The sequence below is a fragment of the Vulpes lagopus genome, chromosome 5 (assembly GCF_018345385.1).
Source record: "Vulpes lagopus strain Blue_001 chromosome 5, ASM1834538v1, whole genome shotgun sequence".
Taxonomy (NCBI): Eukaryota; Metazoa; Chordata; class Mammalia; order Carnivora; family Canidae; genus Vulpes; species Vulpes lagopus.
Genome location: NC_054828.1, coordinates 11730165 through 11799271, shown reverse-complemented (window position 1 = coordinate 11799271; position 69107 = coordinate 11730165). Strand labels below are relative to the sequence as shown.

The 69107-nt window shown below is 49.3% G+C and overlaps 3 protein-coding genes across 6 annotated transcripts in view; all 3 read right to left on the bottom strand.

Moving 5' to 3' along the window:
* The window catches only part of TXN2 (thioredoxin 2), a 12774-nt gene extending 1330 nt beyond the window's left edge, over nt 1-11444 (bottom strand). The window contains exons 1-3 of one of the 3 annotated variants that reach the window (XM_041757204.1): nt 11296-11444; nt 10263-10516; nt 8142-8265 (exon numbers count right to left, since the gene is read on the bottom strand). In XM_041757204.1, the coding sequence (XP_041613138.1) occupies nt 8142-8265; nt 10263-10516 (378 nt within the window). In that variant the 5' untranslated portion in view covers nt 11296-11444. Of the gene's footprint in view, nt 1-8141; nt 8266-10262; nt 10517-10708; nt 10734-11137; nt 11271-11295 lie in introns of those variants that run through there. The other 2 variants (XM_041757205.1, XM_041757206.1) reach the window with 2 other exon arrangements.
* Nucleotides 11445-34076: 22632 nt separating this feature from the next.
* Nucleotides 34077-50562, bottom strand: FOXRED2 (FAD dependent oxidoreductase domain containing 2). 2 transcript variants are annotated; one of them, XM_041756831.1, is made up of 9 exons: nt 49403-50562; nt 47238-47489; nt 46793-47056; nt 45492-45658; nt 43182-43347; nt 41681-41922; nt 40132-40302; nt 36754-36936; nt 34077-36093 (listed from the first exon to the last, which is right to left on the bottom strand). In XM_041756831.1, exons 1-9 carry the CDS (start codon nt 49948-49950, stop codon nt 36026-36028), a joined length of 2061 nt encoding a protein of 686 aa, XP_041612765.1. In that variant the 5' UTR covers nt 49951-50562; the 3' UTR covers nt 34077-36025. The 2 variants fall into 2 exon arrangements, with proteins under 2 accessions (XP_041612765.1, XP_041612766.1); XM_041756832.1 differs by lacking the exon at nt 36754-36936.
* Nucleotides 50563-53354: 2792 nt separating this feature from the next.
* On the bottom strand, nt 53355-67632 carry EIF3D (eukaryotic translation initiation factor 3 subunit D). The gene is made up of 15 exons (XM_041757310.1): nt 67503-67632; nt 65135-65267; nt 64791-64836; nt 63802-63938; nt 62865-62950; nt 62181-62253; nt 61172-61284; nt 59930-60062; nt 59233-59380; nt 58329-58459; nt 57574-57659; nt 57362-57491; nt 54675-54817; nt 54214-54497; nt 53355-53499 (listed from the first exon to the last, which is right to left on the bottom strand). Exons 2-15 carry the CDS (start codon nt 65255-65257, stop codon nt 53486-53488), a joined length of 1647 nt encoding a protein of 548 aa, XP_041613244.1. The 5' UTR covers nt 65258-65267; nt 67503-67632; the 3' UTR covers nt 53355-53485.
* Nucleotides 67633-69107: the final 1475 nt, after the last annotated feature.

Sequence of the window (69107 nt, the reverse complement as noted above, 5' to 3'; positions counted from 1 at the left end):
TTAGGACAGAGATGAAAGATTCGTATGTAGAGCTGAGCGGCGAGGAGCCCAGGCTCTGGCAGTGGCTGACCCCACGCTGAGCTGCTCCCGGCAGGCCCCATCAGCACGGTCTCTGTGTTCCCATCAGCAAAATGGAGCTGCTGGCAGCACTTACACCACGTCTGGGGCTGCATGAGCACGGCGAGCAGAGTCCAGCATGTGCCCTGCACCTGGCAGGGCCCTCAAGTGTCAGGACCTGGCAGAAGGCCCAGTGTGCAGGAGCCCCCGGCAAGTGGTGGCTACGGGGAGCACGTCAGGAGCTTCTAACACAGGCCCTATGTGAGCCACATGAGCTCGCGGCCGTTGAATGGCCAGCAGGGTCCAGAAACTCAGTGACTCATGCTGAACAGTGTGGGACGAAGGCCTCGGCCATATAGGAGCTGAGGTTTATTTATTAGGGGGATGGCGGCAACATTCTTGGCCTATGAAGCATGTTCTCAAGTTCCCTCAGGGGACCCGTACGGATTCCATGGCATGTAATGAGGCCCACTGCCCACTCTGGCATCAAGCATTTTCTGCGCCCTGGGCTCCCTGCCTAACATTTGTAGACATTTTTTTTAAAAGATGGGTAAACAGAACAAGATAAACATTCTTTTCTTACACATGTTAACTACAAAGTAACAACAGCAATTTACACAAACATCTCAAGTCTTCACCAATTCTGAGTACTGTCCTGCCCATGAGTCATCCTGGGAAGCCAGACTTAGGAGTCAGGATGTTCAAACTGTGCCCAGGTCAGTTACAAAAGGAGCTGTGGGCCTGACAGGCCGCTCTCACACCTCAGCTGGGTGCTACTCACCAGGTGGCAGGCCCTGACCTCCTCCCCTCACGGGCTCTGGGTGTTCTCAGGCCCTTGCAGGGAGTGTCCTGGGGCCGATGCAGGTGGTAGCTGACACACTTCTCGGAGGGAAGATGCAGGCAGACCCATCTGGCAGCGGCCTGACCGTGGGTGCTGCTGCTTATGGCCCTACCACTGGCTCCTGCCCTCGTTGTCCATGGCTGTAACACAAGAGGTGGCAGGAACTGCAAAGGTCCAGCATGTGGCTCACCCTGTCTCCGGGCACAGGCCACGACCCAGAGTTGTGTATTTATTTGTGTTTTGAAGATTTTTTTTTGGGGGGGGGACGCCTGGGTGGCTCAGTGGTTGAGTGTCTGCCTTCGGCTCAGGGTCCCACATCAGGCTCTTTAAATGGAGCCCGTTTCTCCCTCTGCCTGTGTCTCTGGCTCTCTCTGTATCTCTCATGAATCAATCAATCAATCAATCAAATCTTAAAAAAAAAAAGATCTTTTTCCCAAGTAATCTCTACACCCAACCTGGGGCTTGAACTTACAACCTGAGATCAAGGATCACACACTGGGGGTATGCCTGGGTGGCTCAGTTGGCTGGGTGTCTGCCTTTGGCTCGGGTCACGATCCTGGGTCCTGGGATTGAGCCCCGTGTCCAGCTCCCTGCTCGGCAGGGAGTCTGTTTCTCCCTCTCCTCCCCACTTGTGCTCTATCTTTCTCTCTCACATAAATAAATAAAATCTTTTAAAATAAGAGTCACGCACTCAGAATGGGCCAGCCCGGCTCCCCAGCTGTGTTCTTATGCGCCCTCTAGTGGCCTGTGATGGCAGCTAGGGCACCTCAAATCCAGTCCCTCAACTCCGGGACAAGGTGCAATCACTAACTAGATCTCACCCAGGCCCGTTTCTTCAACTGATATAAAAACTATGTCGTATATATGAGAAGTGGTCTGTCTTTGCGTGTCCTCTAAGTAGGACTAAGCTCGCAGTGGACTCCATTTTCAGACTCCAGACCAACTCTGCCACGATCACATTTGTGTAAACTTGTGTGTGTAGGTGTGCACACGCGCACGCGCACACACACACACACACACAAACACACACACGGCCACGCTGCAGTCAGACGTACAGCAAACTCTCCAAGGTCTAGTCATGACTGACCAAGGGCATTCTTTGAAGTGTCAGTCTAAATCAGACGAGTACACACAGCAACAGGCTGGCCAGAAGCTGGTTTTCCAGGCCACTGCTGTAGTACCCAGGGTGGGACTGGACCTCCCTCCCAGCAAGGAGGAGGATGTGGCTTTGCCGATCCTGAGTTTGGCTCACAAATCTGGAGGGGCTGGTGCTTGTAAACACTGCCTTACATGGAAGTGCACAGGTCCCTGGTGCATTCCTCTGGAATGTGATCTGAGTGTGAGAGGGGCCGTGGTGGAGCAAGAATGCTGTTTCCCTCTGAACTCTAGCAGCACCGAGGGGATCGAGCGGCTGGAGGAAAGGTGAACAGACATGTTAGGATGCGCTGCTTCTCCTGCTCTGTGACGCCACCTGGAGCCTTCGAGGCTGAACCTGAGACCCTGAGAATTGAGGGCGGGATGAGTGTGTGTGTGTGGTTGGTTCCCACTAACTGGCAGCTCACGGGCCGCACTGTCACTGAGCTTGATGGTCCTGCTCAGTCCTCCCCTTCTGTGAGGGCCTACCGAGGGACAGACACAGCGACAGTTGTCACAGCAGGCTGGCAACCTCCTCAGCTAAGTGCAGAGCTGACGCGAAGGAAAAGATCACTGTCGGCCAGGCTGCTACAGACTGGGGGTTCCTCAAGTGTCAGGGGTGACACTAACCACTTGCATCCTCTACTTCATGAATTCTCACCTCAAGGTGGGGCTTTCAATATGAGAAGACGGAGGCACAAAAGCTGAGTGACTAAGTGACAGAGCTGCGGTCTGACACAGGATCCGTCTGGCCCGGCTGTCTGTGACGTCTAACTGCCACACGCTGGCCTCAGAGCTACTGAATCCCAGCAGGGCGAGGAAGCCCACGTAGGGAAACACGGGAAGGCTGACTCCACGCTTCTAATGAGAAGCCTCTGGACACAGGAGGATTCTTGGAGAAAGTTATGAGTATGATTATTACTTTTTTTAGGATTTTCTTTTTTGAAGTAATCTCCACACCCAATGAGGGACTTGAACTCACAACCCCAAAATCAAGAGTTGCATGTGCCACTAACTGAACCAGCCAGGCACCCCAGGAAATAATTATTTAAAAAAATCAAATCCTGGGGCATCTGGGTGGCTTGGTTAGTTAAGTGTCTGACTCTTGATCTCTGCTCAGGTCTCGATCTCAGGGTCAGGAGTTCAAGCCCCATGCTGGGTTCCGTGCTTGGCACGGAGTCTACTTAAATAAACAAACAAAAAAAAATCAAATCCAACTATATGACATTCTGGAAAAGGCAAAACTATGGAGACAGTAGGAAGATCAGTGGTTGCCAGGGGCCCAAGGGGAGGAGGGAGGGAAAAGGTGGGGCACAGGGGATTTTTAAGACGGTGAAACTCTTCTGTACAAAACCATAACGGTGGATGCATGTCACTGTACGTTTGTCCAAACCCACGAGATGGACACCAGCAGGTGTGAACCCTTGTACGCCCCCAGAAGGCTAGCATAGGACTTTGAAACTTTTGTATCTTGATGTTTGGTTCCAAACTGCTGGCAGTGGTCACAGAGAAGATTGTAGAGAAGCAGAATCCTGGGCTCTTCCTAGACCTACTGAATCATCCATCATCTGTTTTTAAGCAACATCCCAGATCATATGCATGATTGTGAAGCACTGATTTAGAATACTTTCAAAATAGGGGGATATGGTAATGATTGAATACGATACTTTCTAGCACCAAAATATAATTATTCAATGAAATGTCTATAAGGTTAGATGAAACACTAAGAGGGAAAAAATTCAAATAAAAGCTTAAACCACTTCCCCCAAATCCTGATAGTGATTGTGTTGGGATGGCATGATGACAGGTGACATTTCCCCCTTATTACTTATTACCTGGCTGTTTTTCTAATGTTTTTTTAAAGGCCTTCTATATATGAGGAAAAAGTAAAAGCATAACAGCTCCAAGTGTCAAGTCCGAAAAAGCCCCAGAGGAAAGCATAAAGGCTCTAAGGTCCACATCTGGATCTGCTCTTTGCCCCCAGTAGCTGGCAGGGTCTGAACGATTAGGGAATGCCCGGCCATTCAGTGGGGACGAAGAGATGAGAGAGGAGAGAGCTTTTCATTTGGCCAAGCCAAGGCAGTGTGCAAATGGGGGTGGGGTGGGGGACACTGAAACCCTGAGGCCCCCAGCCTTTCCCTTCCTTCTCCTTTGGGAGACAGTGGAGTTCTAGGGTAGATGATGGGCCGCAGCAGAAGTGTGGTACAAGGGGAATGTCTGTGAGGAGGGAGACTCACCCAGAGGGTGTGTGCCTGGCTTGGGGGAGGTGTTCTGGAAACCTCAGGTAGAAGCACCAAATTCCCTGAATACAACTTAAAGCAGTTTCTCCCGCATGTTCACCCAACACTTGGAAAAGGAGGAAGCTGTCTCAGGAGATACTAGGGATCTCTCAACTCAAATATCTCCTTCAGGCTCTCTTCCAAAAGAACAGGTGTGAAGGAAGAAAGGGCTGGGGGAGGGGGTCAGGAAAACCCTTGCTGGAGGTCCTTAAGCACAGCAGTGACATTCGCCCGGGGCTTGGCAAAACAAGGGGGCTGGGACCAGGTGAGGTGGGCCCAGCTGTCCTGAGGTCCTGTGTGACCGACATACTATCTGGACTGCAGAGCGCGGAAGGAGGGAGCCAATCCTGTAACACACGCTCTCCAGGCCTCATCACAGGACCTCGGTGGCCAGCCCAACGTCACCAGGCTCCCTAGAATGCAGGTGGGGATGATCTTGGGAACCTTATCACCAGTGTGACCACTGTTGGAGGGAACTGGGTTCTTCTTGCCATCTGCACCGGCTAACCACAGATCCTGGAATATGGCTGGGGCTCACGGCGTGTCCACTGAGAGTCCCACTGGCTGAGGCTGACTGCTGTGCTGGCAGGAATTGGCCTAAGACACCTTATGCCTGCCAGTTACCCCGGGGATGTCCTAGCTGCTCCAGCCCTAAGCTCCGCCTCGTGGCCCCTGTGAGCCTTGGACAAGTAGGACAAAGGGAGGAGCATCTGAGTGGCCAGTAATTGCCCCCACCCCCTGAAAGATCGGCAGGAGAGCTTTAAAAAAGCACCTCGGGACACCCGGCTGGCTCAGTCAGTAGGGCATACAGTTCTTGATCCTGGGGCTGTGAGTTTGAGCCCCACATTGGGGGTATAGTTTACTTAACACAACAACATCAAGTGATCCCTCCCCGACAAGCCCTTGTAAGCAGCCCTGAGTCACTCAGTGCCATGGATAGTCTTCTTTCGGCAACACCCCTCTCCCAAATGCAGTGGTCACCAGCGGCTTTGCCTCTGGCTGGGGCAGCCTGATGTTCGGATGGGTGATCACTCCCACACCAGTGCAACAGGCAGCCAGCCTATTCTCACCCTTGCCCCTCGGGGGCTGGCTGGAGGTGGCACCTCCACTTGAGCTGGTCTCATGAGAGCCGAGCCTGGACTTATAAATCCTGACAAGGGAACAGGCCCCCTCTTTCGGTCACTGGAAGGAAGGAGGGATGAAGGTTCACGATGGCCGGGTCCACGTACCTCAAGAGAACCAGAAATCTGGATTTTGACATGAAATCTCTGTTATAAACATTAACAGCTGGTTCAGTATTTAAAAAAGAACCCAAGTTAGATCAATTGTGCCAGGGAGCCAGATCTGGCGACGGGGCACTAAGCATGACCCCAGCTCTGTAATAACAGTATCCTCAGCATGGCTGTCCAGACCCCTTCCCCTCGGTCTGTGGCCGTCTGTCACCCCCTGTGCTCTCACTCCCTCTTCAGCTCTCCACGCTGGCTACTGGCCACAGTGCACTTCTCTCCTTTCTCTAGCTGTCCTGGTCTCCAAGGCTGGAGGGTATCCCCAACACTCCATGCATCCCCTGCTCCGGACACACACGCACTGCTATTCTATGAGCAAATCGGGCTCATCCTGACCACAGGGCCTTTGCATTGGTATCTGCTCTGCCTGGATTGTTCTTTTTTTTAAAAAAGATTTTATTTATTTATTCATAGACACAGAGAGAGAGAAGCAGAGACACAGACAGAGGGAGAAGCAGGCTCCACACAGGGAACCCGATGCGGGACTTGATCCCGGGTCTCCAGGATCACACCCCAGGCTGCAAGCGGTGCCAAACCGCTGCGCCACCAGGGCTGCCCCCCCCCACCCTTTTTTAAAGATTTTACTTATTTATTAATAGACACAGAGAAACAGAGGCAGAGGCACAGAGGGAGATGGATTGGTCTTCCAAAGTGCTGCCTGGGTCATTTCCTTACTCCCTTCAGGTCTTTGCTCAGATGTCAGGTTTCTCAAGGAGGCCTTCCCAAGCCCGCTTTTATTTTTTAATTTACTTATTTTTATTTATGTATTTTTAAACTAAAGCTCTACATTCAACATGGCACGTGAACTCACAACCCCGAGATCAACGGTCACATGCTCCACTGAACCAGCTAGGTGCCCCTGCCACACCCACCCTTTTAAAAATGAAACCCTCCCCAGCCCCATGCTTAGCCCCATCTCCTTTTCCTGACTTATTTTTTCCCCATAGTTTTTTTTTTTTTTTTTAAAGATTTTATTTATTTACTCATGAGAGACACACAGAAGAGGGGCAGAAGCAGGTTCCCTGCGGGACTAGATCCCAGGACCCTGGCATCATGACCTGAGCAGAAGACAGATGCTCAGCCACTGAGCCACCCAGGTGCTCCTTTCCCATCGTTCTTGTTATCTAAAGCAGGCATCAGTGAACCATAGCCCATGGGCCAAACTGAACCTGCTGCCTATTTGTGTGAATAAAGTTTTATTTGCACACAACTATGCCCCTTTGTTTATATACCGTCTCTGGCTATTTCTTCCTTCCTTCTCTCCCTTCCCCCCTTTCTTCCGTCCCTCTCTCCCTCATTCTTTATTTTTATTTTTAAAAAATTTTTATTTATTTATTCATGAGAGACAAAGAGAGAGGCAGACACAGGCAGAGGGAGAAGCAGGCTCCATGCAGGGAGTCCGACGTGGGACTCAATCCGGGGACCCCAGGATCAGGCCCTGGGCTGAAGGCGGTGCTAAACTGCTGTGGCACCGGGGCTGCCCCTTCCTTTTTTTTTTTTTAAAAAAAAAAAAGATCTTTACTTATTTATTTGAAAGACAGAAAGAGAGAGCGTGCACAAGTCAGCAGATCAGGGAGACGGGGAGGGAGGAGCAGACTTCCCGCCCGATGCAGGGCTCAATCCCAAGACCCTGGGATCATGACCCGAGCCAAAGGCAGACAGACATCCAACCAACTGAGCCACCCAGGCACCTCGGTCTCTGGCTATTTTCAATGGCAGCTGAGTATTTGCAGTGGAGACCAATGCCCTGTAAAGCCTCAAGTATGTTCCACCCAGTCCTTTAGAGAAAAAGTGTGCCGACCACCCATCAAAAACACTAGAATGCAGGCTTCATGAAGGCAGGGATTTTCTCAGCCTCGTTCACTGCCTTATCAACAACCAAGTAACAGCACCTGGCATTTAAGAGAAAACACACCTGCTGAATGAACACACCCCCCAACCAAACACACGAGACTCCCTCCTGTCTCAGTGTGTGCCGTGTTCTTGGCGTTGCTTCTCCATGCATCCTCTGTGGCCCCACTCAGAGGTCCCCCTAATGGGAAGCATTTCCCTTGCATCCCAACAATCAGTGTCTTCTTCCTTTGTGCACCTCTGCTCTCAGCACTTCTCACCATACAGTGAAATGATCTACCTGTTGTTCTCTTGCTAGACTGAGAGTGCCTGACACAAGGAGTTCATCTTTGTTGTGCCAGAATCATGAATGCCTGGCACATGGCAGGGCTCCCACACAACTGCCAACTGAATATGTGCATGGATGAATATATGAACGAAGGAATGCATCAATGTCCCAAGCCTCAGAGAATAAGCTGGTGTTTTGGATCATACATTCCACTTCCTAAAGGTGGTGAAGAGACATAAGCAGCTCAGAGGACCAATATAGTCACACCTGCAAAGTGCTCTGAACTCCTGAAAGCTCCAGAAAAAACTGAGACATCCCTTATTGGCTACCTGGTGGTCCCCAAGACATGTCCCGTACCAGCTATCCCAGGGTCACAAGCACCCCCCACACCAGCTGCACAGCGGCAGTCCCCTGCTGATTCATACCTCATATTCCAGGGCGAGGTCTGTGTGGTCATCAATATCCACCTTGGCCATCACCACTTTCCCATGCTGCTTGGCCACCACCTTCTCTAACCTGGGCCCCAGGATCTTGCACGGGCCACACCACCTCAGAAGGGGAGAAAGGAAGCATTTAGTCACAAGAGTGCTCAGCAATCCATCTTCTGTCTCCCTAGAACCTTCCCTTGATCCACATCTTTCTGAGGGGCATTTTGTCCTTGTCAGCTCTGTTTACAACGTTTGAATATTAACCTGTAACGCTGACATGCCCAATGATAAAGCCAGAACTCTGCAGCACGGGGATTTTCAAAGGTCCCAGGCTTCTAAAATACAAGTCCTCATTGGAAGACGCTGATAAAGGTTATTTCAGCACGCGTAAGAGAAATACACCACCGCACAGAAAAATATGAAAGTTGAAGTTAAAAGGTTTGGGTTCCAAAAGGGACTCCTCACCAACCAGTTGACTGTTCTAGAGCCTCAGTTTCCTCTTTTGAATAAATGAGATTATGTCTCTCAAAGCAGTGGTGAGAAATCCACTAAGGCCATGTGGCTCAACATATTCTACAGGCTGTGGAGTTATTTCAGACAACCTCATGGACCCAGAACTACAGGGAGAAGCCAGTGCCAGGGGGAGTCTACAACATGCTCATCACTATGCTGGGACCTTCTCACCTTTTACTGCCCAGAACCCTCAACCCCACAAAGGAAAACACCTTCCTAAGAAATGAAGGATCCTACAAGTTAAGGAACTCATGGCAAGGTCCCAGAGCTGGTTAGAGGCTGGTGTTGCGTTCCAAATGTCTTCTTTCATCACTGGGTTATCCTGTGACCTCCCCCAGGCCCTGGGTCAGCTATTAGCACTGCACTGATCACAGGTGCTCCCCTCTGGGTGGTGAGCCCTGTGAGGACAGGTGGTATGGACAGTGCCGGGCACTGAATGAACAAACTCACATCTTACTTTGTCAGAGAAGAAAATGAGGCATAATCCCATTTATCATTCATTTTGGAAGTCCTCTCTGGAGTGCTAACTATATCAGGATGGGAGAAGGCTCTGCCTGCCATGAACCCCTGGCCCATGATGGTTATCTTAGTCTCAGCCTTTAAAACCCTTTACATTCAGAGATTTCAATTAATGAACTCACAAGTTTGCAACACCTCATCTCCTATTATAAGTGAAGAAAGGGAGGCATGAGGACATCAAATGGCCAGCCCAAGGCAACATGGTGAGTCAGAGAGAAAGAACAGGAAAAGAAGCAAAACAATCTGTCAGAGATTTGCCCAGAAGGCCTCCCAACGTCTAACCCAGGCTACACCAGGATGCCTCAATCTGAGGGGTTTGTCCAAGTTCTCTTGTAGCTAGGTGGCTAGTTGGGACCCAAAGTCCAGAAACGAAAAAGGCCAAGCTAACAATCAGGTGGCTATAAGCACTGAACTACCCCTACAACAAACTTACATACAGCACTGAAAAGAAAACCCTGCCCATCCCCTGCGTGCTTGGGCACCACTGTGGTGCCACTGATAACTCTTTGCCAGCCCTTCCCAGTTTTGGTGGCAAGATGTTAAAAATCAACTCATCCGCAGGGTCAGGAACTGGTATACACCCAAAGCCAGAAAATGTGATAGTTAGTCCTATTTTTCTTGCTTTGGTCCAAGCTGAAGGGGGACTCTCAGCCATTTGGGGAGCAAGACACAGAACATGAGTGTTTCTCAGCTTGCTCCAGTGACAGTGAGCTCTAAAGACTGTTGACTGGTCTGTGTCCTATCAGACTACACTCCATCTCTGAGAGCCAGGACTGGGTCTTACCCGTCTTTGTAATGAGACTATGCACGTGAAGCATCAGACGTGGGACTGAGACATGACAGCTACTCGATAAATCACTTTTTTTTTTTTTTTTAAGATTTAATTATTTATTCATGAGAGACAAAGACAGAAGCAGAGACACAGGCAGAGGGAGAAGCAGGCTCCTCACAGGGAGACTCCATCCCAGGACCTGGGATCACGACCTGAGCCGAAGGCGGATGCTCAACCACTGAGCCACCCAGGTGTCCCTACTCAAATTTCTGAACAAGTAGCACCACGTTCTTCTGCTGACCCCCAGGACTCACTGTGCATGGAAGTCCACCACCACTGGTGTTTCACTGTTGACAACTCGGTCTTGAAAGTCAGGTCCATCCTGGATGTTGAAGGTCGTTGTGCAGACTCTGGTGGTGTATATTGACCGGGCTTGGGTGGGTGTTGTTGTCAGGTGACCAGGGCTGCACTGCAGGGCCCTGCAGGTGAGAGGTGCCCATCGACCCTGAGGGGGCTTCCTGGAGACGACGGAGGCCAGGAACCTCCTCAGGAGAAGTCGCTGAGCCATCTGTGAGGGGGAAAGGCAGAAAGTTCGGGAAGTCAATTCACCAGGAAAAGAAAGGTTATTTGGGTGGTCCTGGGGGGAGAGGGGCGCCTCAAGATTTCCGGGCCTGAACAAAAATGCCAAGAAATGGCATATAAGATTTTGAGAGCAGAGGTTAAGCGAAGAATCAGAATCAAAAAGCAGAAGCAATCATACACCAGGACAGGAAAACTGGGCTGGCAATCAAAAAGCAGTCGGGATATGGACGGGACTGGATCAGAAGGGAGGGCGGGAGCTCCGCCGGTGGAGCCCCTGCTGGGGCAAGGGCAGCCGCGCCCTCCCGCGCCCGCGCGCCAGTCCTCCGGGGTCACCCGCGGGCAGCCGGGCCCCACGGCGCTACCCCGGCGACGAGCCCGGGCTGCGCGCGCAACCAACCCAACTACTAACGGAGAGTCAACACTGGAACCCAAGGCCGTCTGCAACTCTATTGCTCGTTTAGGAGGGCTTCTAACGGGAAATTAAGGGGAAAGGGGGTTATCCAAGGATCAGGAGAAGAGGAATCGCAACAGCTCGAGGGGAACGAAGGGGCTCGGGAACAGGAGGGAGTGTGGGGGCTCTAAAAACCAAGGGACGTGTCTGACGGACTGAGGAGTCCGACGCCACCGGGGATCCCGGCTCCGCGGGGGGCAGGTCCCCCCGCCGCCCGGGGCCTCCGCCCGCTCGGCCGCCGGCCAGCGGAGGAGAAGGCCCGGAGCGTGTCTCCGCCGCGACACCGCCTCGAGCCACCCTCACGAGCCTCCTACCTCCCTGCAGCCAGAGCGGAGGGATACACTGCCCGGCCCTCCCCGCCAGTCAAGGGCACTCCCTTCGTCACTTCCGGGAGGGAGGGCCTTTCGAACATCACTTCCGGGGACAGGCAACCCGGAACGCTTCTCTCCGCAGCTTGAGGGGCGGCTTGGGTTTTCCACCAATGGGGATGGCGGGAGACGGCACAGCGGAAAGGGTGGAGCCTCAGTTAGGGACCGGAAGACGGGCTTCTGGTGGGGGAGGGGAAGAGAAAACGGAAGAGGAGGCGGGCTCGCAGGGGGAAGGACCGGAAGAAGGGGCGGGCCCTCGGGCGCCCGGAAGAGGTGTGGCCACTCGGGGGCGGGGCCGGGAAAGGTGGGCGGGTCCTAGAGGAGGGTCCGGAAGAAGAAGGGGCGGGGGAGGAGTCCACGAGAGGAAAGGGCGGGAGGGAGCGTGGCTCCGGGCGCTGCGAACTCCTGAACCGCCCCCCTCTGCCTCCGTGTCCTCCGAAAACTGGAGGTGCCGAAGACCCCTTCCCCCCGTTCCGGGGAAGCCAGGCTCCCCGGAGGCGGAGTGCTGGCTGGGGGCTAAAGGCCCCGAGTAGGGAGGATGCTCCGGCACGACCCCGAGGTTTCGGGCAGCCGCCCTGGCGGGGGCCCTGGCGGAGGCCCTGGCAGGGTCTTCTGTGCCCAGTCGCTGACCTGGCCAGCTGGGCTTGCCTCCAGCCCGTCTCTGGGGAGTCGCTGGGGCCCGGGCCTGTCCGGGGGGCCAGGCGGTGGTGCCGGGAGGGCCATGCGGCCCGGCCTTCCCCCGCCCCCGCCGTCGCCGCGGTGGACCCGGCGGGACCCCGACATCACCACCCCTCGAGGCCTCGCGGATCTAGGAATCCATCACTGCCTTTTCCTTCCCTGGCTGCTTAACCCGAAATGCCTTTGCGGGGGCGCCACCTAAGGTCGGCCTGGGGCTCAGGGCATGATCTCAGGGTCCTGGGGTCGAGTCCCGCCTCCGGCTTCCTGCCCGGAGTCCAGTCCAGTCCGCTTCCCTGCTTGTGCTCTGTCAAATAAAGAAATAAAAACTTTAAAAAGAGGAAGAAGAAATGCTTTTCTTCTCTCTCCACTTGGTGGAACACCTACTCATCATCACTTCTTTGAGCAGCGTTAATTGCCTCCTCGTTTTAGGGCTTTGTTCCTAACTCTCGCATAACAGCCCTTGGTGCCATCTCTTCCCCCAGACCACAGGCTTCCTGACAGTAGGAGTTCGTGGCTCATATTTGACTGATACAGTGCCTGGCTCACAGGGGATGTTCCCGAGAAGCTTAGTAAACAGAATCTCAGGGAAAGGTTTACAGAAAGGTTACGGACTTGTCCAAAGTCAGGGGGCAGGAGAATGGGCAGAGCCCCGTCTCACACCTCCAGTGGGAACCCCTTAGAGCTCCAGAGTTTGCTTAAATGTCTCTCCTGTCCCTGAATGTCACAGTTGCTGCGATGGCTGGAAGGGGATTCCCTGTACTCTCCATGGGAAAAAATGCCACCAGATACCGGACGAGCATCATCTTTGGAGACCCTTCCCTGAGCCTCCTTGAGCAGGAGAGATGCTCTTCTCCAAGCTTCCCTAGCCCCTGTGCATCTTATCGATCACCACACTCAACACGCTGCTGTTACTGTCTCTTTGTTTCCACTGCCTTTATTACTAATATTTTTTTAAAATGTTAAAAAAAGAAAAAAATGGGGTTATCTGGCTGGCTCAGTCGGAGGAGCATGTGACTCTTGATCTGAAGAGTATGTGACTCTTGATATTAGGGTTGTGAGCTCAAGCTTCGTGTTGGGTGTAGAGATTACTTTAACATAAAAATGAAAAATCTAGGGGTCCTGGGGTGGCCCAGTCGGTTTACTGTCTGCCTTTGCCTCAGGTCATGATCTCAGGGTCCTGGGATTGAGCCCTGTGTGAGGCTCTCTGCTCAGCAGGGAGTCTGCCTGTCCCTCTGCTTCTCCCCCCACTCACGCTCATACTCTCTCTCTTTCTCAAATAATTAAAATATTTTTAAAAAATGAAAACTAAAAAACAAAGAAACCTAACTCATTCTGTTTTCCAACAGCTCTCATCCTTCCCTCTGGCACACACAACTCCTGACCTGTTTTCTCAGGGCCAGTTCATAACTGAACCTGTTCACTGGGTCCCTCCCCTGCTTATCTCAGGGCCTGGTGCCATAGTAGGTGCTCGGCGATTATTTGTACCACAAGCAGAGAGCAGGAGCATGAATCACATCTCCTTATCCCAAATCCCATTTTCCCCGCCGTATTACAGGGCTCCATTAGACCCTTCCAAAATCGCTGCCATAGTCGGTTTTGTTTTGTTTTTTTCCCCACTTTGTCTTGGCCATACTTGTTCTCTGTGCAGTTGGTGGGTTCATGCCCTCACTCCCCTGGTGTGCACAGCCATAGCCATAGCGTGTAGGCCTCCTCCCCTGGGATGGGCAAGGAACTCTTTGGAACAGGCCTATCCCCCCTCTGGTCATCGGCTGTGTCAGCCTTTCACTTTTCTGAGTGTTCCTCATGGGCAGGAGACCAGGGGAGTACGTGGGCAGGCCTGGCCCTCTCCACTCCGTCTTGCTCTGCTTCCCCCTGGCCTAGGACTGGAGCCAGTTGTGGTAATCCACAGCGGGAGCCCCAGTTCTTCTGGCCCCTCTGACGTCAGCACCCCTTGTGTGCAGCTGTTTCTGCTAATACAGATGCCATCTGGTCGGGGTGCTTGCTTCCCCTTTGCCCGTTATTTCCGTTTCCCTGTATCTCCTGCACTTTTTCTTCCAGTCACCTATTCATCCTATTCATCAATGTCCACTGCATTTTCTGGAAGGCCAAGTTCCCTGTGTAATTCACAGTCCAAACTTCAAAGGGGGACAAGTCCTGTTTATCCTTGTTCCACAGTCACGTGGCCTCTTTGGCCTCTGTCTTCTCATCTGAGAAATGGGAAGAATGATGCCTTCCTCCTAGGGCGCTGTGAGGTTGTGGGAAGAACTGAGAACAGGGCCCGGCACATTGTCAGTGCCCGAGGAATGATGAAATCTCTTCCTCTCTCTTTCTGCAGAGAGAGAGCCTCTGACAAGGCTGCACTCACAGTAAGCCACAAAGGGGCTCCTCAGCTCCAGGCTGGTGTGGCTGCCCATCCAGAGCCAACCTGGCATGGGTCCAGCTCGGGCACCACGCAGGCTCAGGGCACAGGTGTGAGAGGAAGGGAAGGGAGCCAGGGCTGCTGCCTGAGCTATGGGGTAAAGCTTCTCCTGCTGTCTCTTGCAGAGATTTATTGCAGTGCTTTTCAGACTGCGGGATGTGAGCCATTGGTGGGTTTGTGAAATCCATTCAGTGCATTGTGATCAGCTTTTTTTTTTTTTTTTTTAAGAATTTATTCATTTATGAGAGACGAGAGAGGCAGAGACACAGGCAGAGGGAGAAGCAGGCTCCCTGCAGGGAGTTCGATGTGAGACTCGATCCCAGGACCCCAGGCCCCTGAGCCACAGCCAGATGCTCAACCACTGAGCCACCCTGGCATCCCTGTGATCAGCTTTAAGATAAACAAATGGAATTGAAAATGTCAGAGTACGTTGTATATTATAAGTATTATTTTGTGGAGCGGTTGTCGGTGTTAGGTCTCTATCTGTGTGTCCTGGGTTGTGATGTAGAGCGTGTTTCTTACCGTGGGTCGTGGTCAGAGGGTTTGAAAGCTACTGATATACTGGAGAGTTACCAAACACCTGACACTGTGCTAAGCACCCTACAGGTACCAACTTATTTAATCCTACAATCCTGTGAATCTCCATTTCGCAGATGGGGAAAATGAGGCATAGAGAGGTGAAGTAGCTTGTCCAGGGTCACCCAAATAGTAGGAGGTAGAAGCTTAGAAGTGCTCTATAGCCCCTAGCAAGGGGCTGATTGGATTCTAGACAGGTGCTACCCCCGCTCCGCCCCCCCCACCAGCCAGCCAGTCTAGGCCATCCGACTGCAACTGTGGGGCTTGGACCCCGGGGCAGGATGGGTGGTGAGCAGACGTAGTTTTCAGTAGTGGGCGTCAGCATCGGTGTCCACATGGTGGCAGTGTGGCTCTCACAGTGTCCCCAGTGGGCCAGGCAAGCTGGGCCCAGCCCTGGGGCGCCAACTGCCTCGGGTCCACAGGGCAGGGATGGGTGTGGGAGGCAGGTGCGTCTCAGTGACCGCGTGTCCGAGGATCTCATAGCCGGAGGGAGGCACTTTAGAAAAAAAAAAACCGCAAAGAGAGGTAGTGGGCCACAGTCTAAGCTCAGAGTGTTTCCAAGAGGTGTCTCTCCTAGAGTATGTGCTTTCAGTTTCCATTTTGATGGTAATTTTAAAAAATTTTTTATTTATTTATGAGAGACACGCACAGAGAGAGAGAGAGAGGCAGAGACACAGGCGGAGGGAGAAGCAGGCTCCATGCAGGGAGCCTGATGTGGGACTCGATCCCGGGTCTCCAGGATCAGGCCCTGGGCTGAAGGCAGCGCTAAACCGCTGAGCCACCCGGGCTACCCGATAATTTCTGTTTTAAAAAAATTGTTTTTATGTGGGCAGTCTGGGTGGCTCAGCGGTTTAGCGCTTGCCTTTGGCCCAGGGTGTGATCCTGGAGACCTGGGATCGAGTCCCACGTTGGGCTCCCTGCAGGGAGCTGGCTTCTCCCTCTGCCTGTGTCTCTCATGAATGAATAAATAAAATTAAAAAAAAATGTTTTTATGCTTTTGCAGAACAATTAGAACTGTAATGTACATTTTGCAGTTCAAGAAATCGGTTTCCTGTTCCGTTGTGATTCATGTTCTGTCGTGTTTCCAGCAATCACAGAATGTCTCCTCACTCCTTTCTGAAGGTGAAAACTTGACACCAGGGCAGCAACGGAACCCTTAACTCCCAGACTGGCCACTGCGCCTTCCTGGGATGGCGAGTCTGGGGTGCGGGGATTCTCGTGTAGGTGGGTGTACGCTGTCGTCCCCACATGCCCACCCGGGTGCCCCCCCGTGGACACTTGCGGGCTGGGGTGCCAGGGCTTATTCCAGATCCCGCCACTGTTGGGGTGAGGCTCCTCACGTGCTCTTGCCCAGGCAGGTCTGGTGGCTCAGATTCTGCTGGTGTGTGTTAAACAACTCGGCTCTGCTGTGCCTTTATCTATAAATAAGAGTTAACAGGTACAAAACTCTGGAAAGGTATCCTTTAGAATCAGCCTTTGGCCCTGTCATGGACTTTTCTTGGAGGTGCCAATCACAGACCCGAGCTGGGAAGGTGGGCCCCAAGTGTGCTGGCATTAGATCGGTGGAGCCCAGGTTGGTGAACACACGTGAGCTTGCAGTCAGATGGACCTGGATAGAAATCCTGGCTCTGCCCCTTACATGCATTGTGAAGTAACCCATGTAAGGCTTGGTTTCCTCATCTGTAAAATGGGGCCAGCAGTATGTACCTTAGGCACTGTTTATGGATGGCAAATCAAGTCTTAGAGAGGTCATGTGACTTACCAAAGGCACACAGGTAGTTACAGGTGAGGGCAGGCTCACATCCAGATCTTCTGACCGTGTGTCCTGAGTTCTTGCTGCTGATTGCAAGGATGTGGTGAAGCTAGGTCTGAGGGTAAGTATATCTGTCTTTAGCTTGTGAAAGTGTCACTGACAAGAATTATAACAAGGTCCAGTGAATAAGAATGACTTTCACTTCCTGAACCTTTGTTTTTTTTCTTTTTAAGATTTTATTCATCGTTTTATTTTAGAGAGAAAGAGAGCGTGAGGGGAGGAGCAGAGAAAGAGGGACAAGCCGACTTCATACTGAGTGCTGAGCCCAATGTGGGGCCTGATCCTGCTACCCTGAGGTTGTGACCAGAGCCAAAAGTCAGACACCTAACCAACTGAGCCACCCGGACGCCCCCTGAGCCTTTGCTTTACATGTAAAATTGGACCAATAATAATACTCACCAATGTCTTCAGTTACTGTGAAGTATTAAACAGGATAATGCAAGTAAAGGGCTTATAGTAAGTGCTCTTAGATTTCAATCTTGAAAAAAAAAAAAAAGATTTCAATCTTGAAATTTATGGAGGGTTGCATTAAGGTCCAGCCTATGGTCTGTCTTTGTGAATGTGTACCCAGAAAAACTATCTATTCTATAGCTGCTGAGTGGTGTGTTCTATAAATGTCAATTAGGTCAAGGTGGCTGATAGAGTGTTGGTTAGCTTCTCTATGTCTTTACTGAGTGTTCTGCTAGCTGTTCTATTAATTGTCAAGAACAGGATGTTAAAGTCAGGTATGATTGTGAATTTACCCATTTCTCCCTTTAAATCTGTCTACTTTCTCTTCATTTATTTTGAAGCTTTGTTATTAGGCTCCTGCAGATTTAGGATTGTTGTGTCTTTCTGATGTATTGACTGTTTCACTATTATGGAATGTCTCTCCTTAATGCCAGCAATGCTCTATGTGTTGAAGTTTACTTTTTTTTTTTTAAGATTTTATTTATTTATTCATGAGAGACAGACAGAGAGAGAGAGAGAGAGATGCATAGACACAGGCAGAGGGAGAAGCAGGCTCCATGCAGGGAGCCCGACGTGGGACCCGATCCCAGGTCTCCAGGATCACACTCCGGGCTGCAGGCTGCGCTAAACCGCTGCACCACCGGGGCTACCCGTTGAAGTTTACTTTATCTGCTATTTATTTTTTTTTAAGATTTTTATTTATTTATTCATAGACACACACAGAGAGAGGCAGAGACACAGGCAGAGGGAGAGGGAGAAGCAGGCTCCATGCAGGGAGCCCGACGTGGGACTCGATCCCGGGTCTCCAGGATCACACCCCAGGCTGCAGGTGGTGCCAAACCGCTGCGCCACGGGGCTGCCCCTTTATCTGCTATTTAAAGAACCACTCCAACATTCTTAGGATTACTGGTTGTTTAATATATCTTTTTTGATACACTGTCAGCTTATCTGTGAATTTATATATAAGTGCATCTCTTATAGTGGCATATTGTTGAGTCTTGCTTTTTAAAAATTTTTAAATTTTTAAATTTTTTGCTTTTACTTTTTAAAGAGACTCCACACCCAACGTGGGGCTTGAACTTACAACCTTGCAATCAAGAGTTGCATGCTGGACTGATTGAACCAGCCAGGTGCCCCTGGGTCTCACTTTTTAATACATTTTTACAATCTCTGCCTTTTAATTGGAGTATTTAGTTCATTTACAATGAACATAATTATTGATATGTTTGGATTTAGATCTATTATGTGACTATTTGTTTTCTGTTTGTTCCATATGTCTTTTGTTCTTCTGATCTCCCTTTCCAGATTTTCTTTGGGTTAACTAAACATACATGTCTTAGAATTCATTTAGGGAATCCCTGGGTGTCTCAGCGGTTTAGGGTCTGCCTTCGGCCCAGGGCATGATCTTGGAGTCCGGGGATTGAGTCCTGCATCAGGCTCCCTGCATGGAGCATGCTTCTCCCTCTGCCTGTGTCTCTGCCTCTCTCTCTCTCTTTCTGTGTCTCTCATGAATAAATAAATGAAATCTTTTTTAAAAAAATAATTCAATTTTAATCTATTTACTGATAAATCTATTTGCTTTTTTTTTTTTTTTAGTTGTTACGCTAGGGATTGCAGTACAAATCCTTTGCTTTCCACAATCAAACAGAATTTTTAAAAAATATTTTTATTTATTTATTCATGAGAGACACAGAGGAGAGAGGCAGAGACATAGGCAGAAGGAGAAGCAAGCTACCTGTAAGGAGCCCGATGCGGGACTCAATCCCAGGACTCCGGGATCACACTCTGAGTCAAAGGCAGATGCTCAACTGCTGAGCCACCCAGGCATCACTCAACTTAGAATTAATATTAATATTGTGCATGTAAAATAATGTAAGAATCTTGTAAGTGGGTACGTCCATTTGCCATCTCTTCCCATCTTTTATGCCATGTTGTCATATGCACTATATCTCTACACTAAGAATCCTATAATTCAGTGTTGATATTTTTGCTTTAAATTATTACTTACAGATGATATTAAGAGGAAAATGCAATCTTTCATATTTACTCTTTTTAATTTTTTTAATTAAATTTTTTAAAAAAGTAATCTCTACACCCAGTGTGGAGCTCAAATTCACAACCCTGAGATCAAGAGTTGCATGCTACACTGGTTGAGCCAGCTGGGCACCCCTAATATTTACTCATATATCTGTCCTTTCCGGTGCTCTTCAGTTCTTCTTGAGGAGATCCAGGTTTTCATCTGATATCATTTCCTTTCAACCCAAAGAACTTAATTTAGTATTTCTTATAGTTCAGGCCTGCTGGAAATTGGTTCTCTTCATTTTAGTTTATCTAAAAATGTCTTTAATTTGCTTTAATTCTTGGAGAATATTTTTATTGGCTATGGAATTCTGGTTGATGTATTTTCTTCCCTTCCTGTTAGCATTTATTTTTTTTAAGACTTTATTTATTTATTTGAAAAAAAGAGCACAGGCAGGGGAGCAGTGGAGGGAGAGGGAGAAGTAGGCTCCCCATTGAGCAGGGAACCTGATATGGGGCTCGGTTCCAAGACCTCGGGATCATGACCTGAGCCGAAGGCAGATGCTTAACCCAGTGAGCCACCCAGTGTCCCTCTTGTTAGCATTTAAAAAATGCCCTTCACACTGTCTTCTGGCTTCCATAGTTTCCAATGAAATGTCACCAGTTCCCATGTGTATAATGTGTTGTTTTTCTTTAGCTGTTTTTAAGATCTTTTGTTTATCTTTGGTTTTCAGCATTTATGTAATATGCTGGAGTATAGTTTTATTTGTGTTTATCTTGCTTGGGGTCACTGAGATTCTGGAATCTAAATTTATGCATTTCATCAAATTTGGGGAAAATTCAGAACATCATTTATTTAAAAAATGTTTTTATTCCATTTTCTCTTTTCTCTCCTTCCGAAACTCTGATTACATACATATTAGAGCATTTTATATTGTCCTCTCATTACTTAAACTTGATTTCCCAATTCTCGTACTCTGTGTTCATCAGATTGGATTCTTTTCCTTTTAAATATTTATTTAAGTAAGTTCTACACCCAACCTGGGGCTTAACTCATGACCCCGAGATGAAGAGTCACACACTTTTCCAACTGAGCCAGCCAGGTGCCCCTAGATTGGATTATTTCTATTGATCTATCTTTACATTCATTGATAATTTCTTCTGTCATCTCCAATATGCCATTAAAACTGTCAAGTGAACTTCTGATTTCAGGTACTATATCTTTTTAGTTCTAGAATTTCCATTTTTAAAAATAGTTTTTATTGGAATACCTGGTGGCTCAGTGGTTGAGTGTCTGCCTTCTTCTCAGGTCATGATCCCGGGGTCCCGGGATCGAGTTCCGCATCGGGCTCTCTGCATGGAGCCTGCTTCTCCCTCTTCCTGTATCTCTGACTCTCCCTGTGTGTCTCATGAATAAATAAATAAAATCTTTTAAAAAATATTTTTTATTTCTCTATTGAGATTTTCTATTTATTTACTCATTGTGAGCATTCTCTTATGTCCTTAAGGATATTTATATTAATTGCTTTAAAATATTTTCTGATATACCCAGCATCTGGGTCAACCCCATGTCATTCTTCATTAGTTGCTTTTCCTCTTCAGTATAGGTCATATATTCCTATTTCTTTATATGTCTAATAATTTTGGATTATATCACATTGTGATTGAAATATTCATTGCAGATACTCTGGATTCTGTACATTTCTCCAAAGAATGTTGATTTTTTTTTGTTTTGTTTTGTTTTAGTGGAAAGTTAACTTGGCTCAAATTAAACTCCCAGCTCTGTTTCTTTTGTGGTGGGCAGCACTGAACCCTGTTCATTTTTCTGCCTTAGCTGAGTTATTTATTTATTTATTTATTTATTTATTTATTTATTTATTAGCTGAGCTATTTATAATTCACCCTACACCTGGTTAGTTTAGGGGCTAGCCAGAATTTGTACAGGGTTTTTTTTTTTTTTTTTTTTTTGTACAGGGTTTACATGCAGAATTTGGGCCCCTTTTCTGTGTCTTCAGGTAATTTTTATTTTTTATTTTTTTCTTTTAGTAAACTCTACACCCAATGTGAGGCTCAAACTCATGACCCTGAGATCAAGAGTCACTTGCTCTACTGACTGAGCCAGCCAGGAGACCCCTTCAGGTAATATGCATATACTGGGATCCCCGGGTGGCTCAGTCAGTTAAGCATCTGACTCTTGATTTCAGCTCAGGTCATGATCTCAGGATGGTGAGGTAAAACCCTGCATCAGGTTTTTATCTGCATCAGTATACCCAAAGCCTCCTTCATCTGCTTCCCCTCCCTGTTCATACTCTCTCTCTCTCTCTTTAAACAAACAAACAGGGGGGATCCCTGGGTGGTGCAGCGGTTTGGCACCTGCCTTTGGCCCAGGGCGCGATCATGGAGACCCGGGATCGAATCCCATGTCGGGCTCCCGGTGCATGGAGCCTGCTTCTCCCTCTGCCTGTGTCTCTGCCTCTCTCTCTCTCTCTGTGTGACTATCATAAATAAATAAAAATTTATATAAAAAAATAAACAAACAAACAGGGGCACCTGGGTGGCTCAGTGGTTGAGCATCTGCTTTTGGCTCAGGGCATGATCTCAGGGTCCTGGGATCGAGTCCCGCATTGGGCTCCCTGCAGGCTCCCTGCTTCTCCCTCTGCCTATGTCTCTGCCTCTCTCCTGTGTGTGTCTCATGAATAAATAAATAAAATCTTAAAAAAAAAAAACCCAAACAAACAAACATCCATATGTTGGGGCATCTACATCCACACTGGGTGTAGAGATTGCTTAAAAAGTAAAACCTTAAAAAATAAAAGAAAATATTCATATATTATCCAGAGTTGTTGTCTGTGAGAGGATTTGGTCCAATCGGGGATATTCCACCATTATCAGAAGTGAAGCATAAGTGCTTAGAAATGTTTGCTATTATTATGAACATAATGTTTTTTTTCTTTAAAGATTTTATTTATTTATTTATTTATTTATTTATTTATTTATTTATTTATTTGAGAGAGAGAGAGAGAGAGAGAGAGAGCCAGGGAGGGGCAGAGGGAGAAGCAGACTCCCTGCTGAGCAGGGAGCCCAACACAGGGCTTGATCTCAGGACCCTGGGATCGTCTCCTGAGTCAAAGGCAGATGCTTAACTGAGCCACCCAGGTGCCCCTATTAACATAATTTTTCAATATTTTCTGAGTAGCCCAGAAACTTACCACATGAAGAATGTACTCAGTTGTTCTTTGAGACAGTAATTATTCAGCTCTGTGACACAAGAAGCAGAAGTTGGGGTCAGGTCAGGTTTCATGTCCCTTATTTTTACTTTCCGTTCACTTTTACACACATGATCTATATCACCACTATTTTATGTTTTCTGAAACTCAAAATTCCTGGAGCACAGTTATTTCTTTCTTGGAACATGGTTCGAACTATTTTTATGTTTAGAAAAAATGGTTTTCTTTGTTTAGAGCTTTCCTTAAGCTTTCCAACTAGATCCAAGTTGAAATTGGCCTTGGAAAGCTGACCCCAAGTCTAGGGGTCATAAGGTAAGAAGAAACAGGGGCACCTAAGGTGGCTAAGTTGGTTAAATGTCCAACTCTTGATTTCCGCTCAGGTCATGATCTCAGGGCTGTGAGATCGACCCTTGCCTCAGGTTCCATGCTCAGCCTGGAGTCGGCTTGAGATTCTCTCTCTCTTTCTCCCTGCCTCTCACCTTGCTCTCACTCTCTCTCAAATAAATAAATAAATAAATAAAATCTAAAAAAAAAAAAAAGGTAGGAAGAAACAGCTGTTCTGGGTGAGTTAAGATGTTTAGGAGCCTACACAGTTGGCATACATAGCTTCCCCCAAGGAACGGGTTACCTGTCTGTAAAGATGACTCAGATTATTCTCAAAGGAATCAGTAACAGCTTCTAAGGAAGTCATTTTGTTTCTATTCTAGAGGCCAGGGCTTGGTCCAGTTGTTCTTATCCAACACAAAGATTCACTGAGGTATATGTAAGGGAAAGAGCCCACTGTTATGGGTTAAATGTTGTCTCCCCAAATTTGTATGTTGAAGCCTTGATCCCCAATGTGATGGTGTTTGGAGGTGAGGCCTTTGAAGAATAATTAAATTTAGATGAATCTTGAGGGTAGGGTCCCCATGATGGGACTGATGTCCTTACAAGAAGAGGAAGTGCAGTCTATTAGCCGTATGAGGTTATGAGAAGGTAGCAAAAAGGTGTCCATCTGCAAGCCAGAAAGAGAGCTCTCCCCAGGAACTGAAGCTGTCAGCTTTTTGACTTTGGACTTTCCAACCTCTATAAGTATGAAACCTAAATATCTTTTGTTTAAGCTACTTAGTCTATGATATTTTGTTACAGTGTCCTGAGCTAAGACACTTACCAGAGTGAAAAAAATATATATATACACACATACATATATATACACACAATATATATGTATGCATATTACAAATATATGTTATTATATATTAAATAAACAAACAAACAAATAAATAAATAAATATTTTTTTGAGCCAGGATACAGTGCTATAAAAATAGCTGTTGGAGGGGTGCCTGGGTGGCTCAGTTGGTTGAGGTCTGACTTCAGCTCAGGTCATGATCCCAGAGTCCTAGGATGGAGCCCTGCATTGTGCAGAGAGTCTGCTTCTCCTTCTCCCTTTGCTTCTCCCCCCACTCACGCTCTCTTTGTCTCTCAGATAAATGAAAAAAATCTTTAAAATAAAAGAAAGATTCTTTCTCTCCCTTCCCTCTGCACCTCCCCCTGTATAGAAAAAAAACCAAAGCAGAAACAAAAACAGTAGCTGGAGTTAGTAAAAATCCTAACTCTAACCATGTTTTTGACCAGAAGATTTTCAAGTAGGTTATTTAACCTTTCTAAACCTTGTTTCTTTAAATATGTAGAATGAGTATAAAGTTGAAATCTCATACAATTGTAAGCATTAAAATGCAAACATTCTTGGCACGTAGTAGGCATACACTAAAGGATGCTTTTGTCTATGAGAAACAGAATGCCTACCCAAAAGTGGCTTATATTTGAGGTTTAGGACCTTATAAAATGAGTAGTCTGAAGGTAGGTCGTTTCAGGGTGATTAATTCAGGGTTCAGTGATGTTAGGGCTCTAGGTCTGCTTTTCTGCAACTTTCTTGGCTTCTCCCACCTCCACGATCACTGGATGGGTTTCATGGCTGCAAGCATCATATCTTCCCATCAAATCCTCCCAAAGCAAGTAGATTTTCTCGTCCCACATTATGTGTCTTTTAAAAATCAGGCAGGACAAGGGCGCCTGGGTGGCTCAGTCAATTGGGCGTCTGACTCTTGGTTTTGGCTCAGCTCATGATCTCAAAGGTTGTGGGATTGAGCCTCCAGTCAGGCTCTGTGCTCCAAGATTGGGGGGAGTCAGCTTGAAGATTCTCTACTTCTGCCCCTGCCCCTACTCATGCACGTGAATGTGTATGTGCATGCTTGCACACTCTCTCTCTAAAATAAATAAATCTTTAAAAAAAGAATCTGAAAAAAATAAAAATAAAAAATAAAAAATAAAAAAATCTGGCAGCACAGTCTTTCCCTGAGAACTTCCTTTACTTTTCCGTGACCAGAACTGGGTGACGTGGTCACTTCTAAACCAATAACTAGGGACAGCTGGGTGACTCAGTGGTTGAGCATCTGCCTTTGGTTCAGGGTGTGATCCTGCGGTCCTGGGATCAAGTCCCACATCAGGCTCCCTGCAGGGAGTTTGCTTCTCCGTCTGCCTGTGTCTCTGACTCTCTCTGTGTGTCTCTCATGAATAAATAAATAAAATCTTAAAAAATAAATAAACCAATAACTGGCAAATGGGGGTGGATTAGACCAATTGCAGGGCTCATTCTCTGGAGCTGGCCCACTTGTCCTGAGCTCCTCCAGCCATACCCATTCTAAACAAAATCAGGAAGCTGCTAGCAAGGAAGGAATGAGGGAAAGGCTACTGGGTAGGTAGCTAATAATTACATTATTTAATAATTATAATAATACATATTAATTATATAATAAATCATATAAATTATAATTTATATAATAAAATGCTGGAAATTTTTAGAAAACAGTAAAATAAAGTACACCTAGCTTCAGCAAATGAGGGGTTCAGACAGCTCAGTGATTCTGGTGATGCAGAGATCAGGAGAGAGAAAAGCCAGAGGCAGAACTTATGGAAATGTTGTGTGGTGGAGACTGTTGTCTTCTGGAGTAACAGAATTTCAAGTTGAGTCTAGGCTCTTTAGCTAAAGACTGTATCTCCCAGCCTCCCTTGTGGTTTCCCCTAGCTGTGTAACTAGGTTGTGAGAATGGAAGTCATTTGTTCAACTTCCAGGCTGTTCTTTTAAAGTCAGGGCCAGCAAACTTTTTTAAAGGTCCAGATGATAAATACTTTAAGCTTTGCAGGGCCTAAAGTCTCTGCTGCAACTACTCAGCTCTGTTGTTGTTAAGTGCAAAAGCAGAAATAGACAATGCATAGATGAATAGACATGTCTGTGTCTCAATAAAACTTTATTTACACAGATAGGCAGAAGGCGCGCCAGATTTGGCCCGTGGGTAGTAGTTTACTAAATTCTGCTCTAAAAGGATGGAGCAGGGATGCCTGGGTGGCTCAACCGTTGAGCGTCTGCCTAGGGCAGCCCAGGGCATGATCCTGGAGTCCCGGGATCGACCCACTGTCAGGTTCCCTGCAGGGAGCCTGCTTCTCTCTCTGCCTGTGTCTCTGCCTCTCTCTCTGTGTCTCTCATGAATAAATAAATAAAATCCTAAAAAAAAAAAAAAAAAAAAGATGGGGCATGCCATCCTTTTCTCCTGACTAGAAGGTGGGTGAATTAGCTGGAACCGGAGTAACTACTTTGGACCACAGGCTATGTGTGTTGAAAATGGTGGAGAGGGGGATCCCTGGGTGGCGCAGCGGTTTGGCGCCTGCCTTTGGCCCAGGGTGCGATCCTGGAGACCCGGGATCGAATCCCACATCGGGCTCCCGGTGCATGGAGCCTGCTTCTCCCTCTGCCTATGTCTCTGCCTCTGCCTCTCCTTCTCTCTCTGTGTGACTATCATAAATAAATAAAAATTAAAAAAAAAAGAAAATGGTGGAGAAAAAAAGTAGGAGTTGGAGTCCCTGACCCTGCAGAGCCACATATCTTCTCTGCACTGTTCATGCCGACTGTCACTTGGGGAGGACTAAACATAGCTTATTTATATCACTTGAATTTTGGGCCATGCAGTGGCCACCATAGCTATCTTACTCCATAGAACCTGAGAGATGTAAATTGTGCAACTATTTCAGGTATCACTAAGGAATAAAAACACTTCTGTGCCCATTATTAAGCTTTGTTTCTCAACTCCAGATCCACTCTTACATGTGTTTTGTGATGACAGCACTAGAAACCTGTGAACCATGGTGCCTCTGCCTGCTGGCCAGCTTCTGCTGCTAAGGATCATTTGAAGGAGACTAGAAGGCAGGAGGATGGAGAAGGACTTGTTCCTACCTATTTACTTCCCATTCTTTTTTTTTTTTTTTTTAATTACTTTATTTTAGAGACAAGGTGCATGAGTGGGGGGAAGGGCAGATGGGGAAGGGAGGCAGACTCTTCTGAGCGAGGAGCCCCGAAGCAATGCAGGGCTTGATCTTCCCACCCAGAGATCATGACCTGAGCCTAAACCAAAAGTCAGACGCTCAACTGACCGAGCCACCCAGATGCCCCTTGCTTCCCATTCTTACCACTGTCCAGAGCGCTTGACCCCCACCCAGGCAGCAGCCATCTCCTCCAGCCTCTGGTTTTCTTCAGGACCTCAGAACCAGATTCATCGTACCCCTCCACTAGGTAAGCAGCGCCTCCTTTTCAGAGGTTTGAGTCCCAGCTACTCCCAACAGTTAGCACATCCCAAGGAAGTGGTGGTGCTGGTTTTACACTTAGTATTCCTGAGTTATCTCTGCATTCCCTTTGCCTTTTCGGTCTTCAGTGCCTGTATAACAAATTCTCTATATTAATTTTCCTCACTTGAAATGTGTTGTGTGGCTCCTGTTTTTCTGATTGAACCAATCATAATAAAACTGTCAGTTATTACACTAAACACAATGTTTCTCATTAGAGTTCTTATTCTACGCTTATTGGAAGAGCTCTTTTTGATTGAATTTTTAAAATTTTCTTTATTTATTGAGGATTTTGTTTATTTGGGAGAGAGAGAGAGAGAGCACAAGCTCTAGTACTCTAGAGCACTAGGTAGAGAGCACTCTACCTAGTGGAGAGAGAGGGAGAAGCAGGCCACCAGCTGAGCAGGGAGCCTGATGTAGGACTAATCCCAGGACTCTGGGATCATATCTGAGCTGAAGGCAGATGCTGGACTGACTGAGCCACCCAGGTGGCCTGATTGAATTTTAAAAAATATTTATTTTAGAAAGAGGATAGAGAGAGAGAGAAAGAGAGAATGTCTTGTGCATGTGGTTGCACAAGGGGGGAGGGGGAGAGGGAGAGAGTTTTAAGCAGACTCCTCACTGAGTGCAGAGCCCCACTCAGGGCTTGATCTTATGACCCTGAGATCATGACCTGAGCCAAAACCAAGACTCCAAGGCTTAACTGACTGCACCTCCTATGTGCCCCCAACTGATTGATTTTTTAAAGATTTTATTTTTAAGTAATCTCTATACCCAATGTGGAGCTCAGATTTATAATCCTGAGATCAAGAGTCACATGCTCTACTGACTGATCCAGCCAGATGCCCTTCTTTTTGACTTATCTAAAGAAAACTTAATATATGTCTTGTGCCTATATAAAAAAGAAAACACTAGTGAATATGTTTGGTAAGAAATTTCTAAACTTCACACATTCAGAATCCAGTTCTTCTGAATAATTCTTTTTTTTTTTTTTAATTTATTTATGATAGTCACAGAGAGAGAGAGAGAGAGAGAGAGAGAGAGAGGCAGAGACATAGGCAGAGGGAGAAGCAGGCTCCATGCACCGGGAGCCTGATGTGGGATTCGATCCTGGGTCTCCAGGATCGCGCCCTGGGCCAAAGGCAGGCGCCAAACCGCTGCGCCACCCAGGGATCCCTCTTCGGAATAATTCTTGATTCATTAACATCAATATCCATATTTTCTCCTAAAAAATACCATCCTCTGTGCCAAAAAGAGGGTTGGTGATACAATAGTTCTCTTGAGTGTTCCATTATTGACTCCAGAGTTTTCCCCAGTTATTGATATTACTTCTAAAAGTTTTGATGTTAGCATTTTCTTCATCTTACTGAAGTGTCAATAGTAGGTTTTTAGCAAAACCAGAATTTGTGTTCTAGCATTAAATAGACCCTAAATGGTGTATTGACCAAATACATTGATTGAATGAGGGCTGAGGCTGTTCAGCCTTCCTCTAGCAATAACAACAACATCATCATTGCCACCTGATTGGCTATGATTGTAAAACCCATTCCTAGTTTGAGAGTTGAATCTAGTGTGAAAAAGGCATATTTTACAGTCCAAGAACTGCAGTAACATGGGTGGTTCTCACGTGTTTTTTTCCAACTTCAAACAATTAAATCTGACATTATCTACCTGAAGGTAGTGTGGGACCCCACAGGTGAACGACTTAGTCCTATAATCCCAGCCCCCACCCCTTCAGACGCCAATCACAAGTCCAGGTTATCATCTGTGCTGACAACTGGCTATAAATTGTAAGTTCCCATAATTCCCGTCCTTGGTTTCAGTTAATTTGCTAGAATAGCTCACTCAACTCAGGGAAACATTTCCTTACATTTACAAGTTCATTATAAAGGATTTTGTAAAGGATACAGATGAACGACTAGATGAAGAGGGACATAGGGCGAGGTATATGGGGAAAGGCACAGAGTTTCCATGCTCTCTGGATTGCCACTCTTCCCATATGTCTCCATGTGTTCACCAACCAGGAAACTCATTGCATCTCTTTGTTCAAGAGGTGTGTGTGTGCGTTTTTTTTAATTTAAGATTTTATTTATTTGAGATAGAGAATGCAACCGGTGGGGTGGGGTGTGTGGGGGGGCAGTAGGAGAGGGAGAAGCAGACTCTCTGCTGAGCAAGGAGCCCGATGTGAGGTGGGGGCTCCATTCCAGGACCTCCAGGACTATCACCTGAGGTGGAGGAAGATGCTAAACTGACTGAGCCACCCAGGTGTCCCTGTTCAAGAGTTTTGATAGAAATTTCTCTTTTTTTTTTTAGGGTAGAGAGATAATTATTATTATTTTTTTATTTTTATTTATTTATGATAGTCACAGAGAGAGAGAGAGGCAGAGACACAGGCAGAGGGAGAAGCAGGCCCCATGCACCGGGAGCCCGATGTGGGATTCGATCCCGGGTCTCCAGGATCGCGCCCTGGGCCAAAGGCAGGCGCCAAACCGCTGCGCCACCCAGGGATCCCTCTCTTTTTTTTTTTTAAAGGCAATCTTTTTTTTTTTTAAAGATTTTATTTATTTATTCATGGGAGACACACAGAGAGAGGCAGAGACACAGGCAGAGAGAGAAGCAGGCTCCATGCAGGGAGCCTGATATGGGACTCGATCCCGAGACTCCAGGATCACGCCCTAGATGAAAGGCAGGCACTAAACCGCTGAGCCACCCAGGGATCTCCTTGATAGAACTTTCAATACAAAGATATGATTGATGAGAAATCACTGGCTCACAGAGATCCTTTGGTGACTCCTTTGAGAAGCAACTCAAACCTGCTCATGGAAAGGGTCTTGTTAGCTCATACAACTGGCATACTCAGGATGCAGCCAGCTGGCTTGGGCACAGGAGGATCAGGGCCCCAATAACAGGAGCTGCAGGGCTCCGAGGGCTTTTCTTCACATGTTTTGGTTTTCTCAGCATGTTGGTTTCATTCTCTATGTGGTGGGAAAGATGGTCATCACCAGTCACAAGAAGTCTGACTCTGGGTGCACAGTCTGAGAACAGGAAAGTAACTCTCCCTCTCAGTGTCCCGGCGTCAAGTCCCAGGCAAGGCTCTGATTGGCCCTGTGTGGGTCCCTTGTCCAGCCGTGGCTTATTCTCTGATTGTCCAGTCTGCATGATGGGGTCTACCCCAGGGTGGGTGGTCCCAGAGCACTGGGTGGATGCCGAGTGGGTTCTCCCGGGGAAGGCGTGCAGATCACAAACATACTTGTATTAAGGAGCTTTTGCTTCAGGTCCAATAACAATCCTTCCATTTGCCATATGACTCCTTGATCTGTTTGTGTCTGACAAAGTTGGGGAGTCTTTGATGCTGGAGGATGGTCCCTTGATCAAAACCAGTTGTGTTGGGCCAGTTGAGGTGAAAATCCCTTTCAAGGGCAGAGTGTTTGATCTCAGTGAAATACTGGTTTGTCTTGTTGACATGCACACACGTGTACAGGACTTGGCAGGCTACTTGTGTTTGTCCTGAGGCAAAGGTGGACATCAGACTCCAGAGTTTTCCACTTTATTTCAGGCAACTTCCTAACAGCTGCTGAGTCTCCATGCGCTCCCTTCTTTTAACTTGCTCATGCTTCTCTTTCCTTCATTCTTCTTTTTTTCCTTAAATAAATTTTTAGAAAGTATTGATTGATGGATTGATGGATCAATTGAAGTACTCTCTACATACAACGTAGGGCTTAAACTCAACCCCGAGATCAACAGTCGCTCGCTTTTCCGACTGAGCCAGTCAGGCGCCCCTCACTTTTCTTTATAACTGATCCCTCAGTGTATGTACACTAAATGGCACAATACCACAGCTATATTTTACCAAGAGTTTTTCCACGAGTGTGCTTTGCAATTACCTTTGTGATACACTTATTAGCAATTGTCAGCACAGGGGCACCAGAGTGGCTCAGTCAGTTAAATGTCGGACTCTTGATTTCGGCTCAAGTCATGATTTTTGTGCTGGGTGTGGAGCCTGTTTAAAATTCTACCTCTCCCTCTGCTCCTACCCTCTGTAAAAAAACAGAAAAAACAAAAACAGAAACAAGAAACAATGCTAATGCAGATAGTGGACCTGCCTTTACAGGTGTACCTTCACTGCAGCCACCTTCTAGCCTCTCCATGGTGTCTGTCCGTGTTATCTACTGCTGTGTAACAAGCCACCCCAAAACTTAGTGGCTTAGGACAATAATCATTTTCCTTAGAAATATGAAATGTGGGCGTGGCGTGGCAGGGATAGCTCATCTCTGCTCCACATGGGCACTCAGCTGGGACTGGCGGAGCTCTTTCCAAGATGGCACATCCACGTGGCTACAAGTTGGTCTGGGCTATTAGCTGGAAGCTCAGCCAGATGCCTTACTTCTTCTCTACATGGGCCTTTCTCAGTATGGTGGCTGGGTTCCCAGAGAAGTAGTGGAAGCTGCCAGTCTTCTAGGGCCTGTGATGAAAGGTATAGGGAATAGTCCCAGGAGACACCTTAGTTCAAGAGGAGGGGACATAGATCTCACATCTTGACAGGAATTGTCAACATTTTTGACCATCTTTAATGTACCACAGTGCTTCATAGTGCAGGCTTCTGGACTCTTCTTCTTTTCCAGGTAGACTTATTTAAAACTTAAACAGGGGGATCCCTGGGTGGCTCAACAGTTTAGCACCTGCCTTTGGCACAGGGCATGATCCTGGAGACCCGGGATCAAGTCCCACATCAGGCTCCCTGCATGGAGCCTGCTTCTCCCTCTGCATGTGTCTCTGCCTCTCTCTCTGTGTCTCTCATGAATAAATAAAATCTTAAAAAAAAACCCCAAAACTTAAACATAGGGGCACCTGGGTGGCTCAGTGGTTGAGTCTCTGCCTTTGGCTCAGGTCATGATCCCGGGGTCCTGGGATTGAGTTCCGCATCAGGCTTCCTGGGAGGAGCCTGCTTCTCCCTTGGCCTGTGTCTCTGTCTCACTCTCTGTGTCTCTCACAAATAAATAAAGCTTAAAAAAAATAAAACTTAGACATAGCTGGTGTTAAGGGGGCTCATCGCATACATTTTCGTAGTTGCTTTATTTCTAAACTACAATGACAGATTATAATACACTGTGAACATTTTATGATAGATTGTTGCATTGTCTTTTTTTTTCTGGTGGTGAGACTTTTCTGCATCTAATTGATTTACAATGATTTTGAATGACTTGAGAGATTGGGCTGAGACAGTAATATCTCAAAAAGAATAAAAAAAAAACCAAACAAACAGGTGACAGACTTTTGAAACATTTTGCAATGAGCAGGAAACTTGGGGCTTTCTCCAGAAGTGCCGGCAAATCGGTTTTACTTCTGCAGAATTGAGAAAGGAGCGAGACAGGATATTCTGCTGGTCTTTTTTTCCGTGCTTAAATACATCTGCTATTTTTTATTTCAGGATTGATGGATTCGTTGCATGATGTACTTGGATTAAATACTTGGGCTAAGCCTCTCGTATATTTGCCCATCAGCTTCACTTGGTGGCAGATTTACATTCCGTCTGGATGCCAGATTGAATTAAATGCTTCTTTAAAGCCTGCAGCCTGACAAAAACCTTTCCCCAGTCAGCATTTTTACTGTATTAAAAAAATTAGCATCTGCAGGGAAATGATGCAGCCTACAGTTTCTTTTCTAGGGAAGAATCCAATTTAGCTTTTGGGGGATGATGTTGTAATTGGTCAGAGAACTGAGGATCCTAAATGAGGCTGGAGCCTGGAGGAGGTGGTTGCTTCACACTCCAGAGCTTTCCTCGTCCCATCTGAGTCATCCTGCCCCACCTGAATCACAGGAGATCTGGTTGATGTTGTGGATGAACACTCTTTGAGGGTAACTTTTGGCGTAATCAGCATTTCAACACTTCCCTGCCACCCTGTGGGACCACACACACTTTATTTACTGTTTCTTAGGTTTGAGAATTGCTTAGTCCCTTAATTTCTTGTTAGCCAGTGTTCAAGAGAAAGAAACTCATAGGTGACATGGCTGCTTTAATGATTTAATATTTAGATAATGGCTGGAAGGATTGCTGTGTAATTGTGTTCAGCATAAGAATGGGGAATAGGGTAGGAATGGGGGATAGGATTATCTATCTTTTAGGGTTGTGGTGACAAATTAATGCAGGTGACTCTTCAGTGCATATATTAGTTGTCTATTGCTGTGTAATGAAACACCCCCCTCTGCACCCCAAAAACTTAGCAGCTTAAAACAACACACATTATTTCAAAGTTCTGTGCGGCAGGAATCAGGGAGAGGCTGAGCTGGGTGGTCCTGGCTCGGGGGTCTCTCATGAGGCTGTGTTCAAGGTGGTGGCCAGCACTGTGGTCATCTACAGGCTGGGTGGGAGTAGGATCTGTTTCTAGGCTTATGCACACGGCTCTTGGCAGGCCTTAGCTCTTTGCCACATGGACCTAACCATACCTGGATGCCTGGATGCCTTTGCAACATGACCCAAGCAAGTGATGGGGGCGGGGGGAGAGGGGAGACAGTCTCTTGGTGGGTGAATGCTAGTATTTTTTATGACCTAATTTTGGGGGACACCTGGGTGGCTCAGTGGTTGAATATCTGCCTCTGGCTCAGGTCGTGATCCCAGGGTCCTGGGATCGAGTCCCGAATTGGGCTCCCCATGGGGAGCCTGCTTCTCCCTCTGCTATGCCTCTTTCTCTGTCTCTCTCATGAATAAATAAAATCTTAAAAAAAAAAAAATCCCTTCTCTAGAGGGCGTATATCTTCCCCCTCAACACTGGGTGCATCTTCCCAGCCTGGGAGGACAAAACCATGGGCATGACCAGGACTGGGGCAAAGCATATTTCTTGGAGCTCCCTGCTCCTCTTGCCCCTAGCAATTTAAAATCCCAAAAGGAGATGATTTTTTAAAAAAATAAATATTTATTTCACTATAGAGTGTAACCACAAATTTTGACAAAAGAAGAAAAAGGAAAGAAAAATGCCTCCATAAATCTAATACAACTACTGTTGACATTTTCTGGTATGTCCTTTCCAGAGTCTCCCCTGCCTGTGGCTTTCTAGTTTTATAGTAATAAGTAGCTCACAACTATAATCTCATAGCTTGCTTTTCACTTGACTTTGTCACACATGTAGCTTTGTGGCATGGTCTTTCACCATCTCTGAGTTTTTGAGAGCTGTGTTGTATTTTCTTAGGTGACTGTCCCATAATTTGCTCATTCTTTTTTTTTTTTCTCACTAACCCCATTCATTTATGTATTAAAGATATTTATTATTTATTTTTATGTGTTATTATGCTGTCACTATTTTTACCCATGCTATTTGCCTTTTAATTTTTATCTTTTTATTTAAATGGTCACATTAGTCACATCACTTAAGTATAGGGGGTGGTGCAAGGGCACCTGCCTGGCTTGGTCAGTGGAGACCATGACACTTGATCTTGTGGTTGGGAGTTCGAGGCCCACATTGGGTGTAAAGAGTACTTAAAAAGAAAGATATTTCACCTGAAACTAATACTGCACTGTATGTTAACTGGAATTTAAACAAAAATGTAAAAAAAATTAAGTATGGGCTGGAACCGTTAAGCCTTCTCCTTTGGTGAATTATCCCATTGCTTCTGAAGTTGGACAGTCCTTTATTATAACACCCTGTCACTTCCGGTTTCTAAATGGCTTTTAAAAACTGCTCTGGAATTAATTTTGAAGTGCGGTATGAAATAGGGATGCAAAATGAGGTTTATTTTCTTTTCCAAATTGCTGCCCGGTTGTACAAGGAGAACCAGGGAAGGCATCTCTGATCAGCTGAACCATGGAACCATGTCTAAGGAAATACAAAGAAGGCTGGCTGAAATGTTGGTACAATTAACCACATGGCAGATGATGGGAGAAGCAGCAGATGTCACATAGTTGGGCATTCGTGAATTATTTGTTGCAGGACCTCCAACTTTGATTGGCACAGGGCGCTCAGCTGCCTTCAGTGGCTGGGAGGTGTGATGTGCGTAGCACAGGGCTTGACATTATGGGAACAGTCCTAGTGAAGAGATTTGTTTTGAAAAAGGTCTTGGGAAAGGAAGGGTGGGGGGCTGAAGGGGCCTGAATCTGGTTTGTGTATCATCTTTATGAATATGGTGAATCCAGCTTTCTGGATTTAGGGAGACATGTTTACATGTTTTGGCCCTGGGGAAACTATGCCAAGTACTGTTACAGGGTAAGCACCTCTGGACAGGCTCAGGCTGCCGAGCGTCACTGCTACAACTGCACGCGGCTGGAGGGAGAGGTGTTTGCACATAGGTCGTGGGCCCCGGTGGTTGAGGCCAGGAGGAAGAGGACGTTTCTAGAAACGTGGATCCAGAGAGCTGCATCCCTTGAATTCTGAGTGGATACAGGGCCCCGCAGAACCGGTGAGAAAGCGATCATCAGTTATTTCATGTATGAATGCTTTCCGCAGCCTACTCCTAAATGGGTCAAGAGTGCCTGATGGGAGTGTGTAGGAAGGCAGCAGAGTCCTGGCAAGGGAGAGAGCGAGAAGGGCTGGAGTAACCAGGAAATGCAGTTAGAAACGCCTCCTTGCCCACGCTGAGCCGGACTCTGTACAAACAGCCAGCGAACCACCTCGGAAAGGATCCTCACTGAAGGACGGCATGGTGACAGTGTTACAAAACTTGCTCGGGCAGACCAGGGTCACGGCGTTGTGCAGGAAGCCGGAGGGCAGGGGCAGGGCAAGGTGCCCAGTAGGAGAGAGAAGACGTAGATGTTGAAGATCGAAGCCAGGGAGTGCAGTTGTGGGGCGGGTGCCCCTCGGCGCTGCTGCTGAGGCAGAAACCTTAGATAAGGTGGCCTTGTGGGAGCCGTCCTATTTCTGTCTGGTGACAGCAGCCAGGCCTGTGATGATAAGTGGGGCTGCCCCCACCTTCATGGCTTCTGGAAACAGAGGTGGGGGCGGGGAAAGGCAGACTGGTCAGGTGAGCAGAGTGGCACAAGCCTCGGGGCTGTGGGATGGGGCTAGGGATGCCTGGCCGGACCCCGGGAGTCGCCTAACTTCTCTGAGCTGATGTCTTCCTCAGGGGTGAGTCCCACCCACCCCAGGTGATGGAGGATATTAGAACTTCTGTTTGAAGTGCCTGCCACAAACCCTTGTGAAGATGAGGACAGCTCCACCTGTGCCATGGCCCACAGGCAGGCGGGATCCTGGTTCATCTGAAGAGTGGACCAGAAGGAAATGGGACTGCTGAGCACATGATGGGGACAGAACCGAGCCAGGTGCTCAGTGACAGTTTACTTGCAGACAAGCCTGGCTTGTGGAAGGTGGCTCTACCTGGCAGGTGATGCCCTTCCCTGGACCCCGCCTCCTAGGCACTGAAGGACCGGACCAGAGGGGAGACCACTGCACGGCCACCCCTCCACCTCGACACGCTCTCCGTGTGGTCTGGTCACTGTGAAGACCTGAATGGTCTTTGGCAACCACGTGTCGGTGGGACAGAGGGACTGGCTGTGGGCCTGGGTGGGAGTAGCATGGCTGTCAGAGCTCCTCCTTGTTGCCGTCGAGGGGCTGGACCGGAAGCCCTGGGGCTGGGGAGCTACCCACTGGCCGCTGGCCCCCATCCTCCCGGGGCCTGCCCACGGTGGCATAGTCCCGCAGGAGCCCGCTCTCTATTCCGTGCCGCCGGAGGCTCTCGGTACCCATGAGCCCCTGCATTCTCAGGTACCCTTGCTGGCAGAAGGGTGGCAGCTTCTGGTGTGTTAGGGCAAACAGGAAGCAGGATTCTACACAAAAGCAAAAGGAGATAAAAGACTAAGATAAAGAGGTATGGGGAGAGGTGCAGGAGGTGTGGGTGCTGTTGCCCTGGGGCCTCACCCAGTGCCCTCCACCCCTTGAGCTGGGGAGCTGACTTCTGTAGGTATCTCATCTCTGACCTGATCAGCCACGGATCCCGACCCTCCCCGAAGTCCCAAGAATAGGAGGCTGCCCTGACATTCTGGAAGGATGAGGCTCCAAATGGAAAGCAAATCACAGAAATGACTCAGCTCCCAGAGATCAGGGCCCAACAGGCTGCTCTGCAGGGAACCGGCACCGGCTGGGAGCTCAGCCACTCAGGAGCAAACCCTCAGCCTCTTCTTCTGGAAGCTGGCCTGGCTGGGCCGGGAGCTTGGGGCTCAGTGGTATTCTGAGCTCAGAGCTGCCTGCAAGGAATTATTCCCTCAGCGATCTCTGGGTTGCAAATACTGCGTGTAAAGTGTTGTTGTGAGCACAGTGGGGCATGGAAAGAGAAAACGTGTGAGCCCTGGTCTGTGCCATGGTGGGAAGCTGGTGCAGGGGTCCAGGCAGCTCTAGTGGGAAACAGCTGTGGATATTTATCATTTAGACACATGAAGAAACCACCAGGGAAGCTAGAAGTAGTTCCTTCTGGGACTGAGGGCGGAAGTGAGAAACAGTCTTTTAGCTGAGTGCTTATATAACTTTTGACTTCAACAACAGAAAAGATGAAACAGTCTTCTTGGGGATTTAGAGACAGGATGGGAAGGAGCAAACGTCCAAAAATTACTCTGAGTCGTTTCTCTCAAAAGCACCTTACAAAGGATGTTGTGAGGCTCACATGGGTGAACAGGCACAGAAAGCCACACAAATGGTACTTCTGAGTTTCTGACCTCTGGCACCGACGGCCCTCGGCAGAACAGGCAAGATCAGTCCTCTCTGAGCAGGGAGGACTGCAGACGCAGGGGGAAGATGGGAGGGCAAGTACCACCTTCTGATGACCTACGTTGCCCCTTTTGCAGGGGCCGGGGGCAGAGGAGCCCTGCAGAATCCAGGGCCAGAGCTAGCTGCTGCATGTCAGCTAAAGGGGTAGAGAAAAGCCCACTCTCTGCCAGCTGGCCCCAAGTTGGGAGAATTCTTCCAAGCTGGACACAGTGATGCTCAGAGGTTTGTAGTGTTGAGCAATATCTAGGGAGCGGGAGCCAGGAGGCTCAAGGGCCTGGATGATGCAGCCAGAACCCAGGGCAGGATACGCCCCTGACCAGCGCTGCTTTGTGTGCTCCTGACACCTTGAGAAACAGGCAGAGGTTTTTTTGTTTGTTTGTTTACAGGGGGAGGTTTTGTATGGAGATCTCTAGAGCTGCGTCCTGGGTGAGCGTGTGGTCACAGCTGACAGTCTGCAGAAAGCCAGCACTTCAGAGCTGCTTAGCCCTGTGCTATGAATCACCTCTAGGTGTATTTAGACTATGGGCCTGCACTACTGTTTTATGCCATCTCTCTTCATGTACACATTTTTTTATTTCAAAGTTGATTGGATCTGAAACAAAGACACTTGCTCTCTGACCTGCAGGCCAGAGACTGACCATCTGTAAGCTGGTCTGATTTGAGTAGTGCCTGATACACAGCTAGTGTTGTATGATAGAGAAGAGTAGGTAACCTAGGCATTCAGGGTGTAAAAAAAAATAAAAGGCTTGTTGGCTTGTTTTAGTTGGTTCTCCCTCTGGATCATCAGATTTCTCTGTCAGCTACTTTCCAGTTCACCAATTCTCTCTCCATCTCTGTCTAATGTGCTACTTTATCTTTGAGGTTCTCCGTCCACATTTTTATTTTATTTTATTTATTTACTTATCTACTTATTTACTTATTTATTTATTTTTTACCTACGCCTTTTTAAAGATTTATTTATTTGAGAGAGAGAGAGAGAGTGAGTGAGCACGTGAGCAGGGGGAAGGGGCAGAAGGAGAGGGAGAATCTCAAAAAGACTCCCCGCTGAGTGTGGGGCCCCAATGGGGCTTGATCCCAAGGACCCCAAGATCACGACCTGAGCTGAAATCACGAGTTGGATGTTTAACTGACTGAGCTACCCTGGCGCCCCTAGGCTGAGTTATTACATTTTTTTTTCATTTTCCAGAAGTTTTATGGATCTTTCTGAATGCTGCCCCTTCCATGTTTCTGATAACTTTTTTCATTCCTTTACATATTTTAAACTTTGTATCCTCTGTTTGTTACTATTCCAATTCCTGTAGTCTTTTTGGTTTAATAGAAAAGTTTGTTGTTTCTACTGACCCTCCCTCATGGCAGTTTGTATCCTTATGTGTTATGTGCTTTTTCCTTGGGGGGTGGGGGTGGTATATGTTCAACTTACTTGGAACTTTATCTGTGGGAATTTTTTGACCCCTGTTTTGTATGTATGTACATATGTATTTCTTCAGTTTTAAAGTTGGTTTCTTCACAGAAGACTTGCATTTACTTCTGTGGTTTTTGCACCATGATGATAGTATGAGGTTTGGCCCCAAACTCACATGAATGAGGCAGTTAGAAATTCTCAGGGGAGGGATACCTGGGTGGTTCACTGGTTGAGTGTCTGCCTTTGGCTCAGGTCATGATCCCGGGGTTCTGGGATTGAGTCCCACACATCAGGTTCTCTGCAGGGAGCCTGCTTCTCCCTCTGCCTATGTCTCTGCCTTGGTCTCTCATGAATAAATAAAATCTTAAAAAAAAAATTCTCAGGGGAGTTTTTCCCTTTATCTACCCAGGGCCAAAAGGATGAGTCTCCACCATCTTCCTCTGAGAGTGTTTTGTGTTTTCTAGTTGATCCACTGAGATCCAAGCTTAAGAGAAGGTCTCTAAACAGACCTCCTATCCTGTTCCAGCCTCACCTTCCCACCCCCAAGCGCTGGTCAGTTACCCAGACTCTAGGCTACTGATTTTTGGCAGATATGCCACATCTAGTGGTAGCTTTATGCTTTTCCTAAGAGTTCCCCTTTTCTCCTGCCAATTCTTTAAAAATGACATCCTATTCAGTGACTTCAAGTGTGCGGCACCAGGAAGGGTTTCTGTGAACATCTGATCTACCTTGTGGATAACAGAATTCTTGGTTTTGGGTTTCTAGATATGAATCCTGAAACTCCACAGGGCAGTGGTCTATTTGGTCTTTTATCAATCCCCCTGCACAGTTCCTTGGCCCTTCTAGGAACTTAGGTTACCTGCATAGAAGCTTCGCAAATCAGTGTCCAGACAGTTCTCCAGGAAGCGCCTCAAAGGAAGGATGTGCCCCACTGGGGCGGTCCAGTCGGTCAGGAAATCTTCCACAATGTGGTGGATGGCCGTGGGCCGAGGCAGGGCCCAGTCAGCAGGGCGGAACCTCACCTCCTGCTCTGTGGGGAGGAGATGGGGAGCTGTGTCAGAGCCCCGAGGCTAGGCTTCCCATCCTGGAGCTGACCATGGGATCCCCACACATTCCAGGCACTTCCCTTGCCCCTTTGTGCTCGGCTCTCCTGACACACTCCCTGTGGGCAGTGGCCAGCCTCTTCAAGGGTCATCTCTTGTGTCTATAAGCTTGGCATGAGGAAGAGGCTACATTTGTTCCTTGTGGTATCAGAAAGCAGAACCAAGAGTAATCACTCGCACTTAGTGTTTTTCTAAGATGCATGCGGACTCAGGTGCACTGAGCCCGTCTCAGAACTGCACTTTCTGTGAGGAGACTCAAAGGCTCTGCATCAGAAGGGGTCTGAGAGCTCACCTAGTCCAGCTCCCGTTCTGGTGGGGCCTCACTCCTGTGGTGTCCCAGGCACACGGCCACTAAGCCATGACTCGACTACCCTTGTATCGGGAAACTTGGCTTTAGGGGCAACCCATTCCATGTTGGACAGCTTTGACTACTAAGCCTGTGTTCTTGTCACTTCTTCCAGATGATACTATCTCTGGCTGTTTGTAGAGCATCATCTTCCAAGTGATAGCTCCTCAGTTTCTGAAGCAGGGGATGTGTTCTGTAGGGGGGGTTCACCTGCTGCTAGCTACTCTGGGCCAGGGGCTGGGCTTGTGTGCTGTGCTTCTTTAAAAAAAAAAAAAAAAAAAAACCCGAACACCTTTTTTTTTTTTTTTTTTTTAAAGTAAGCTCTATACTCCCTGTGGGGCTTAAACTCACAACCTTGAGATAAGAGTCACATGCCTCACTGACTGAGCCACCTAGATGCCCTGCATTCTGCATTTTTCATCTCATTTATCCTCACACAATCCTATGGTTATTCCCATTTTGCAAGTGAGGAAGCGGAGGTTGAGAGAGATTAAGTAATGGTCCAAGGCCACACAGCACAGCCTGAGGACACCTGAGAAGGCATATCCTGAGGACACTGCCCAGCTCGTGTGCTTTTAGGCTGCATACTCCTGTTAACCACCTCCAGCTTCTATCCTTGTTCCCTTTGGGAGTCAGTCCCCAGGTTCCCTCCCCCTCCATGCCCAGCCTCCTTTGGCAACACACAGCAAGACAGTGTTCCTCTTACTATGTGGCGCCTGGAGGAGGTCACAGCACTGCGCGGCCTGCCCAAGTCACACGGTATGCGCCAGAATCTGGGGACACCGTGTCTTATTCCTAGGCCTTCCGCCCCATTTGGTTTCTGGGTGGTGTCCCCCAGTGTCCTCTGTCAGCTGGGAGAGTTGGGTGAGGGCTTAGTGATGGCAGGTGATAGACCGTGGGGTCCGAGCAGTGCCTGGTCCTAAAGCCCGTGCGCAGGGGACAGCAGAGGCCTGGCTCACCGGTGGGGAGGTGCCGGTAGTAGTAGATGACGGGATGGAGGAAGTTAGACTGCCAGGCGTCTTCTGTGTGCCCCACAGACCGGTCATAAAAGAAGACGTCCTTGTCGGGCCCAGAGAAGTTTCTGCCGTACTCCATGTTGATGACGAAGAGCCCGTGCTGGGCCTTCCTTCCTGTGATGGTCTCCAGCTGTGCCAGCATCTGCATGGGAAACTCCTCCAGGTACTCAAAGGCTGTGGCGTTCCTGGCGATAAGAGCAGTGTGGGAGGGCCAGAGCCTCAGTACTGCAGCAGAGGAGAGAGGGGCCTGCGTGCACGTGCGTGTGTGTGTGTGTGTGTGTCTCCTGTACAATCCAACAGCATACAAGCTCTGGTCATCCCCACGCATCTCATTTTACAATTACTGTAGCAGCCGAGCCCTGGCTTACACCTGGGACAGACTCCAGAAAACTCTGAGTAACCCGAGATGTACCTGGGGGAAGGAGGACCCAGGCTGAGAGAACTCTCGCAGAAAAGCCCTGGGAGGGGGTGAGTGCCTTGGTGTCTCTGAGGGGGCAGGAAGGTGGCTAGCATGGCCAGAGTGGTCTGGCGGAGAAGCAGGTAGAGGAGGGCTCATGTGTGCAGCGACAGGAACTTTGGGATTCACGTGGCCTGAGAAGGGAAACCCCGGCCCCTGGAGAGTACTGAACAGAAACCAGTGTGTGTGACTTGTGTCTTAGGGGCCCACCAGGCCGCTGTGTTGAGCCGGCCGTGGGGCAGAGGTGGGAGGAAGGTTAGTTCAGGTGAGATGCTGGGGCTGGGGAGAGGCGGTCAGATTCGTGACACAATTTGAAGGGAGAGCTTACAGGGTTTGTGGAGAGCCTGAACGTGGAGGTCGGGTATGGCAGGAGGAGTCAGGGTGACGGGAAGTCCTGCGCTGCGCACTGGGACTTCCTTGCAGTCCCTGCACTAGGTGCTGGGTCAGGCTGCTCCCCTCTTACTGTGGGACTCCCTCCCCCGCTTCTCACCTGCCACCTGTCCTCTGAGTGCCCTCACCTGCAGCCCTTCTCCCTCCCAGCTCTGCCGGGGGTGATCTGTGATCTGCTACCCATCACTTAACTGATAAGGAGCCAACATGGTCCTGGCCTGAGGGAGTCCCTTTGGGCCACCCTGGTGCTACGCATCATTGCGGTTTACTGCTCACCTGCTCGGTGCCAAATGCTCTACCAATTCCCTTTCCTCCTGCCTGCAAGGTGATGTTATCCCCATTTTGCAGATGAGAGGAAGGCTCAGAGAGGCAGACTGACTTGCCTCAGGTCACACAGGCAGAGCTCAGATGCACACCCAGGTCTGTCCATCTGCCTGCAGAACTCGTGGCGTTGATGTCATGGGATGTTTTCCTGCAGAGCAGATCCCCCCTGCCCCCCACAGGCTTCACCTTAGGAGGGGAGCCCGGGGCCACTCCACACGTGGAGCAGGCAGAGAAGAGCTAGGACAGGGTGAACGGTGAGGCTGGGCTACTCACTCCTTCAAAAGGATGACGTCGGCCAGCACGCTGAACATCTGGTAGAGCCCAGAAGCCTCGTTCACGCGCCGGACGATGGAGTTGGTCAGCTGTGAGATGGGGTGCTCGGTGGAAGGCCAGGGGACGCGGTGGTGGCGGTGCTCCAGCAGGCGGTGAACAGCACGCACTGGAAAGGCCGGAGGGAGGAACAGCACACCGCACTTGAGATTTGATCTTTCACCACATGGAGGAATGCACGGTCCTCATCGCCTCCTTAGAGCTCAAGACACGCTTGTAAGCATGGCTCCAAGAGGATGCCTTTGGAGCAAGGTCAGCACAGGCTTCCTACCAAGGGCCGGACGGGCCATGGTCCGGGCTTTGCTTCCAGTGTGAAGGCGGCCCTGGACAGGAGCTGCAGGGATGGGCGTGGCCGGTGCAGGCTCCAGGGCCCTGTGAAGTCCCTGCATAAGCCTTCCCGGGTCTGCCAGCACTGGACCCTGCGCCTTCCTCTCACCCTGCTCCCCTTCCACGGCTCCCGTTTCTCCTGCTGGAGACCCTTTCAGTGCCCCCTCCCTTCCACATCTATAACCAAACCATCACTAAATCCTACTGGTGTAAGACCAGAAAAGCGACAGCTGTCTGAAATGACAGAGACATGAACTGCTGCATGTCTGGTGCTGCCGTACACAGTTGGAAATCGGGCCTGCCCTTCCCAAGCAGATCAACACAAGGCCCCAGTCCAAGAGAGGCAAGGACACAGACAGTGCACATGATGGGAGACTCCGCAGGCCAACGGTCCCAGGAGAGCCGATCGGCCCCACCAGACATCTGGCTCTAGAGGAAACAATAGCTAAGCTGAATTCTGCATAGGGGTCGAGGAACAACACAACACAGCTGGTGGGGAAGTGGGAGGTGGGGAGTCGCTGAGAGAGGCTTAAGGCCGAAGCAGAGGAAAGGTAAGATTTTTTTAAAAGGGTGTCTTGGCGGGGACCATGCAGCTGGATGGAAGCCAGAGAGACCCTGAAGACACAGGAATACCAGTCAGGAGAGACGAAGGGGATACGTGTCAGATGGAGGTGGGTGGGCTGACAGAGATATAGCAGGAGGACAGACAGGCTGGGCATCTGGCATGTCCTTCCACACGGTTATGGTCCGTGCTGTCCATATTTTATCTTCTGTTGGCTTTCCTCTGCCTTACTGAAGGCTCCTGGTCTCCCCGGGGACTGGTTTCTCAGGTTTTTTTTTTTTTTTGGTTTCTCAGGTTTGAGCAGGATGTGCACAGCCACACCAGCCCTCCCGCCGCAGGGTCCTCGCGGGTAGTAGTGGCCACACAGCAGTGGCTCGCTGGACACATAGGGCGGTTTCCTATGTGCTGGAGCACAGTGGACGGCTGTGAGCTTAAAGATCAGCCACCAGTGGATTTAAATGACCCTTCTGCCGTCCCTTGGCTGGGTGACTTTGGGGAAGTTACTTAGGTTCTCTGTGCTCAAGGGACAGACTCTTCCACTTCAGGTTGTGGGGCTGGGTGTGATCTGCAAATATTTTGTTTTACAGACAGCTAACACTCTCTGGTTTCCTTCTCTAATATGCATGGGACGTAAAATATATCATCTGGAAACCAAACACGGTTATTTTTCCCTGCCAAACTGGAAGGACGGTAAAAGGCAAAGCTCATAGAAGTCCTCAAATTAAATACAGAAAAGCCCAGATGCAGGACGCAGAACCCCTGTGGTGTTTGTGACAAAATTAACAGGCCCGTGGAACACTCGCTACGCACCAGAGCATCCACCCTGCAGCCTGCCTGGAGCACAGAACACTTATACCCTCAGGACTCATGTGATCCAACTGTAGTTTTTATTGGAATTTGTTGATACCCAGAGAATCTGTGCATGGTGTCTTGTAGCTGCAGGGTCCCTGGCTGTTGCCTTAGTTCGTACAACAGCTCCTCGAGGGCGGAGAGTTTATCTTATTTACATCTCTGACATCAGGCTGTCCAAGGGAGGCTTATAGAGGTCACGAAGCCTCGCCTCTCAGACCACCAGCTAGGGAGGAACCCCCACGAGCAATCCTCAAGCTCTGCCTTCTTGCCAATACCTGGTGCTTCACTGGCACAGGGCTGAAGCATGTAACTGGCCACCCCCAGATGTACTTACTTTCACGCCTTACCTGACACTTTTCTAGATCTAGCCTCAGACCACGAAAACCTGTGGCCATCTGTCCCAGACGGGGAATTTAAGGCAATCGACTACCCAACGAACCCTCCCATTAAGACTGCTGCAAATCAGGAGTATGTTTACAAACTCTGGGGATGTTTCTCTCTGTCAGGCTCACCTGTGTATCGGAATCCATGGATGAAGCCCCCGGCAGATTTCCGGTAATCCACAGAGTGGCTGGCGGTGCCCAGGACAAAAAGACCCCGGCTTCCTTTGGATTCATAGCTAGCTTTGACTAGTGGGTACTTCTTGCTGAACTCACCACTGGAGGACAATCTGAGGGACCTATTGGGTGGAAAGGGTGGTTAATAAAAACTGCTGGGGGCACCTGGGTTGCTCAGTGGTTAGTGTCTGCCTTCAGCTCAGGGTGTGATCCCAGGGTCCTGGGATTGAGTCCTGCATTTGGCTCCCCGCAGGAAGCCTGCTTCTCCCTCTGCCTGTGTCTCTGCCTCTCTCTCTATGTCTCTCATGAATAAATAAAAATAAAAAAAATACAAATCACTGCTGTGTACAAATCACTACCTTACACGCTCAGCACTGAGCTAAGTAAACGTGCTTTATATTGCTTATTGTACCGAAATCACACTGGGACCACAGGAGCTGGGTAGGGTGATCTCTGTTTCACAGATGGAATAGCTGAGGCTCAGGCTGAAGATGTGGTGGGTCAGGGACATAACTAGGATTCGAGCCACACGTGAGGCTAGGCTCTGGGCTCCAACTAGGTCCCATGTGACCCGCTGGGACATGGGTTTGCCTCAGGCTCTCAGTTTCTCCTTGTCTGCCTGTGTCCTGGCCAGAGGAGAGTGAGGCACTGGATGGATTTTTTGATACCAAGCCTTGCCAAGGGACTGTGGCAGCAACATCCACAGCAAAGCAGTTGAAAACAATTATAAGCGATGTTGGCAGCAACCGTTTTATTAAGTGTATGATACATGCTGACTGCTTTCCTATGTTAATCCTCATGATAACTGTAGGAAAGAGAAACTATGATCCTCATTTTAGTGATGGACAAAGGGGGCACAGCATGGTTAAGTAGCTTTCCCAGAGCCTGCAGACATGGTCAGTCGAGAATCTTAGACTGACCCCAGTGCCTGTCCCCTTTGCCACTAGGCTACACTGTCTTTTGGCAAGTTCACCTCCTCATTCTGACTGAGCTCACTCTGCCCTCCCTCGGGTGGAAGATCACAACGCAAATGAAGTCCACTGTCCAGGTCCTGCTGCTGCTCCAGGATGGAGGTGCTCAGGGCCACCTGTCCTTGTGAGGACAGAGAGCTCAGGTCCCGGGCCAGGACTCTGACAGTGGAGTCCTGAAAGCCCTGCCGTGGGCCCGCTGGATGGTGACTCTCCCCTCCCCACCCCCAGAGAGGTATTAGGAGGGGTTTGCAAAGTGATCTCAGCTCCACCCCAGTTTGAACTTACTTGTTGAAAATGGAGAAGTCGAACTTCCAGCCCAGGCAGCGGATGACCCGGTCATAAGCCACACGCATGGCAAAGTTGTCGTTGTCATCCTGGGGGAGGGTGATGGCATCGGCACTCTGGTTGCTTTCCTCCAGGAAGAACTTCAGGGTGATGCGGAACTTGCCCTCGTGGTCCTTTACGACGGCCAGATCCGTCAGGTCGGACTCAAGCAACCCATCCAAGGACTTCAGCTGGTAAGTGTCCAGCAGGCCATTGTTGATGGCCCTGGGGCCCAAGGGAAATGCCAGGAGAGAGAGAGAAAGAGAAAGAGAAAGAGAGAGAGAGAGAGAGAAGTCTGAACAGGGTACCAGGGAGACTCTGAAGAAGGGGTGGTTGTGCCAGTGGGGTCAGGAATGGCTTTGGAGGGGGCTGGCAGGAGAGAATCCCTGAGCAGCCCCTGGCATACCTGAGGTCTCCAACGTAGTGGGTGGCCCAGGATAGCCGGACCCGGGAGCGGCTCAGCATGTGGATGAAGTTGGTGACACCCAAGATGTTCTCTGCCGTCTCAAAGGCAGAGTTCCCACGCCCCAGGATCAGCACATTTTGACCCTCGAAGTCCTTGGGGTCCACGGACACAGACTCATAACCCTCCACATGTTCAGAGCCAGGAAAGTCAACCTGGTTGGGGACCCACAAACCAGTGGCTACCAGAAGCACACTGCGGGGAGGGGACAGAGGGAAGACAGCTTAGTTTCGTAGCTGTAAGACTGTGACATGAAAATCACTCCCTGGACCTGCTGCCTGGCTCACTCACCTCACCCAGACTGCCGGTTCCTAAAAAAAACCACAGAGGAAGGTCCATTCATTCACCTGTTGACTGACTTCTCCCACAGCACCTGAGACACTGCACCCCTGCCCCTGACTGAGCCTGCTCCAGAGGACAGTTTCCCTTACGCCTTAGTGGGATGATGTCAAACACGAGAACTAATACAGCTCTCTGACCGAGGAGAAGGTGACACATGACAAATCGAATAATTCACCTAATTTTGAACACAGCAGCGAGGCCAAGTATTGCCGTCAGTGAGGAAAATGAAACTTGGTGGTCCATTTTGCCTTTTCTGATGGCCGGGCTGATGCAGGGGACTGCCCAGCAGAAATTCTGCCCCAGGCTCCCTACCAGGTGTTTCAAGCATCATCTCACTGCCTAAAGCAGCCCTGAGCTGGTGTTACTTGGCCTGCTTTATGGGTGAGGAGACACAGGCCGTGCAGGCCCACCGCCTCCAAAGCTCCTGCGACAGCAGAGCCAGAACCTGAAAGCGGATCAGCCTGACTCCCGACTCTTGCACTTCAACTAGTGGGCATTACAGTCCTGTGCGGGGGCAGCCGGGAGCCAGACCCTGCTGCCTGCAGAATGGTCTGATTATGGGTGGTTTTGAAAACAGAACTGTGTGGCCTGTAGAAGACATATGAAGCCCCCGTGGGTCCTTGTTTTTGGACCCTCATCCACCCAGCTCAGATCTGACTCCCCTATGTTGTTGCCGGGCTCTCTATAATGCTTGCAAGTCCCAAGCCGGCACAGTCCTTCTTTCCCTCGGCTGTCATGAGCTGGGAGCAAGGCTGGGCCTCCCATGAAGGGCATGAGAAGATGAACTCTGGGCACCTGCTTGGAGCCAGGTGCCTGACTAATGGCTAGGAAGGGAGAAGCAGTCGTGTGTAACAGAAAGAACAGAGGCTTTGGGGTCAGGAACACATGAGCTCAGATAGCGCCAGTGCCGCTTACTAACTGTGACATAGCATCAGTGACTCAACTTCTCTGAGTTTCAGCTGTTCATCTGTAAAACAAGGATTAGTGACCTTTCCCCAGGGTCCTTGTGAGGCCTGAATCAGGGCAGTAGAATGTGTGGCTCTGAGTTTGGATTGTCTATACAACGTTAAGCTTTCTCCCAAGCCAAACCAAGCTAAAGCTGAATGCTGGCATCACTGCCTGGGGGGCCTCCCACTCTAGCCCAATTCTGAAATCCCACCGAGCCCATCTAACACTTGCAGGACATTTTCCCCAGAATGTCTTTTGAGAAACACTAGGTCTAGGAGATACTCTTCAGAAAGGGCTCTGTGCGTACATAAGCCACGTGATGTGGAACACCCAATGTTGATGTCACAGTGAACGTGTTATTAAACGCTGACAAATCCTGGAGGAGGAGCTGGGTCGTATTTTCCAAGCACATTTGATCACAATTTTCTTTAGGATGCATTTGGGCAATGATGGCTGAGCTAAATCCTCTCAGCACTGGATTTCAGTGGGAGCAAAGGATAGCAGAAATGACATTCCCTTGGAGCGCCTGGGTGGCTCAGTCGGTTGGGCGGTGGACTCTTCATTTTGGCCCAGGTCATGATCTCAGGGTCATGAGATGGAGCCTGGAGTCTGGCTCGCACTCAGCCCAGAGTCTGCTTGAGAGTCTCTCTCCTCTGCCCTCCCCCCGCTTGAAAGCTAGCGTGCCTGTGCTCTCTCTAAATGAATACAATTCTAAAAAAAACCCAAAACCCAAGAAATGGCCTTGTTCTCTCATTTTTTCCACACCTACCGGCTGATCAAGGGGTGCCAGCAGGCGGGCTCTGGGACCGGTTCCTTACCTGCACCGGTGTGCCTGGCCCGTCTGGTCGGTCAGGATGAAGTAGTGGCCATTCCAGGCCTGCCGGTCCTTGTCCAGAGTGACGTGGGCAATGGTGGTGTTGTAGAGCACGCGCAGCCGCAGCCGGTCTGCGAAGTCGCCCAGGTAGCGCACCATGTCGCCCGCGTCGGGGAAGTAGGCGCGGGAGTAGTGTCTGAAGAGCAGCTGCGGGTCGTGGCTGAGCAGAGAGTTCCAGTCGTGGCGCAGGTTGAACTCGGCGTTGGCCTTGCCCGTGTGCCGCTTGTTGATGCTGATGAGCCTGCGGTGGCGCGGGTAGCGCGCGAAGAAGCTGCCGGGCCGCGGGGCGCGCTCGAACACGGCGTAGTCCCTCCCGGCCCGCTGCAAGAAGTAGGCCATCTGCAGCCCCGCGGGCCCGGCGCCCAGCACGCAGTAGTCCCGGTGCGGGGGCGCCGCGGTCCGGGCCGGCCGCAGGCACAGCGCCGGGTGCAGGGCGAAGGTCAGGAGCAGCCCCGGCGGGCCCCACAGCCGGGCCGCGGCCGCGAGGCGCATCCTGCAGCAGCCCGGGACGTGAGGCCTCGCTCGCGGGGTGGCCCCTCGAGGCCCGGGGGGGGGGGCAGGGGCTGGCCTGGGCGCTCAGCGCCAGGCGCGGTCGAGCCGGGACCACAAGCCAGGGGCCCCCGAGCTCATCTGCCTGCCTCCTTCCTTTCAAGCTCGAAACTGGGGCTCCCCCGAGGGAATCCGAACGCCTCCATCGCCTCCGGGGCCTCGGTTGCCAGGGGAGCCATCCCCCTACTCATCGCCACGGTGGCACGAGGGTAGGTGTTCCCCCACCCTCCCCCTAGTTTGAGGGGTGCCCAACACCTTTCCCGGGTCCTCGCGGCTCACTCTCGAGGGGCAGGTCTCTTCGGCCGGGCTCCAACCCGAAGGAGGTGTGGCCCGCAGGGATACGCCCCCAGCAGGTGGCCGGCGCGCCCGACCGCTGACCACGTGACGGGGACGGCCCGCACACCTGCCGCCGCGCGCGCTCTCGGGTGCTCTCCGCGCGCGCGCGCTGTCCTCGCCCGCAGCGCCCGCAGCGCCCGCCTCGCCGCACGGAGCGCGGACCGAGCCGCGCGGGACCCAGCCCGCAGAGGACTGAGGCGGCGCTCCCCGCAGGCGCCGCGGCCGCCCCGCCCCGCCCCTCCCGCGCGGCCAATCGCAGGGGCCGCGGTCACGTGCGCGGCGCGCGGCACGCCGGGAGGGGCGGGGCGGGGCGGGCGCGAGCTCCTGGCGGCGCGGGACGGGCGCGCACGTGCTGGCAGCGGGCGTCCAGGCTCAGCCTCTCCACGTGCGCGGGCAGATGGCTTTTGGAGATCAATGCAGTGCTTCCACCCACCGTTAACGTAGCCAAACACCTGCTGGCTACCCACCTTTGGGGGACCGGAAGCCAGGCCGAAGTTGGCACAGAGAAAAGCAACTAACAGGTGCTTGCTGACCAACAGGCATGACTGGCTGGGTGTCCCACCGGCAGGAGAGGTAGGCGATTGTTTCCCGCATTCTGTGGTCACCGGCCAAATGGAGGTTTAGCAGAAAGAGACTGCAAGAGGTTTTGCAGGAGGCCAACCAGTTCAGCGGAACCTGGAATTAATTCCCCAACCCCCGCTTTACTCCAAATTACAAGCTCTTTCCTAAGTTTTTTATTCGTGAATCATGCTTTGCATTCTCGGTAATGTAAACAAAGTGGCCTACGATAGGCCAGTGTAGACACCAATCCACTGCTCATACACAGGTACGAGTGGAGCTGAAATGGAGGGAATGTGAACAGCAGGAAGATGATCCTGAGCCGCCATTGAGGTAAACTGGGTGATCAAGGCTGGCTTTGCACGGGTGGAATGTGGACCCCGGCTGGAGTTACAGGGGCAGAACCTAGGCTGTTTTGAGAGTACAGAAACCTTCAAGGGTCATTAAATAGTCCAGTGAGATGGGGCTGAGGGTTCTCACGGGAAAGCAGCCATGCCTGCTGTGGAAAGAACTTGATGGTCTATGGTCTAGCTTTGCATGGCTGGAGCTTCTTATTAAAAATTTTCCCTGGGGAAAAAGTCTTCCCTGACCTCTCAGAACAAAATACCCATTAAGGAGTGCCACTTCATCTGTTTATAGCCTGTATCCATGTCAGAGAAAAGGCCCATAGAGCAGAAATGATCTTATTCTCTCGTGACCTCAGTGCTTCCTCCAGCACCTGGCATACAGGCCACCAGTAAGCATCTGTTCAATCAACACTGAAACCAGAAAGGCTATGCAAAATACCAAAAATAAGGTAGGAAGGCCTACTTCTTGGTGGTTGTGAAGATGTGAGATTGGGTGCTGGCAAATAATCAAGTACCTGAAACTAGATGCTCATCTTGTGAGTAAAGGGAAGGCAGGACTGATAAAATATGGCAGCGTCTGAAAACTGGGCTGAAAAGCAGCAGGATACAGTGGGCGGTTTGAGTCAGCATTGAAGCATCAGCTTGATGGCCCCAAGCAGGACACATACAAGTTGGGGATAAATTGAATAAATGAAGCATGTGGAAGCTGGTGCAAAGTTTTTAGGGCCCAGGGCTGAAACTGACTTCCACCTGCCCACTCATCCCAGCTAATCCTGCTGGACTGCATCATGGGTCTGCGAGAGGCAGTCTGGTGACGACCAGGCCCAGTTCTGAAACCCCATGGCACTTGTTACATCACTTTAATGTGTACTTTTTAACAATCTACCTATCTCAAAGGCTCTACAATAAGCATGTTTCAGGGGCACCTTGGCGGCTCAGTGGTTGTCTGCCTTTGGCTCAGGTCATGGTACTGGGGTCAAGTCCCACATCAGGTTCCCATGGGGGGAGCCTGTTTCTCCCTCTGCCTGTGTCTCAGCCTCTCTCTGTCTCTCTCATGAATAGATAAAATCTTAAAAAAAAACAAAAACAAAAACAGCAGCATGTTTCATGTCCTAGTTGTTTAGCAAAACAAGTAAATGTTTGGTTGCTTTCTTAGGCTCAGTTATTTTAAAGATTTTTACTTATTTGAGAGAGTGCGTACACGCACATAAGCAGGGGGAGGAGCAGAGGGAGACTGAGAGACAGACTCCCCACTGAGCAGGGAGCCCAGTGTGGGGCTCAATCCCAGGACCCCAGGATCATGATCCATGCCGAAGGCAGACACTTAACCAACTGAGCCACTTGAGCGCCCCTGAGGCTCAATTATTTTGATTAAAATAGTAACTTCAAGAATGTTACTCAAAAGCTGAGCCTGTTTCCTCATCAGTATAATGGCATCATTTCGACCAATATTCCAGTTCTGGGTCAGGCTCATGAGATATTTATGGAAAGCTTAGTATAATGCTTGGCAAGGTAATTACTTCAAACCATCAAGATTAGAACATTATTCACTTATAAAAAGTTTATATAACTGAAGATGTATAATTGATTTATGACACATTCTATGAGGGCGCCAGCTTGGGACTGTCATCGCCCAAACCAAAACAATTTACAAACAGCAATCACCACCCAGTGGAATATCTGTCATAATCTCCTGCGGCATGGCCCTCATGAACAGCAAACCCACTCTAGCCTTCAAAGACCATGCCCTGCTTTGCCTTTTACGAGTGATTTGTGTCTCTAAGGGCAGCAGCTGGGTCTGGCACACAGCCAGCAGGCACCCACACCTGTACAAATGGACATCTTATGGGGACCTCCATCACACGCTGACACATCCCCAGGACAAAACCTCCAGGAGAGGATCATGTCAAGTGGTTCTAAGAACAAAAATATCGAGGACATTCACCCTCTAACAGGACTATATGATGAATGATGCTCAGGAACAAACTAAGGAGCCCTGATTATGAACTCCAGATAGTAAACTGCTGTTGCAAACCCTTCCTCTCCCAAGAGCTCCTGGGGGAAGGCACAAGGGCTGTCAATCACGATGTAAGCATGTGACGAAGGTAGGAGACTAAATGGTTAGACTTTATTCCACCTTCAAACCTCAACAATAATCAGACAAGCATTCCACTGGGCATCCAAAGCCTTCTAAGCTCAGTGGAATCACAAACTCCAGCTTCACGTCATCATCTGGTTTAAGTTTCTTCCTCTGAAAGACACAAAATGTCAGAGAAATGAGCCATGTCCTACTGGTGCCCTGCTTGTGATTTTTTTTTTTTTAACCACCTCCACTTGGAAGTTCAGCCTTTTGAGAGCTTGTTTGGAGGTTCTAGCAGGGGAGCGCAGCTACTCGTATACCCTTGACCGAAGAACGGTCCTCCTCTATCGGGGATGGTCGTCCTCTTCGACCGAGCGCGCAGCTTCGGGAGGGACGCACATGGAGTGGTGAGGGAAGAAGGGGACACCCGCCTAGCCAGCCAGATCAGCCGAATCAACCCTGGCGATCAATGGGGTGACAGATGTCGCAGCCCGATCGCCCTCACATCCAAGTTCAGCCTTTTGGACTGTTGTGGGGCTAAGGGGAATTTCCTTCAGTCACCAGCTGGAATAGCAGGCACGAGGCAGCTTTGAGCTTGTGTAACTAGCACAGAGCATCTTTTCTCCTTCAGACCACTGGCTAACCATTCCACTGCCTTTCTCTAGATGCTTCTTCCTCACTCTAGCCTCTCAAAGGCCACTCTTCCCCTGAGCCCCTCAGGTGATCTAAAGGCTCTTAAAACAGCTTCTGGCTCTATAGAGTGAAGGCTTCTCCAAAATCTAGTCTCAGGGAGCTCTCCGGCAGTTCTATACCAGGGCTACAGAGCTCAGTCCCTAGCTAGCCTATAGCCACCCCGGACCTCAGAAAGAGGCCTGCTACACACACCTTCCTCCTCTTCCTCCTCCTCCTCTTCATCCTCGTCATCCTCATCGGAGCTGAATGTGCCATCAGGCAGGCTGTAGACGCGGATGACCTGCTTGTTGGGGTCCTTGAGGATGAGGTACTTGCCCTCCTCGAGTTTCATGCAGATGTCAATGACGCAGCGCAGGATGCCCCAGGCGTTCTCCACACTCAGGTTGATCTGGCTGGCAAACTCATTGGGCTTGAACTGCTGGGTGCCCAGGATGACATGGCGTGAGGAATCTTTCACGTGGTACCGGGACACATAACTAGTGGGAAGAAAGGGGTGTTGGTGGTGGGGGTAGGCCCGTACAGAGGCACAGCAACACCCAGGGCCAAATAATCAGTTCTTCCCAAGGGAGAGGGGAGAGGCAAGCCCTGCTCTCCCTGCCCACAGACCCCTCCTTGTAGCAGATGCATTCATGACCCCTGGACACAAAACTCACCCAAGCTTGAGATACTCAGATCCGGCCAGCAGAGCACAGCAGGTCCATCGGGCCAACTTGTAGCTGTTGTTTTTCAGCTCAGTGGCAATGACAGCCCCTCGCTGAGAGTCCAGCTTCTGACGCCAGTCAACGCCGTTACAGTGCTGTGGAAGGCAAGCCCAGCACAAGAGTGAGGGGGGCTCCTCCTGCCCGAGGCCTGGGACTTCCTCCAGCAGAGAAGGAACTCCCTTGTGGGCTTGACTTGGGAAGTGGGTTAGTCTGCAGGTAGATCCCAGGTAAGACTGTCACCTCTAAAACAGCAAAGACATGGTCCCTCTGCACGCAGCCTCCCACACAGCAGGTACCCAGCAAACTGTAACTTCTCTTGTCTAGACAAGGACACATCTTTTACAAGTGAACAAGTACCATATGAATGTCAAGGACAAGCGTTCAGCATGTGTTGTGTGGTAAGGAATGGTTCCATGGAGGAAACAGGATAGCTAACCAAGGGGAGGACATGGACAGAGGCTGGAGTTGGTGTGATCTGAGAGAGACAGGGAAAGACAGGCCATAGGCCAGGTCAGCCTTGCATGGAGGTGGAGGCCGGAGTCTGACCCTGTGTATATACATGTGCATAAAAAGGGATAATCTTCTCCAACCACCTCTCTCATACATGTAGGAACTTGGGACTCTGAGCGAAGTGACTAGTTGAGGGTCACATGGCAGAGATTCTCAGATTGCCTTGGTTCATGGAAACCAGAGGCTATAAAAAATACTAGAGTTCTTTTAGAAGCTAGGCCTAAAAAATTCAGAGATAAATGTATTTCCCTCAAAAATCACCCTTATGAGATTGCTGTGGCATTTCATGAGCCTCTCCACACATCTGTGCTGGACAGAAGCAGCATGGGGGGGTGGGTGGAGGAGGGTGCTCAGGAGGTCAGTAAATATGCAGTAACAGGCATGATTAACAGTGTCCTAAACTGGAGTGATGTTGGCAGAACCAAGGGAGAGGAGATGTTCGAGGCTGAGCCTAAGGGAGCAGGGGAGAAATGAAGACATTGGGAAAACAGATTTCAGCAGAATAACAATGGAAAAGGAATCAGAGCAGATCTGAGGAATCACTATTAGAATTCAATGTTGAGGCTTCGAGTAGGCACAATTCTAAGATGACCCCCAATGGCCCCTTCCCACGTGTGCATGGCTCCGTGCGGCTGAGGAAACATCATGCCCACAATTATGCTACCCCTTCTATGTCTAAGGTTTTCTGTACATATACTTAAAGTCCTTTAACAAAGGGAGACCACCTGGGTGGGCCTTACGTAACCATGAGTCTCTTAAATCCAGGTGTAAGCCAGACACAGATGTCGGAGTTTGGAGGCAGGAGAAAAGTGCTGTGCTGTTGCTGATTTGCAGATGGAGGGGACCCCGGGGCAAGGAATGTGGGTGACCTCCAGGAGCCAAGAAGCCGCAGGTGACAGGTAGCAAGAGAATGGGGATGCTCAGTCCCACAATGGCAAGGAACCCTGAATTCTGCTAAGTAGAATGAGCCTAGAAGTTTCTTCCACAGCCTTCAGATTCATGTTAAGCCTGTAATTTGTTACAGAGCAAAAGAAAACTAATGTGAGGTGGTATACAGAAATAATGGTGGCAAAAAGAGCTCCCTGAAAGAAGGATCCATTGGAGGTCAAAAAGGAGGAGAACCAGCAGAGAAAACAAGTGAAGGGAGGGAAGAAACGTATGGGTCCAGGTAAGGTAGCAGCACAGGGGGGCAAAGCCACATGGCTACAGTGATGCCAAATGCTATGGGGAGGCCTGGTGGAAAGTCTAGGATGAGGCCACTGGCCCCAGAGCTAAGTTTGTAGCAAGGCTTCTGGTGTGCTCTTTCATCAGGTGACAGAGGCTGGGGAGTGGGAATTGGTGGTAAATGCTAGCCCCAAAGCTCTAATGAAGGCAGAGCAAAATGGCCCATAGACTCCATCTCATCAGACCCTGTTTGACAGAGGCTCAGCCTGAGCCGTCCTTCCCATGGAGGACCCTTTATTTGGTACAGCAGCCCCAGGAGCACTGCCACCCACTGTAAAGTCAGGCACATAAGCCTGGGCAGCTTCAGGAAGGGGAGCAGCCCAACAATCACAGAGCACTAGCGTGAGAGGGCAGCAGAAGCAGGAAAGATGAAGGAAGCACGTTTCTTTCAAGAGGCCTCCTGAAGAGCCAAATCTTCACTGATCTGAGAATCTCTGAGTTCAAGAAGTGAAGGAGTTGGAAGAAGAAACCAAAAGGTTGGAGAGAAGGTAGTGGCTGCTTTCAGTGAAAGAACAGATCAAAAGAAGAGCTCCGGGGCTTTCAGGAAACCCGCCAACCCAGACGATGAGAGACCAAACCCCCATGCTTGCAGAGGGCAGAAGCCAACAGGAGGGCAGACTGGAACAATTTCAGATGAAATCCCATGAGAAGGCAGTTACTACCGCTTCCTATGTGCAAAATAAGAAAACTTCTTAAACTGTAACCACATTCTTTACACATACACACAAATCTCCTCAATGAGGAATTATGGGGAGGAAAAACTCAGATGGGGAAAAAAAAAATTCCTGGTAGCTGTGTGATGCCCGGGGGGGGCATGAGACCAAGGCTCAAACGCTAACCAGGGAGTTCGCCAGGGATGGCACACCCTGCAGGAAGAATGGCTAGGGTGACCAAACGCGCCTCACCCTGGAATCCCACTCGTTGAGTGTCTTGATGTTGATGAAGGACACTTCCCCGTTGGCTCCAGTCATGACACCATCATGTTCACAACGCACAATAAGGTCAATGTCGTCTCCAAGTTTCCACCTGCGGTACCTGCAGAGCCAACAAGGAGCCCGTTTGGTACCCAAAGCTCCCGGGTTTCAGAGAGGCCGCCCTGCCCAGGTGGCTGACATACCGATAGGCGACAGAGGCGACTTCGTTCTTGTCCATGTCGTCCTCCACAAATGGGTTTGGGTTAGGGAAGTTGTATCTTTCCTTCCCCTGCCAACAGACAAGGATGTCACGAGACAGCAAGCACCCGTGGCTGAGCCCATGGACCAGCCCTTGCACTCAGCTTACAGTCCTGGCTGGCTCCCTGCAGCCCTCGAGGGGGCAGTGGGCTCCACATGCACTATGTCGTGCGGCTGCTTACTCCTCCCAACTTCAAGCACAGACCCCCTGTATCTGAATTTGCAGCCATGACTGACCCCTGTCCTGTTTCACTTTTCTAGAGTACATGCCACCACTCGACATGACATACGTTTGTTTAGTTTACTATCTTTCCTTCTCCATTATAATGAAGCCTCCTAAGGGCAAGAACTTTGCTTATTACTACTAGATTTCCAGCACCTAAACAGTATATTGTATGAAACAACATGTTTGTCAAATACCTGAAAGAACCTATACATCCTGTCTGGCTGAGACAGGTATGCTTAGTATTTTAACCCTACAGAGAAGAAACATACCACACACCACAAAGCTCTGAAGTGGTGAATCTAGGGTTCAGTCAGGCAGTCTGACCTCAAAGCCACAGCTTGGAGCTCTTCTGTGACAGGAAGAGACCATGCCTGCCCTGGCTCAGTCCCACAACCCCACAGCCTACCACAACACAGATATTCAACAGAAGGGGACAAAAGAGAAGCTGGTGCCCAGATGCTCTCTCCACCTTACCATTCTCAAGCACTGCTGGGAGAAGTTGTGATTGATATAGGTTGCTTCCATGGCCAAGTTGCGGGGTGAATTGAAGGAATTGCCTTCATCTTGTGGGGGCTCATTGGCAGTCTCACTCACTGTCAGGAGGTCTGGAAAAGTGGCAGCGTGGTCACCCACCAGCAAAACCGAGTCATCAACAATGTGCCTGGCACTGCAGGGAGGGGCCACGATCCCAGCAACACAGGCCCATCCTTCCAGCATCTGCTAACCCAGCTCTCCCAAGCGCAGGGTGCAGAGGCGAGGAAGCAGGAAGCACTACTGGGTAACTTCAGATCCTCTCTAACATTAAATTCAAGCACATCATAAGACACCGATCCCCTTTCAGTCCCTTTGGATTCCTCAAAATAATATCTGATTTTGTCAGCTTTTTAACAAAAAGAAGGTCCTAAGCCTCTGGTGTGGAATGTAATTATATCGTTCCACCTCACTGCTATCAGATTTCAGTGACTTGGTTTCCCTTCATGGTGTGTCTATACGCATTTATGTTGTTATAAAATACATGCACATGTAATCTTCCCTTTATAAATACACTGAAATAAAGGTAAAAGAAGCATTAATTTAAAGAAAACATGGAATAAATGTTAAAGGTGGTATGGAGCATTGACAGAAGCCAGGAAAGTGCCATTCAAATGAGTAACACCTGCACACACAGTACTGGGGCTATGGGAGGACTCAGAAATCTGGCACCTTGAGGAGGTAGTGCATGACAGGCCTTCGCTGAGGAGGCCGGGAGGGATTCAGCTGCAGCCATCAGTGCTTGTGAGGACACAGACCACTTCCCGTCCACTCCCTAGTAGCAGGGACTTGCTCGAAACCAACAGAACACCTGACACCTTGTGCTGCTCCCAGACAGGCTTCTTACCAAAATCAGAGTTGTCCCTTTTATCAAAGAAGAGCTTGGACCCAACTCTTTGCACAACAATGTCCCAGGAATACACGGAGCGGGTGCAACTCATCAGTGTGGCCAGAATGGCATCAGTGGCAAACACATTCCCCTGGGTTTTTGCCAGCTGCAAAGAGGACAGAGAGAAAGAGAGATGTGAAGATACACTTAGGCCAAACAGCCCACGTGCACGGAGGACTCCCCTGCAGGGAGCTTTCTTGCCCTCAAGCACATGTGCACACCCCTCTACCTGTCTTAAGGGGTGAGTCCGGCAAACCAGCCCACAAGCTTCCATGGCCAGTCACCACCCTGGGATACAGGGACTGCAGCTCTCTGAGCACTTGCCATATTCCAGGATGGCACCTTGCAGTGCTTTCGTCCTGCCTCCAGTGGCTGGTGGTAAGCGCATTCAACCCATCTCATGGGTAAGCAAAGAAGGCCTCAGGTAGGTGGTGCGGGGGACCCCGGGAGAGCTGGGATTCGAGTCCACCTCTGCGTAACCCCAACATTATGGTGTAGCCAGCAAGGTGCCTGTATTCCCATCTAGTCCTGTCCCGTTTGGGAGCATCTTGTCTAAAATGGTTTCTGAGGTCCCATGATCCATGGATGTGCCTGTGTACTGTTCCTTCTGCAGCCTCAACTGTAGAAGCCAGCAGCACTCCTTCAGGGTGCCCACCTTTCGGATGACAGGGTCGTCTGTGGTGGTGACAGTGTGGAAGATGCGCTTGATGCTCCGCAGCGGCTTCTCACTCCTCGTGGTGATGCGGTCGAAGGCTTTATCGTAGTACTCCAGGGCCCCACAACACTCGCTGACAGGACAGCGGAGAAGACACACAAAGGAAACGGGAAGATCATCAGCTGCTTTCGTTATTTTTTTGTTTGTATTTTAAAAGCCATTATAGAAGGGTGCCTGGGTCGCTTAGTCCACTAAGCAGCCAACTCTGAATTTTGGCTCAGGTAATGAACTCAGGGTGGTGAGATCAAGCCCATATCAGGCTCCACACTCAGCAGGGAGTCAGAGCCTGCTTGAGATTCTCTCTCTCTCCTTTTGCCCATCCCCTTGGCTTGTGTGCTTTCTCTCTAAAATAAATCTTTTTTTTTTTTAATTTAATTTTATTTATTTATGATAGGCACACAGTGAGAGAGAAAGGCAGAGACATAGGCAGAGGGAGAAGCAGGCTCCATGCACTGGGAGCCCGACGTGGGATTCGATCCCGAGTCTCCAGGATCGCGCCCTGGGCCAAAGGCAGGCACCAAACCGCTGCGCCACCCAGGAATGCCTCTAAAATAAATCTTAAAACGAAAAGACATTGAATCCAAACTCTTATCCAGAAATCTAAAAAATAAGAAATGGTTTCTTTGATGAGAACAGAAGACAAGTTCTCAGAGTTCACTCAGGGCCCATCCCCTAAGCTCTGGATATGGCCCCACAGAGCAGCATGAACAAAACTGATTGACTCAACCTCCACATTTTAATGACACGGTGACTGAGGCCAAGATGAAGAGACAGGTAGTTCTAGAGGCCTCCAGATGCACTGACTTCTAACCTGGTACTCCGGTCCCCACTGACATCGATCTGCTACTTGAGGTAAACAGCTCTTTGTAATGTCAGGAAAAGCTTTGCTTCTGACAAACTACTCTCTCTTCTTGCCAAAAGAGCCACACAACTTGATTTTATTTTTCTTTTGCTCACGATGCCAGGAAGTGGAAAGAAATCTCTCAAGTTTAACATCAGCGAACTTCTTTCTACTAGTCTCGCCTTAGCCTTGATTTTTAAAAACACATCTATTAATCTTGTGCAATGTCTTAGCAGCTTCAAATTCTCTTTTGGAAATACTATGGCTTAGGAACATAAGTCACCAGCAGCAGGTCCACACACCTAAGTGCATGGCGGAAGGTAGCAAACGATGCCACTTACATGTCCTGTGGCTCTGATACTTCCAAGTAGCGCATCTTCATTAACTGAGGAAAGTCCATTTCTTCTTTTACCTCCCAGTCACTACGGACTTCAACTGAAGAGTCTCGGGGTTTCTGCAGTGCAAAACCAGTGGAGGGAAAAGAATTACAGCTAGGGCATAACACAAGCAGGGTTTTTAGTCAATAAATCTCTTCAGAACATTTGCCATGTGTTGGCTGCTTTATAAAAGAATCCCTGACTCTTTGGAGTTTATGATCTAGAAAATGACTGAAGGGGTCAAGAAATAAAAATCAATCAGGACTTTTACTTGAAGGTGATGTCAGCACCCAGGGAACACCAGCTCTTTCATGTGTATGTATTTCAGAAAAGAAGCTTTAGCAGTTTTTTATTTCTCTCAGGACATTAACACACAACGAGCATCGTGTCCAGCAAAATCTTAATTGCTGCCACTGGAGCTTCTCTCTTGCTTACGGGTGTCTTCTATCCTCACAGTGCCCACAATAAGCACCTGTACACGAATGCTTACGGCAACATTTTTCATAACAGCAAAAAGTGGAAACCATAGTGAACCGATAACAAAACGTGGGATATCCATACAAGTTCGGCTGTAAGGAGGCATGAACAAACACCACGAGGTGGATGAACTATGAAAACATGCTCAGTGGGAGGATCCAAACACAAAAGACTACATGTTGTAGGATTCTGTTTATGTGAAATGTCTAGAAGCACAAATCCAGAGACAGAAGGGACTGGTAACAGCCAAGGGCTGAGGAGAACAAGGACTAAGTGCTGAAGGGTACCGGGCTCTTTTCAGAATGAGGAGAATGTTCCGAGACTGGCTGCAGTAACACTGGCCCGTATCTGTGAATGTACCCAAAACCACCGAACTTGTATGCTTTAAGTGGGTGGATTGTATAACATGTGGATTTTGTTTCAATAAAATGGTTATAAAACCAAATAAACCAGCAAAATTGAGTTTCTAGAGAAAACTCGGGTGTGGATACACTACCTGTGACTTCTGGTCCCACTTCTGCCTCACTCCGAATTGTTTCTGGAATTTTTTCTGCAGCCGTATGCGCTCTCTAGAAAGGTAAAAAGATTGTGCTCTGGGTGCAGACCTTTAAGTCAATGGCTTCTCAAAAGGCAGAAGCTGCCCTTCTCTTCCACTAAACCTCGTCCTCAACATCAGGACTTCTTGCAACAAAGAAAACAGGGGCTTAGTGAAAAAGAGTCTAGCAAAAGCATGCCATGTTAGAATGCTAGAAGTACGCTGCTCCCCAGTGCCGAGCAGGTAGGCTTTGCCCCCCCTGCAGAGTCTACTGGCAGCCCCAGCCTGGGGCAGGGCTGCTGCATGACACAACTCCCAGGGCCCAGTGTGAAGGATGCCCCTGGACTTGTGCCACAGCAGAACCGAGCCTACGTGAGCCCCAGGGCTTGACTTACTTGCCCTCATTTCCTACCAGTGTGCATGGCCACTGCCAAGTACCATCCAGCTCCTCTATCTGCCAAGAATAGCCCTTGGAGGACGATGGCAGGCTAAACCAGTGGTTTCCCTGGAATCAGGGCGGTTTTGTTTTGTTTTTTTTTTTTTGCAATTATGGGGAAGACAACCATCCTCCTGCTTTGGCTCCGTGATTTCAGAGTACAGTCAGTCTTGAAGAATAGCGTGTTCCAGGAAGATGGAAAACCTCACCTCTCTTTCTGCTTGGCACTCTTAGGCAAGGTCTGCAGGTTGAACTGCAACATATTCCGTCGATCTTTGTCTCTGCGGAGGTTCCGCTGGGAATTAAGAAAAAACACCCATGTCAAAATCTTGGGGATTTGGGGATCCCTGGGTGGAGCAGCGGTTTGGCGCCTGCCTTTGGCCCAGAGCGCGATCCTGGAGACCCGGGATCGAATCCCACATCGGGCTCCCGGTGCATGGAGCCTGCTTCTCCCTCTGCCTATGTCTCTGCCTCTCTCTCTCTCTATCATAAATTAAAAAGAAAAAAAAAAAATCTTGGGGATTTGACAAAAGGCAGTGCTCAATGGGAGCACTTGCGTTTAGCTTAGACATACATTTGCACGTTCTTTATTGAAGCAGGCTTACGGGCTTTTATTAGAGTTACAGTTTGCCTCTTTACGTAGTAAGATGCAGCCCGACTGGACCTTCCACTTAATAAAACCTGCACACTGCAATCAAATGAGGCAACAGGCCCCTTTTCACGTGACACAAACACCTTCTCTTAGCACAAAGGCATGATGCCCTAGCCACTGGGCAACAAAAACTGAGACTATCTGAATGCCAGGGTGGTTCATTTGGTTAAGCACCTGCCTTTGGCTCAGGTCACGATCTCAGGGTCCTGGGATCAAGTCCTGCGTTGGCTGTGCTCAGTGGGCAGCCCTGTTTCTCCCTCTGCCCCACCCCCTCACACCCCCGCTCATGCTCTTTCTCTCAAATAAATAAAACCTTTAAGAAAAATGCATCTTTGGACCCAGTGTAAGTTTACTTTAGCACAACGTGTCACTGGTCAGCTACCTGACAGTCACTGGAAGACCTATGAGAATGCACTTTCCTCTCACCAGTATGCACAAGGTGGCAACCAATGGTAATGGCTCCAAGATGGTAAGATTGCTGGCCCTTGGCCTACCTGTGCAAATCGCATCCGATTCCGCTGGTAGGCAGTCTTCTGTGTGCGTGCTGTGTCCACCAGTTGGAAACTAGTTTCATCCTCTTCATGGAAATAAGCATACTGACTTCCACCACCAAACTGAGAGGAGTACTTATCTGTAAGCAAATGCAGTGATGTGTAACAGCTACCACCTACAGACTTTACACACATGCTGGTGTAAAGCCCTGCTACTTAAAGTGTGCACTCAGGATCCTTAGCAGAAGCGCATGCATATGGACTCGCCCCAGATCCACTCAATCAGAGTCAGCCTCTTAAGAAGATCCCAGGAGATTCATGTGCACATTCAAGTTTGAACAGTTCTGGTCTAAAGAACTTTTTAAGTCAAAAGAGAGTCTGAGGACCTCAAGCCCTTTTCACACCCTGCCTTATTCTGTAAGAACAGGAGTTAACATTTACTCTCCCAGAAGGGACAAATATGTGGCATGCATAATGCAAATATGCAATTATCTGCATCAACTGCCTAATGGGTTATGATATACTTTACTGTTGACCTCAATCCCGATAAACTTAACTTAGTATTCCAACTAGCCACTTCCAACAATCTCAACTGGCACAGAAAAACAAACAAACAACAACATTTAGTCCATTTAGTCCATCAGGATCTTAAAATCTGGAGTCTACTGACTGGCTTCAAAGGTTCAGTAACTCCCAGGCACTGGAGTGCAAAAAGGGAATGAGTTCAAGGATCTGTGAAAAGGTTCATGGCTCCCTAAAAGTCGGAGGAAAAAAGTTCCACTATGACAGATTAAACCTCTTTAATGAACAATCTAAGTTTGGAGGCCATTAAAAAAAATGTAGATATTGTCTACAGTTCAGACTATGCCCTTAAAAACCATGAATTATCATTAGCATTTTGTTCCTGTTCTAGAATGCTTTTGGATGGAGGTTACTAGAAAAAGTAACAATCCTCCCAAGGCCCTGATCTGGGTAGTCAGTTGAACACTTACTCGTGTACCTCTTATCTTGGTATGTGGCACCTGTCCAGTCTGCAACCTGTAAAAGGAACAAGAGAAGAAAGAGCACACAGGTCAATCAGACATGCTTCTCCTAACCCAGAAACCCCTGTAAGTGAAGACATAGTCTGGGAACAATGTAAGAAGGACTGGCTCCCAAGGCCTTTGTAAGTGCTCAGCTTTCCAATGATGACTGCAAGTACCCAGATGTGAGAACCTTCCCCAGCTGGTGTCCCTATAAGGAACTCACAAGTTATGCTTTTGAGACAATACAATTGGAATTAACTAACAGAGAGTAGTAGCTATAGCTTAAAAGATTTCCTTTAACAGGTGAGTACCTTTCCTAGCCGATCTCCTTTGCTGAACGGCTGGTAGGGCATATCCCGAAACTGCTCGGGCACCGCACAGGGACCCCAGCCTGATGGGTTGTCCTGGATCACGGGTGTCATGAACTTTGCCATCTTCTAAAACCTTAAAATACAAATAATGTGAGTAGCTTCATGAAGAAAGGCCTCCAAACACAAAAAGCCTACTGAGGTAATCTAAGACACAATGATAAAATTCAAAAAGCAACATACAATATGGAACACCCAACTGTTGAGCTCTACTAACTATTTTCCTATAGATAATATTGGAAATACTTAGAAGACCACTAACAAAACCAAATTACCATATTGCACTGATTCTGTGACACCCGCTTTTCCCACTATAATGTTTTTGAAATGAGGCTGCATCTTATGCTTGATAGGCTGTCTTAATTGGCAGGTGTTCTTTTTTAGTGCTACATAACGTAGTAGTGCTTTTTAAACCAAGTGGTGTCTTAGATTTGATGGAATGAGTAACCTTGTCTCAAGTGTAATAACCTCGTTCTAGTTTCAGAAACACTTCTGCCAAGGTATACAATTTGTAGCTTCCTCAAGCCTTGTCTTTTCATCTGTAAAATGAATCAAGACCCTACAAGATCATTGTGAAGGCCTTGATAGTTACATGTAGGAGAATGGTTTAATTTTAAAATGCCACACAATTACACTTGGGACTTGCAAAAATACATTTACATGCAGAGTGCTGAGAAAAAAGGAGTCCATAAATATATCTTGATATCTAACTTTTCTTTCTTGTTTTTCCAATTTTCTATCAATATAAATCCTTATGCAGAACAAGTGGACACAGAGCCAAGTTAAAAGCTGGTCAGAAAGCTGAGGTTACCATAAACCCTAGGTCATAAAAGTGGCCATACATCACATGTTTGTAGATATTATCAGTACCAGTTATTGTTCTTGTCTACCCTGCATAAAGTCAGTGAATGCCCCCAACAATCCTGAGGGAGCTAGTGTCATCTCCACTTTTCAGATAAGAAAACTGAGGCACACACAGAAACTAAGAAATTGTTCAAATTTGCAATGCTAGTTGATGAAAAATTGAAAAAAGCAGTCTGGCTGGAACCCACACTCTGCGTAATGCTATAGCTCCTCCCAAGTGAGTAAAAGCCAGGGGCTACAGAGCAGATCTTTGCCTGACAGTTCCGATCAAAGACCTATGCACTTATTATCCATCTGTCGTAATCCTCAGGTTGAGTTCCCAGAGGAAAATTCATTTCGGGAGCCTGGAGAGTAACCACAGGGAACAAACAGGTACAGCGACTGTAGTAAGTTCTCCTCCGTGTCCCATACTGGGGAGAGTCAGGCTTCCTACAGAAGTGACACCGGGAATCAGAGAGCAACAGGGAACGTTCCTGAGAGCTCCCTCCTCCGATTCTCAGCTTAAGCTATACTAGGGGAAGAGGACTGAGAAGAGGGGTGGCAGTTTCACGACGATTCGTGTTAAAATGAGTATTTATTGAGCTCCTACGATGTGTCAGACACTATGCTAAAGAAGTGAACAGCACTAACCACGCCCACACGCCCTTTTTGGAGATTAAAATTTTGCAGCTCGGCCAATTAGGTTGTCCATCTGCCCACTGCTTCAAAATACAGTTGATTTCGAGGGTTGTCTGTCTTAAGCCCAGCATTCTTCCCATTGTTACAGCCGGGGAGCAGCCCGAGAAGAAACGGGGCTTTAGGCCGTACCTAGTAACACACTAATGATATTTTAAAAATCTGGTTGTTCTGCCACAGTTGACAAAGGAAACAGACCCAAGGCTTGGCATGCATTTTCCAGCGGGTGGGAGGAAGTCCCTTGGCTTCAACACATGTAAAGTAAAAGTGAGCAGGATGGAACCAGAAGCAGAAACAGCCGGTCGGGTGCGCCGGTGACAGCAGTACCGGCTACAGGGGACGGGGAGACCGCCTCAGATCAGACCAGACCTGCGCCGCCAGCGCCGTCCATTTCACAGAAGAGGGAAGAACCTTTGGGCTGGGAACCCCTGGGAGCAGGTCGAGCCCTGCTCAGCCTGGAGCCCCCCATAACCTTCACACAAACTCGGCGAGCCGCAGGCCCCTCTGAAGGCCCGGAGACCCAACGGCGCTAAGAGATATTGTCAAAGTCGCTAAGACCGGGGGACCCCACCCTCAAGGCCGTGCCCCGCATCGGTTTCTGAGTGTGTCGGGCCTCGGGGTCCCCGAAGGCGGAGTCCTGCCCCGCCCAGCGGAGGAGCAGCGGCGGCCACAGGAGTACGGGGGTCTCTTCCGGGAGGCCTCCCCTCCGAAGGCCGGGCCCCCGCAAGCCGGCTCCAGAGACCCGCGGAGCCCTACGGAACACTCCTCTCACCTGTAAAGGCCTCTGCCGGCCCCGATGGCGAGAGATGGTCCGGGCCGGAGACCGCGCACCCGGATGCCCTCCGAGGAACACGGTAAAAAGGGAGGAAAGATGCGCGCGCACCGGCCGGCGCCGTAAACATCATCGGCGCTGTCGTAAACTGCCCTCTAGCTTCCTCCGGAGTCGACCGCGGAACGCACGGGTCGTAAAGCGACGGTCCCCGTCGCACGCCCGGAAGTTCGTCACTGTTCTCTGCGAGGTGGCCTTACGGTCTCCGAGGAGCCCAGACGCCGGAGGTGTGTTTACAGTTACGTCACGGGCGCGTCCGGCGGCGCCCCGAGAGGGCGTCCCGAGTTTTTGAAACGTGGCGGCCGTGCCCTGGAGGCAGGAGGCGGGGAGCGCGAGGGCCGCTCCGCGTCCCTGTGCTTCCCCGACGCTCCGGCGCCTCGGTGTCCACGGGGACCGGGGCTCCGGCCTTTTCTAGCCGTTCGTGGGGCTCGGACCCGAGGCCCAGCGGGCGGAGGTGTCCCAGGGAGCCCGGGCCGCGAGCGCAGGCGGGCTGCCCGCCGGGGTCAGACTCCGCGCACGACGACGCCCGCCGCTGACGTGTAGGAGGCGGCCCCCGGGGCTCGCGTCCGCGGATCGTTCCTCCGCTTCGTCCAGCTGGAGGCCGGGAGCCTCCGTGTTCGGTAGCGGTGGGGACTCTCAAGTGCGCAGTGATGTGCTTGCTGTCCCTTCTGCGACTGCTGGCCTCTGGAATTCGTCCTGGAATCCTAGTCGGCGATCTCAAAAACACCGAAAGAGAATCCGAGGATGTGTTTTTATTCAAGCCGCAGGTCCTTTGCTATCCGGCCGGCTAGGATTCCTTATCAGTCTTCCAGCCTGACCCCTTTATTGGAAAATAGATCCCTTAGATCCGATTTCCTGCTCGGCTCTGCCACTCACTAGCTGTGCAGGCTTCACCTCTCCGGGCCTCAGTTTTCTTATCTGCAGACTGGAGATAATAAATAATATTGGGGCCCTATGAGGGTAAAAATAAGTTCGTGTGAAAATAGTAAATGACACCCACAGGTTATTCCATCTCTCTCAAGCTGTTTACTCATCTGCAAAATGAAAATGTTACTGGGTACACTTGTTTCCATAGATTGTCTCCCAACCTGCTCAGTTTCCAGTTTTCCTAATTTTTGTTGATGGCACCCACTTAATGGTGCTCGGTGCAAAGCCTTGTAGTTATCGTTGGTAGTTCCTTTTCCCTTTCCGCCGTATTCCCACATTCAGTCCTTTACCCAGGGCTGCTCTTTGTTCTGCTTTCAAAATACATCTTGAACGCTGGCACCTCCCCCACCAGCACCAGCGTCCTGCTTGGACTCCCCGTGTCCACTCTTGCTCCTCTAGGTTCCTCCTCCAGTGGTACCCAAAGCCATCTGTTGACAGTCCCCTAGCAGCTTCCTGTTATGCGCTCAGAGTGAAACATGAGTGTCCTCCTGTGGCCTGTCTGGTCCCTGGCTACCTTTCAACTTTATATCCTTTTTTTTTTTTTCTTTAAGATTTACTTATTTGATAGAGAGCAAGTGAAGCAGGGGTGGGAGTAGGGAAAGAGGGAGAGAGAATCTCAGG

What these genes read in the sequence shown, in the direction of transcription:
- FOXRED2 (XM_041756831.1), bottom strand. Translation starts at nt 49,950, where the DNA reads ATGCGCCTCGCGGCCGCGGCCCGGCTGTGGGGCCCGCCGGGGCTGCTC. An exon ending in CCATGGATTCCGATACACAG is followed by an intron (nt 43,348 to 45,491) that starts GTGAGCCTGACA and finishes CGGCCTTTCCAG; the next exon opens with TGCGTGCTGTTCACCGCCTG. An exon ending in TTTGCGAAGCTTCTATGCAG is followed by an intron (nt 36,937 to 40,131) that starts GTAACCTAAGTT and finishes GCTTTTGTGTAG; the next exon opens with AATCCTGCTTCCTGTTTGCC.
- EIF3D (XM_041757310.1), bottom strand. Translation starts at nt 65,257, where the DNA reads ATGGCAAAGTTCATGACACCCGTGATCCAGGACAACCCATCAGGCTGG. An exon ending in ATCGGATGCGATTTGCACAG is followed by an intron (nt 62,951 to 63,801) that starts GTAGGCCAAGGG and finishes CTTAATTCCCAG; the next exon opens with CGGAACCTCCGCAGAGACAA. An exon ending in AAGGGACAACTCTGATTTTG is followed by an intron (nt 58,460 to 59,232) that starts GTAAGAAGCCTG and finishes CCACTTTTCCAG; the next exon opens with ACCTCCTGACAGTGAGTGAG.